Here is a 72089-nt window from a genome sequence, read left to right on the forward strand (position 1 = left end):
CAGCTCCATTCAGTTGCCCAGACTCTACCCTGTAAGGGATTATGGGGTCATTAAAAGACCGTGATGACATTTCACTTCTCATTCCAGAAGCTTCTTCATGAAGGAGAAGGAGCTGAGGAAGCTTCTTGGATGAGAAGTGAAGTGTCTTCAAGGAAAAACAAAGAAAGTCCAGTTGCTTTTTGAAAAAACAAACAAACACCTTTGGCCTAGATGACTGAAAATCTCCATGGACATCAACATTTGCATTAGAATTCCAATTTAGTGAAAATACGAATTGGTCTGTGAGTCTTTCATATTGTTGACCAATTAAACTCTCTACTGTTGATTCAGCAACAATCAAATATTAACCTGGGGCTTTTTGAGATTTGAGAAATGTACACAATCTTTTCTTCATTCCTGCAGATATTTCTTCTTCCTGCAACGTGAATGGCAGGATCAGGTTATATATTTGCAAAGTGGACCTATCAGTTTTTTTGGCTCAGTCCAATCTGAGCAAAAATGTCTCCCCCAAAATATATATTTTACTTGTTTTGTTTAATATCATCTCAAGCTTCCCCTGAGTGAACCAAAAACGCTTTTTTGGGGGGCTTCTTTAGAATAAGACTGTCAGACTAGAAATGAATGCAGCTATGGAGTATATCTTTATTGTATCCAAGGATATGGGCGTTGACCGTTACTGAAGATTTTATAGTAATTCCTGGTCAAATTCCTATCCAAACCTGGACAGCCTTCCATCTGTCTCACAGCCCTGCCCTCTCAGAAGACAGTGCGTGAATATCCTCTTATCTGCGGCTCTCACATTGTTTGTTGGTGACAAGGGTTTGCCTTACTCTCTAATCCATTCAGCTTGGCTGGGATCTCAAGCCACTTCCTGAACCTGGCAGAGTTTTTTTTTTTCTCTTTGTGTAGAAGCAAATCATATTTTGGTTCAATCAATTAGAATAGAGCTGGAAGTGACCTTGGAAGTCTTCTAGACCAACCCCCTGCCCTAGACCATTTCAAACAAACAGCTGTCCAGTCTCTTCTTGAAAACCTCCAGTGATGAAGCACCCACAATTTCTGATGGTTAATTGTCCTCATCGTTAGAAAGTTTCTCTTTAGATTCAGGTCGCTTGTCTCCTTGATTCATTTCCACCCATTGTTTCTTGTCCTGCTTTCCTGGTGCTTTGGTAAATTTGCCTCCTTGTGGCAACCTATCAAATACTGGAATACTGCTGTCATTTCCCCCATAGTCCTTCTTTTCTCTAGACTAGCCAAGACTCTTTTTTCTAAACACAAATCCTGCAACCCTTCTTCATATATTTTAGTCTCCAGGCCAGTGGTGGGATTCAATTTTTTTTTTACTACTGGTTCTGTGGGTGCAGCTTGGTGAGTGTGGCATGGCTTTGTGGGCGTGGCTTTGTGGGTGTGGCAGGGGAAGGAGACTGCAAAATCTCCAATCCCTCCCCCATCCCACTAACCTGCTTTCCAGCTCTGTACTCCTGTGCAGGGCAACCAAAGAAGACCCAGACGATCAGCTGAGAATCAGGAGGCAGAGAATAGATTGGGGCAGGGCCAGTCAGAGGTGGTATTTCCTGGTTCTCCAAACTACTCAATATTTCTGCTACCGGTTCTCCAGAACTAGTCAGAACCTGCTGAATACCACCTCTGCTCTAGGCCTTTAATCTTCTTAGTTACTCTTCTTTGCATTTTTTCCAAAGTTTGAACAGCTTTTTTGTAATATAGCGACCAAAACTGGACGCAGTACTCCAGGTGTGGCCTTACTAAGGCCACAAGCTATTTGATTGCAAACTGTATTTCATATAGGCATTCTTATCATTCCTCAAACTCTACTAGCCATTTTATAACAGTCTACAGCCATTAATTCACCAACAAGGAGTGTGAAGTTTACCGTCCAACCGATACCCTTCCTCTCACTCCTATCCATGTCTTGTAGGAATTCCACCAGATGACCTTCCAACTCTGTTATTCTAAGTCTAAGTTTTAAATTAGAAGGAGAAAAAACTGATCTTGGATCTGTGCACCTGTGGGATTTATTCAGTGCAATCTTAAATGGTAATAATTTAGAGAGCATACTGTGGGCTATCAGGTACATCACACTGTTGCTACCTTCTTCTCTCTATGACCAAGATAATCATCATTTCACATCTGTTTAACCACCCAAAGCTATTCCGTCTACAAAATAGTGAAAGCCGATCACCTTCTATCTACTGGTAGAAATCAGAGCAGATAAGACTTATTTCTATCTCTTGCACACAGACATTATGCATAATTAAATTGTTCAACACTTGTTCTACCTATTTCTCACATTCACCCAAACCATCTGACAATATTTGCAAATGGCCTACTAGTTTAGCGCACCCAAATTGGGGAATCGTGTGGTTTTGCCTCAGATACCGAAGCTAGGAATCACTTATAGCATTTCATGTGAAATATTTTTTCATATCTTATAAATGTGGAATTAAAGACATATCCTATTGACCATCACGTTTGCTTCTGCAAAGTTAATGTGGACTAGGTCATGCCTCTGGGTACACTAGAGCTGTTCTGTAAGATAACATGCCCTGTATCAAAGGAAATATGTTGTGATAAGTTATACCCAATTTCCATATAGATTGTTAAATTGGAGACACTGTGATCTTTTCCAAGCACTTCTTCAACTTTTCCTCAAATGGCCTGATAAGCTCTGTATGTATCTATTTCTGTCAGACAAGGATGTTAGGGCAAAGTTTTATTGAATCCAAATTTGCATGGATAACCTCAAGGATACATTTCAGAAATAAGTTATGGTAGAACATCTTTTATAGAAGATAGTAACAGTTTCAGTGCAATGAGGTTGGCATCATTACCTAACTACAAACTCATAAATGATGTCTTTTAATGACTCCATAATCCCTTGCGGGGTGGAGTCTGGGCAACTGAATGGAGCTGATTGTTTAATGGCCAGGTGCCCTTCCTGTTGCCAAAGTGGAGTTTTGTTCAGCAGATATATTTTCATTATGCCAAGAGAGAGAAATATCTGCCTCTACCTAGGACTGAACTCACAGCCTCCTGATTGCAAGGCAAGAGCTCCACTTCTAGGCCACCGCGCCACAAACTCACAAGTAATGTGCTATAACTGATATAGTTTGATCTCTTTTGTTACTTTATTTCAGGCATACAATAAAGCAGACATGGACTTGGGTGGATTAAATAAGCATTAGATCAAAGGTTTGTTCGGAATGTGTCCCGTGTAGACAGTTGAAGAAGTCAACTGTTTCTTTAACAGATAACAGATAATCAGAGTTGGAAGGGACCTTGTAGATCATCTGGTCTGACCCCCTATTGCCCAAGCGGGAGACCCTACACTATTTCTGACAAACGGCAGTCCAATCTCTTCTTGAAAGTCTCAAGTGATGGCGCTCCCACAACTTCTGAGGGCAACTTCTGTTCCATGGGTTGATTGTTCTCACTGTCAGAAAGTTTATCTTTATTTCCAGGTTAAATCTCTCCTTGTTCACTTTCCATCCATTATTCCTTGTCTGGCCTACAGGCACTTTAGAAAATAGCTTGACCCCTTCCTCTCTGTGGCAGCCCCTCAAATATTGGAAGACTGCTATCCTGTCTCCACTGGTCCTTCTCTTCACTAGACTAGCCAAGCCCAATTTCTGTAACCATGTGTCACAATGAATCTTGATGCAGATAGGGTGCTACATTGTGTAGTGGACAATGTCTGATTCATTGGGTCATGTCTCCAAGCTGGATCTTGTGTATCATCTTGGTGCTGAAGAGAAGGATGATAACAACAATTATTTCATTATAATCTGTAGTTGAGAACAGTTGAGATTAAGATCTTGTGAGACTTCCAAATATCAACTGCTAAACATTAAGGACATAATAAATCAGACATAGATCCAACTATGTGTATAGTTAGAAAGAAGAAAGTTTGGCTAATTGACATTGCTTCAACATGAGAAAGAACTATTAAAAACATAGCAATATAAAGATCTTTAAGTAGAGAATCAGTAAATGTGGAAAAAGTGTTCTAATTATAGTTGGTGGACTTGATATCCTATCCTTGCACACAATAGGAACGGACAAAATTTCAATTCATCAGTTACAAAAAGTTACTTTACTTGGAATGGGGCATATATTTTATCAATGTTCTTAATCCTTTGGATTTGATACTTTTGAGCCAATAGTCAGAAATACAAAATTCTGTTTAAATTATGTGGGTGTGAATAGTAACAAGAAAACACCAATCAAGATTAAGGGCTGAAGTAAGTAGGATGGAACTTTTTTCTCACACACTCTCAACCAATTTTGTATCAATATTTTCAAAATACCTGGGCTTAGAGCTTGCTGAACCCAAACCATGGTCAATCATTTTGGATATCCGAGTTCTTATGTTAAACTGACTTGTCTCTCAATCTTTCCATCCTTTCAGTTCAAGAATTGGCCAAGAAAATATTGACATGATAAAGATACAATTTTCTCCAGAAAGAAACCATCAGGTCTCTTTTCCACCATTACATCATATATGTTATCTTCTGAGGATGCCATTCTAAAAGTTTTGAAACCATTTTTGGCCATATTTTTTAACCATGATTACATAGATAAGAATTCTGGTGTTTTTCCTTCTCTTTTGTTGAGCGATAGCCCTATACAAAGCTCTAGGTTGCAAACTTCTTTTTTTTCCATGATGGGAGGAACAATAATCTTGAAACAGATTCTCAGTTCCTTTCCTAATGGACCATTGTAAAACATAAAGAAAAATGTATTTTTTTCTGCACAAAAGTACAGCCATCTACTGTACCCACAAAAATTTGTGTGTTATCCATCTCTGGAAATGTTTAAGGTTCATCTTTTGAAGATGTTTTAAGATGTTTATCTTGCACATTACAGAACTAGTTGATGCTCTTCATCCCATCAAAGTCTATAATTATATGCTTCTAGAAACATGCAAAAATACTTGGGATGAGGCTAGCTAACAGAATAGTACAAAATTCTGAAGGTTGAAAATTAAATCTTCCTGCCATGAATGGCGCATTGAAAAAGAAAACTTTTGGTGTGAAAATTTCTTTGAAACAGGGTTAGTTTGTTGCTGACAGGTATCAAGCAATTTATTCTCATAAAAAATAAAAAATCCCAGCAAAATGATTGCTTCTTTTAATTACACAGATTAAAATAAATCAATATTCTTCATACGGCAGTAAGATATTTAAAAAATGATGACAGTTTGGTATGGAGACTAAGTGTAATATGATTAAGGATTTTGCTTTCAAACCCTATCCTTTTTCATCACATGCCTATATGCTTGAAAAGCCCTTTATCAGGAAGTTCTACAATTTTTGTCACACATTCATTTCCCTGGCTCCTTTTTTTCTCCATCCTTAAAAACAAGCTCAAAGAGGGAATTTTAATTTATAGTTCTGTCCTCAATTACAGTTCCTGCTGAGGACTCCTGTTTAGCACCCAATCTTTACAAGATCTTTACAAGCGGTTGGAGACAATGTGGAACGCGGCTAACAGATACCTACGCTTATGTTTTCAACCACACCTGGCCCTAGAGTAGAATTCAATCAATGTGTGAAAGTCAATGGTAAATCTTTTAATTGCAACGGTGCTTCCAGCGCAATCCTCAGTGAAGCTATATGAATCAATGCGCCTTTGAACACTGTGGAAAACTTTGGTTGGCCTTAGTGGCAGGCAGTTTATGCAAACGAAGAAATATCATTTGAGTAGCCCAAAGCATGAAATAGATCCATAAACATTGAATTTGGGGTCTGCATGCCAACTGCTTTTCAATCATGAATCCAGCTTTAGTCTGTATCAGGTCTGTCAAACTCCTGGCCCACGGGATGGATGCGCCATTGCTGGCCATGCCCACACCTGGTTTAGCAAAAGGGGGGAAGTCCAAATATGTCACATGATGCAGCTGGGATGGCATGAGCTTGATACCCCTGTCTAGATCAAGTCAGGGATATGATGAAGACACACACACACACACACACACACACACACACACACATATATAGGGGGTGGGGGATGGGGAAATTCCCATTCATTTCCTGAAATACATTCCCATGAAATTTTCTGACATTAGAACAATTATTAAAAGCTAAAAATCTGATGTGGGTTAAGGAATGGATAACATTAAGAAATACTAGATTGTTGGCATTAGAAGGACATGATCTGTTGTTGGGGTGGCATGCTTTTTTATGGTATAAAGGAACTAAAACACAGGGGTATTTTAGAAGACATTATATACGGGAGTCTCTGTGGTTAAACTGGGAGAAGATTAAAAGACTATGTTATTTGAAAATTCCAGTCTGGCGATCGACTATTGAAGCATTTTCGTATCCTATAATATACAAAAAGGAATAAACAGTTGGATATGGTGAAATATTGAATGAAAAGGGTGAACTTAAATCTATGCAAAAAGTAGAGGAACAAGGTATAAAGATGAATTGGTTTTCATACGCGCAAATACACTCAAGGTATGATAAAGATTCTAAAACAGAAGGTTTCTATGATAAACTGACTGACTTAGATAAGATTTTGACAGGTACTGATGAAAAGGTGATTAAAAAATTATGTGGATATATATTAGAAATTAAACTAGAAGAAGAACAAGTTAAAGAAACTATGATTGCTTGGGGGAAGAATTTTGGATATGGGATTGATCTAGAGAAATGGCAAAAATTGTGGTCTCAAAATTATAAAATGACAATGTCAACAGCATATAAAGAAAATTTGTATAAGATGTTTTACAGGTGGCATTTTCCCCTGATAAGAATAGCAAGAATGTTCAAGAATAAATCCGAAAAATGTTGGAAATGTCATCAGACACCTGGCTCATATTACCGTATGTGGTGGACTTGTGCGGATGCTAAAAAATACTGGACTAAAATCCACATGTGGTTGAAAAAAATGACAAAAAAACATATAGACTTGAAACCAGAGATATTTTTATTGGGAATGTTACCTGAAATATATAGTAAAGACTTGAAATACCTGATTGTAAATGTATTAACAGCAGCTAGGATTCTATTTGCTAAAAATTGGACAAATGAGAAAATACCATCACAGGAGGAAATCATTAAGAAAATATTGGAATGTGCTGAAATGAGTAGATTGACATTTGAAATTAGAGAACAAGAGGATAAACAATTTTATAAAATTTGGTATCTTTTCTATCAATGGTTAGACAATAAAATACAGTAATGAAATATGTAGACTTTTAGAAAATAATAAATATATAAAGATGTACTTCTTTTTTATTATATATACAAAATGATTTTAGGATAGATTTGGGATGATAATATGAACTGTTATAAAATAAACTAAGTAAATTATGATTATCTTGTAAAACATGAATGAATAAAAGTATAGTCAAATGATTGATACAATAATACTAATGATACTAAGGTATTTAATTTTTGATTGACAATATGAGATTATATGCAATGTAATTGTAATTGAAGACTACGAAATGGAAGCACAAAACAATTTGTAAACCACACTGGCACACTGTATGTACACCTATGGAAGATAGCTTGATGTTTTTATGTTTTGTTTGTTTATGTTTGTTTTTAAAAACCAATATTTTTTTAAAAAAAATAACAATTATTAAGTGGAATGGCTTGCCTCCAGAAGTTGTGGTTACTCCAAGATTTTTAAGAAGAGATTGGACAGCCATCTTCCTGAAATAGTATAGGACTTCCTGCTTGAACTAGAAGACCTCCAATCTCCATTCCAACTCTATTGTTTTGTTAATCAGTCATCCTGCATACCATTAAAATCCACTCATATACATTTGAGGCAAGAAACATAATATATTCTTCTCCGTAGAACAGCTACTTATTTAGAAACTTAAGTTGTCTGATTGTCGGTATGAAGAACTAGAATTATGTCATGGCTGAAAACAGACTTAGTCATCTACACCTGTAAATTGTTCTGAGTAAATCAGTGGAAGATATTTATTTTTCGATTGATCTTATAAGCATTTAGATTGTAGTTGTTGCAGACCTAATAACTTTTAGAAGGAAATAATTGTCTTTGTGCATAAGATTTAAGCACAAGGGTACTCCACATTATCACCTCTGATCATTTTAATGTAAAATGTATGACACTTGGCTACTGAAGACTAGATTGTGAGCCAGTGTAGATATAGCTCTACTGCTTTAGCTGAGCCTTGCTCTTGAGAACATGAAATATTGAATGCATATTATAACAACAATAACATCTCTGTTTTATTTTCTCAACCGAAGTGGGTTTGTTAATAGTCCAGTTGGGCCTGGACAGATGGATTAAAAATGGTAGATTCATTTGGTTTTATTTAGCATATGGCAGAAATGTTAAAAAGCACAGCACAATTACATTCTCAATGAGCAAATGCGAAACAAGTACTTTAGTTACAAATTCAAAGGTAGAGTGTTTATATAGTCAATACATGATGGAGTTGAATACAGATAGTCCGTAGGGTTTCCCTGATATATGTCCACAATATGTGTTCAACAATGTGCTAAGCTTTCTGCTTTGGAGCACCAAAGCTACAAATGGTAGAACTTTGGTTTAAAAGGCTAAATTATGAAACTTTATAGGTGGAAGGCATTAGTTAAGCACCAAGTCCAGCTCTAAGATCATTTCAAGAATCTAATTTAACCAGCCAACCTTTTTATTTTCTAAGACATGTATTTGGAAACTCTGTCATTAAAATAAATAAAAACAAAGTAAATAAAAATGATCCCCAATAGTTGGTTTTTTTTTTAAGGAAGTCAAACAATTATTTAACAAAAATTCAAAAAGCTGGGAGAACCAAGGAACCAATAAAGGAGGTGAACTGCAGTTAGTCCCAAAGGTGATTTTTTTTTCAAGAAGCAACTGGACTTTCTAGTTTTTCTTTGAAGATGTTTTGCTTCTATCCAAAAAGCTTCTTCAAAACTGAAGAAGATTCTCAGATGAAAATGTCTTCAAAGAAAAATCAAAAAGCCCAGTTGCCTCTTGAAAAAAGCATCTTTGGGACAACCATGGATGACTGAGAATCTCCATAGATATTAGTGTGTTGGGTATGTTGACTCTTCTCTAGTGTTCTATAATAGCCAAAAAGCAGTGACACCAATGGTGGCTAGACTTCCATCAAGAGGTTTTCTTTGAACATCACAGGATCATAGAGTTCAAAAGGACAAGTTCAATTCTGCTCTGGGTAGGGGACAAATTGTAAATAGTTTTTTGTGCTTTCCTATTGGTCAGATAGAAGGAACCCTCGCTGGTTTCATGGAGGTCTTTGCACGCCCATAAGGCCTTCCATTCCTTAGGTGGGGAGTCAAGCTATTCTCCAAAGCACCTGAAGGCAGGACAAGAAGCAATCGATGGAAACTAATGGATGGAAATTAATCAAGGACCAAGGAGTAAATTTCTGACAGTGAGAACAATTAATCAGTGGAATGACTTGCCCCCAGAAGTTGTAGTTGCTCTACTACTGGAGGCTTTTAGGAAGAGATTGGACAACCATTTATCTGAAATGGTATCGGGCAGTGATGGCTAACCTTTTTGGTACCGAGTGCCCAAAGCGAGTGTGTGCAGGTCTACCTCCAAGACGCGTTACACATATGTTTCTCGTGCATGCGCCCTGCCTCCCGGACATGCACCCCCACCCCATGCATGTGCTTGCATGCCCCGTGCATGTGCCATGTGCATGCACACACCTCCCATGCACATGTGCCCAGCCCCCCACCCATGCACAGTAGAGACCTGAAGACCAGCTGGCTGGCGGGAGGCACGCACGCATGCGTGACACAGCTGAGCTGGGACAATGGCTCGCATGCCCAAAGAGAGGACTCTGCATTCCACCTCTAGCACACATCGCCATCATGGTTATAGGGTTTCTTGGTTGAGCAGGGGGTTTATTTATTTTATTTATTTATTTATTTTTATTTGTCAATTGCTTACAAGATAATAGGTATAAGTAAAAACATATTTATGAATACACGGATACATATAAGAAAAACAAAAGAAACAATAGGACAGGGACGGTAGGCACATTGGTGTGCTTATGCATGCCCCCTACAGACCTCTTAGGAAACGGGTGAGCTCAATAGTAGACAGTCTAAGCTTAAAGGTTTTGGGGTTTGGGGAAGAAACCACAGAGTCAGGTAGAGTATTCCAGACATTGACCCCTCTGTTGCTGAAGTCGTATTTCCTGCAATCAAGTTTGGTGCAATTAACCTTGAGTTTGTATCTATTGTTTGCTCTTGTGTTGTTAAACTAAAAGACCTCCAAAACCTCTTCCAACCCTGTTATTCTGTTACCTGTAGCTTTTAAATCCTGGTACCATGTTTGTTGCCCTTTTCTGAATCTGTTTCAACTTATTTGAATCCTTTTAAAACATAAAACAGAAAGCAGTTGGGTGAATTTCAATCTCACTGACGTATTGTGAACTCTGCCTATTTTTGTTTATTCTAGTTAGCATCTCCCATTAGAATGCAAAACTCAGAACCCCTAACTACAGCAATGTTTTCTCTCTCTTGTTAATAAGCTATTGATTAGTTCTTCGTGCATGCCTCTGCCATGTGAATTGGGAGGAGGGGGGGAAATAAGCTCTTGGCAAGGTGATACATACCTCTTCTAAAGCTTTATTTCATACCTGCTGAACGCTCCCTTTAGACTGTTGTGTATCAGGTTAATTTAAGAGCAACATTGCTTTTCCAATATCGCTTCACAGTTGTACTCAAAGGGAAATCTTCTCTGCAGAGTAAATCTTACTCAGGTTTTCTCTCTTCTGCTTCTCTTTGGTCTAAGTGTAGCTTTCGGAAGCTTTATGTTACCGACACATTTGCCAGTAATTTATAAACATATAGATAAGCACTACTCCTAGGTGTGTTCATATGTGTGCAGAGTGGAAGTTGGTGCTGGACATGGCTGGATGCGAGGTAATACAACATGAGGTGAAGCAAGGTGACACCAACGGAGGACTCTGGAAGAGGTAGCAGCCCAAGTGCCGCTGGTCAGTTGTGTAAGTTAATTCACCTGCTCTGGTGCACCAAGGATCCAAAGAGAATGAACTAACAGTTTAGGCTGTCAGGACTGCATTGTGTCTAATATTTGTAAATATCTCGGACATTGTATGCCATATGCTAAATAATAAAGCATTAACCTTTCCTACCTCAAATAAAAGGTGGCTCAGTGGCCAAGACGCTGAGCTTGCCAATCAGAAAGGTCAACAGTTCGAATCCCTAGCACCGCATAACGGAGTGTGCTCCTGTTACTTGGCCCAGCTTCTGTCAACTAGCAGTTTGAAAGCATGTAAAATGCAAGTAGAAAATATAATAAAAAGATAAATATATTATGCTACATATATTAACAGCTGCTAGGATTTCCTGTGCACGATTCTGGAAACAAGTAACACCAGAAGGTGTTGTTATAAAAAAAATTTTTAGACTGTACAGACATGGACAGACTAACAATGAAATTAAGGGACAAAGAAGAGTCGATATATTATAATATCTGGGATGCCTGGTACAAATGGTTTAAGAATAAAAAGAAATCAAAATGGCAAAATGACGCCTTTGGCATCTAGTCATACTGGCCACAGAGACATCTTCAGACAGCGCTGGCTCTTCGGCTTTTTAATGGAGATAAGCACCACCCCCTAGAGGTGGAAAAAACCAGCATGTATGTGTGAGGGGAACCTTTATTTTTACCTTTACCTCAAATAATGACATCTGTGTGAAGGAGTACCATGCTTTCTATCAGATTAGTTCTTTGAAAACATTAGCTTGGCCCAATAAAACAGGTAGTTCTCGACTTACAACAGTTCATTTAGTGACCATTCAAAGCAGGGGTGGGATTCAACTGGTGTTACTACCGGTTTGGTGGCTACGTTTAGCTGCGTCCTGATATTATATTCCTGAATACTATACACACACACACACACACACACACACACACACACACACACATGGCATTCAGCTTTGTTCGGGTATTTTCCCACGTCATTGTAGTTGTGCTTTTAAAGTTGTAGCAATGTTTCGGCAGAATCTCATCTGCCATCATCAGGCTTTTGTATAATATTCATTAAAACAGAAGTATCCCCACTGGTTATTTTCAGACAGGCAGAAGCCCAGATACAGCAGGAAGGAAGAAGCATTGGATCAAATTTCCATTAGATTTCCATCACCTCAGAAACCACCGCAGATAATTTCAGGTTTTGGTAAATATCTACAGGTAGTTCTCAGCTTATAACCCTTTGTTTAGTGACAGTTTGAAGTTGCAATGACGTTGAAAATGTGACTTAGGACCATTTTTCATCCTTACTACCATTGCACCATCCTCATGGTCACGTGATCAAAATCCGGCCGCTTGGCAACAGGCTTGTATTTATGATGGTTGCAGTGTCCCATTCACTTAACCACTGTGTAAGTAGCTTAGCAACTGCAGTGATCCCCTTAACAATTGTGTCCAGAAACTTTGTAAAATGGGGCAGAACTCACTTAACTACTTTCTCACTTGCCCACAGAAACGTTGGGCTCTCTTGCTGTCGTAAGTCAAGGCCTACCAATACTCTCTCTTGAGAGAGAGAGAGAGTCTGTCTGAAGACCGATGGACCTCTCAGAGGTCCAATAAATCTCATTTCTGGTTGAAACAGGATCATGAGATGAAACTTGGATGCCCACCAAGGTGGTATCCCACCTGGAGAATTAAAACTCGTTTAGCATGGCCTCCGATGTCATCATTAATGCTAATTCTGGGGACCCAGCCAAGTGCTAGTGTGGGAATGAAACGGCCATGCAGGTCCCTGGCATCCCCCTATCTTCTTCCTAATGTTCATGTTTTGTTTTTCCACAAATGAGATGGATAAATTTGAGGAAAGGGAAGCCGCGGCCTGCTGTGATATGTTTCTGGGTTGTAATTGGCAAGTCAGATCCCCGGTGCCCTTTGCTGGGTATCAGAAGGACTGTTGCAACAGAAATAATAAGAGGAAGCACTGTGACAACACCTTTTGGCTGCAAGGCAAGCAGAATTACAAACTGAGCCAATGTTAATGACTAATTTGTGTTTGCTGTATCTCTCCACTGCAGAAGAGGTAATTTCTTGGCTCCAGTTTTGGGGATTTTCCTCCTGCTAACAAATTAAACCTTTTGTGTTATCTTCTAGCTTTCCTTAGCACAAAGCAATGCTGTGCAAGAATACCAGGACTTACACTGGAGCTGCATTTTCATGCATTTTCATTCCAGCCCCCTGATTGATAGCAGACATCACAAAGAGCAATAGCCAATGGCCCTTTCTATGGGCTTGTTTTTCGTCACCTGGTTTGAATAATCTGGTTTCATGCTGTGTTTGATCCTTAATATGGGGAGAGCCAACACTGTGGCAGGTATGAAAAAAGGCAATTCCATGCTAGGGATTATCAGGAAAGAGCCTTGGTAAGGTAATTTAAGCCTCGGTAAGGCTTAAAATAAACTCCCAACACTGAGATACTCGAATGCAAATCTGGGGGACTAACTATGTTCAGTTCTGATTGATAACAGATAACAGATAATCATAGTTGGAAGGGACCTTATAGGTCATCTAATCACACACACCCCCACCCAAGTGGGAGATCCTACACCATTTCTGACAATTGGCAGTCTAATCCCTTCTTGAAGGTCTCAAGTGATGGTGCTCCCACAACTGCCGAGGGCAAGCTGTTCCATGGGTTGATTATTCTCACTGTCAGAAAGTTTCTCCTTATTTAGGAAGAAGGCAGAGCCTCCTCACTGACAGACCATAGATCGCATCTCTCTGTGGCTATGGTCCGTGCTCTTTCGTTGGAGAGCCCCAATCATTACGATTAGGGGCTGAACCTGCCTTGGAGGGGTGACGAAGTAAGGGGAAGCCGCAAGCCAGGATGAGGGGAGCCACATCTCCCCTCCAGGACTTGATCTTTTTCTCCCCGAAGATGACTGCAGCGGTGGTTTAAAATGGCCACCCCGAAGAGGAGGACTCAGCTGGATTAAGATTTGTGCAGGAGGGAAGGAAGAGGTGGATAACATCTGAACTGGGACAATTGGGCGATGCAACTAAACAAAAGTACCCCGGGATTAAGGTAACATGGAATTTTTAAGAAAAGAAAAGTGAGCAGCAAAATTACAAAGGGACAGGAAAAAAACTAAGAAAATATTTCTGACAGCTAAGCAGAGCTTCAAACCAGGAAAGGAAGAAGCTGGAACTATAGATTTAACTAAATTGGACTAAAATATTTTGGCAAAAAACAGGCATAAAATAAAGCTGGACTTAAGATTGTCAAAAAATAATAATAATAATTAAAGTTTACAAATTGGAGACTGGACTGTGTTGGAATATTGAGGTTCGAAAAACCCTAAATAAAAAAATAGGGGAAAAAGGTGAAGACTTTGTATAATGGAGAGTGCCACCTTTTGACAAAAACTTGAGCTCAAATGGCTTCCGGTTTGAGTTCCTTCAGTGACAGACAGAAATCTGTGATCATGTGCGGTTTCGGTCTGGGCTTGCTGCTGAAGTGCCCCGAGCCAGCTGGTTTCAGGGCTAAGCCACCCCATAGAGGTGGTGAAGAGGGGGGAGACTGCCAGCAGGGTTGAGGAGAGCCACATCTCTCCTCTTCAACTGGCCATTACTCCCTTTCCTGAAGGCGGTTGCAACGGTGATCAGAAATGGCCACCTCAAAGAAGAACTCGACTGGAAAAGAATGTGCAGGAGGAAGATAAGAAGTGAAAGTTTTGGCTGATTGGGTTAAATTGTAAAAGCAACAACTAAGGTACCCTTGGAATTTAAACTTACAAAAAAATAACATCGCTCCCAAAGAAGAGTCGGAAGCAGCGAAGGAAAGTGAAAAGGGAAAGGTTTGATTTTTTTTTTCTTCTCTCCTTTTCCTTATACTGACAACTAAGAGACTTAAATAAGAAATTGGAAAAATCCGCTTTGACATCAACAGGCAATTAAGCTGAAAATAAAACAAAATGTAAAAGGGATAATAAAGATTTCTGGACACTAAATTTTTTTTCATAAGCAGGAAAGGAGGGAAAAAGAATAAAAGGGCAGGATCTGGAAAGAGGGAGGAGACTGCCTGGAATTAAAAGGAATCAACAGTAAAACTTCAACAAGACTTCTAAAAGATACATTTTAACTGAAACTTTGTAACTAAACAGTAGAACCCCAGGAAGAGGAAGTGAAAAAAAAGAGCAAAAAGAAACAGCTTGTGCGTATTTGGATTACTTGGTGATCTTTGGATTCTTGGTTATTGCATTTGAATGACTAAAATTAATCGGCTGGTTGTTTAAAAATTTATACAATGGCACCACTTCTGGATGAATTGAAAACGAAACTTAAAAAGTACAAAGAAGATGCACAAGAAGGGAGGGGTACTTTTGGCTTCGTTTTTCAATTCTTGGAAATGGAGATTTGGAACTATGAGAAACAACAAGAAATGTCTGCAAAACAAGAAGTTTGGGACAAAGAAGAAGCCATCTTTAATGAACAAGTAATTCTATGTGGGGAAGAAAAAGGAAAGGGGGGGAAAGAGAATGGAGAATTTAAGACTTAAAAAACAACCAAAGAAAAGAAAAATAATTTGAAAAATAAGTATAATACTGGAAAACAACAGAAGAGGGGAATGCAGAAGAGAGAAATAGAGGTAGAGAGACAAGGGGGTAAAAGGGGGAGAGAGAAGAAGAGAGGAAAGAAGGAAAGGAAAAGAAGTTACAAAGGACCGAAACAAGATATAGAGAAACAGGACCTATTTAGAGATAAGGGGTGAAAATTTAACTGAAAAAGGGATTCTGTAAAGGTAGATAAGATTGTATTGTTATATTAGTAATAGAAATAACTTTAGAAAATTGGAAACAATGTATGATTAAAATGAGGGATAAAATAGTTAGTGTAATTTAGTGAAATGTTTGTTAATAAAATAAGTGAAATAAAATAAATGAGAAAATTGAATTAGGAAGGGATGGGAACATTTTAATTAGTTAATGTTTTATAAAATATAAATGAAGAGGTGGGGGAAATTAATTATGGAAAGCTTATAACTGTTCCCATAGAAGTATGATATTTAATTGAAAAGCAATGTTAAAGAAGTTAAGATTTTAATGAATATTAACATTAATGATAGAATTGAATTGGAATGGAATGTGTTGTTTTAATTACATATATTTATAATTTTTTTCTTTTTTTAAGAATATAGTGTGTATTTTAAGAATGTACCCAGCAGAATCCGAAAGGAAGTTATGTATTATATTGAGTGTTATATCTTTAAGGTATATTGAAGCCTAAATAAGAGTTAAATGGATAAACTTAAAAGATATAAAGGTGTCCTACTCCAATCAGCAACTACAGGAGAAACTTTGTTTGATGAGAAAAGATAATAGATAATTGAAACAGGACAGACAAAAAGTATAAATATAATGATTTGAATTGAGACGAGATAATTAAAATAAAATTGAGAAAATTAAAAGAGGGGAGAAGCTATGTAGAAAATGTAAAACAGTAATAAGATATGGAATAGAACATAAAAATGAGCATGAAATTGAATTTGTGTCTACGAAGAAATGTAACCTGGGATTATGCTACTTTCAAAAAAGATGTTTTATTTGTATTTTTTGTGTGAAAACTCAAATAAAATTTAAAACACACCTCGAGTTCAAACAAGGGAAACCATCCTGTTTCTGAATGAACTTGTGTGGATATAATATTAAAGAAATATTGAAACAAAGTAAGAAACTTAGAAAGTGAAAGCAGAACTAGAATAAAGAAAAAAGCAAGGAAAGGCTTACTGTGGGATTGATTGATGTTTTTGGTATAAACCCTGGACTGGAACAATTCAGAACTTTAGAAAATTGAAAGAAGAAAGAAGGAAAGTAAAAGTGGTTGTTGTTTTTTTTTGTGGACTTTAACGATCATAAAATACAAGAGTGTGTAATGATGATATCTCTTTGGGAATTAAAAATGGAACTTAAAAATATGAGAGAATTACTACAGGAAAGAGGCGAATCACTTTGTTCTGTGTTAGAAAAAATGGAAAGAACAAGAAGAAAGAGCTTCAGAGGAGGAGGAGTCGATTCAAGGAGAAGAGATTTTAAATAGACAATTAACACAAAGAACACTACAAAGAAGTGGGGAAAGAAGGAAGGCTAAAAAGTTGAGACTTAAGAAGACAATCAAAAGGGGGAATACCTGTGAAGTTGAGAAAGACAGAAAGGCCCAGCAGGTTTTCTTGCCTAAGTATAGGACTTTACTTTTCTCTACATTGAATTTCATTTTGTTAGATATGGCCTAATGTTCTAGTCTGTCAAGATCCATCTGGATCTTGAGCCTGTCTTGCCACCTGTGGAGTTAAGAAGGGCAGCCTAAACATCTCTAAGGCTGCAATACTTCATTTCAAGAAATGCTTAGGTTGACTGGGATCAGAGGTTGCATTCAGTTGGTTCGTACTGGTTCTGGTGTAGTTTCCACCCATTGGTTCTTGTCTTGCCCTCAGGTGCTTTAGAGAATAGCTTGACTCCCGTTTCTTTGTGGCAGCCCCTAAGATATTGGAACACCACTATCATGTCACCCCTAGTCTTTCTTCATTGAGTTGATCTGCAACAAAACCATCACTCTAGTTCATTAAATATGACATTAATAATCAGTAACTTCTGTGAGATACATACTGTACCTACAGAACATAATAGCACATTTATTTATTTTTTTCTCCTTGAGGGCAGGTGCAACTTCATGTGCATAAGTAACAATTAACACCTGTATTTTAAAAAATGCCCCTAGATGATATATTGATCAATTCTTTTTAACACAACCGCTTTATCTGATTTTAACCATTTGGACTTCAACGCTTCCTCTCTGCTTGGTCATTAAGCAGAGAGTTTGGGCATATTCTTACTCTTACTGCTGACAGCAGAAATCCCACTGAGACTATAAAGAAATTGTATGCCAAAGACTGAATGGAGAAGGCCCTTCTATTTGTATCTGTCTGCTTTTAAAGGTCATTACTCAGAAAACACCCACATCCTGCTCAGTGGTATTGCAGCAAGATTTTGACCACTCATTATTCTTACCCCTGATCTTTTATAACCTAGATACAATAGAGCTGGCAAGATTGAAAAAGGGTTTTCTGTTTTGTTTTGCTTTTTTTTTTAATGGTGGGGAGCAACTCAGCAAAATGGAAAATAAATCAGTTTTCACTCTTCCCCCAAACAATATCAAGCTTTTTTCCCGTTGGGTACATCTATTTAATAAGGAAAAAGAGTCATTGTAAAGGAATCAGAGAAACTTTGATTTCAGAAAACAAGTTAAAATATTACATGTTCAAAGAGAAGCATTTTTTTTTTTGAGTTGGGCTTGGCTATACGTCTTTCCAAAGTCATAAACTTTTCTCCCATTGCACAAAGAATGACCAAAAGCATTCTGTTCAGTATTATATGCAGAGGCAACAAATTCCTAATGGGAACTTCTCTCAAATAAGCCTCCCTGATCAATAGAAATGCAGGTACAGAGTATTTATAGTTAACAGATGCTGTTTAACCCATTACTAACCCATTGACCCCACCAAAGCTTGTTTTTTTACATGGGACAGAACAGGATTTTGTAAGGAGGCAAAACTCTTTACAAAGAAGAGAGGGTCAACTTATTTAGGCAAGAAAAACAAAATGCACAGCTACAGTATTTGTGCTACCTTGCTCAATAGTAGTGACTGTGAGAGAGATCTTGGAGTCCTAGTGGACAATCACTTAAATATGAGCCAGCCGTGTGCTGCAGCTGCAAAACATGCCAACCCATTTCCAGGCTGTATAAACAGAGGGATAGAATCAAGATCACGTGAACTGTTAATACCACTTTATCATGCCTTGGTAAGGCCACACTTGGAATACTGGATCCAGTTTTGGTTGCCACTATGTAAAAAAGATGTTGAGATTCTAGAGAGAGTGCAGAGAAGAGCAACAAAGATGATTAGGGGACTGGAGGCTAAAACATATGAAGAACGGTTGCAGGAACTGGGTGTGTCTAGTCTAATGAAAAGAAGGACTATGGGTGACATGATAGCAGTGTTCCAATATCTCAGGGGCTGCCACAAAGAAGAGGGAGTCAAGCTATTCTCCAAAGCACCTGAGGGCAAGACAAGAAGCAATGTATGGAAAATAATCAAGGAGAGTAGCAACCTGGAACTAAGGAGAAATTTTCTGACAGTGAGGACAATGAATAAGTGGAACAACTTGCCTCCAGAAGTTGCAAATGCTCCAGTGCAAGTTTTAAAGAAGAGGTTGGACAACCATTTGTCTGCAGTGGTGTAGGGTTTCCTGACTGAGCAGGGGGTTGGACTAGAAGACCTCCAAGGTCCCTTCCCACCCTGTTATTCTATTTTCTATTCTCCAAAGCACCAGAAGACAAGACAAAAAGCAACAGATGGAAACTAATCCAGGAGAGAAGCAAGCAACCTAGAACTAAAGAGAAACTTCCTAACAGCGAGATGGGCGGAACAACTTGCCTTGAGAAGTTGTGAATGCTCCAACATGGCATGTTTTTAAGAATGGACAACCATTTGTCTGAAATGTAGTAGGGTTTTCTGCTTAAGCAGCATGATGCATTGGGAGATCCCTCCGCCGAAGATCCCTTCTAACATAGTTATTTTGTTATTCACTGTTGCCAAGGAAATATCGTGGCTATGTCCATTTAGTATCAGGTGCTACAGTAGTCTTGCTCTTATAAACTTTCTTTGCTGTTTGTTCTGTACTCTATAATTTTTTCAAAACATCCCAATGTCTAATGAAAGAAGTAAGTTACAACATCAGTGATGCCATCATGCTTGTGTCATCAGTGCCCTCCTGCTGATATCCTTGATAAAATGTCAGTCTTATACACACACTTAATGTGCCTAGAAAAGAGAGAAAGAAAGAAAGAGCAATGTATATAATAAATTTATTATAATATTTATTATAATAGTTGTTAACATAATCCTACATAGCTTTTTCTCTGGTAATATCACACTACTAATTAAACATTTGCTAGACCGATACTTGAATACAGCTCATCAGTCTGGAACCCACATTATGTATCTGAGATTAACACAGTTGAGAAAGTCCAGAAATATTTCACAAGAAGTGTTCTCCACTCCTCTACTCGTTGCAGAATACCTTATGCCACCAGACTTGAAATTCTAGACCTAGAAAACCTAGAACTATACCACCTTCGGTCCGATCTAAGTATAGTATATACAATCATACATTGCAATGTCCAACCAGTCAATGAATACTTCAGCTTCAACCACAACAATACAACAGCACACAAAAGATACAAACTCAAGATAAACCACACTAAACTTGATTGCAGGAAATACGACTTCAGCAACAGAGTGGTCAGTGTCTGGAATACTCTACCTGACTCTGTGGTTTTTTTCCCCCCAAACCCCAAACACTTTAACCTTAGATTGTCTACTACTGAGCTCACCCCTTTCCTAAGAGGTCTGTAGGGGGCGTGCATAAGCGCACCAATGTGCCTACCATCCCTGTCCTATTGTTTCTTTTTGTTTTTCTTATATGTATCCATTTCATGTATTCATAACTATGTTTATACTTATACCTGTTATCTTATAATCGCTTGACAAATAAATAAAATAAAAATAAACAAATAAATAAATGGGAATCTACCATAACCCTTTTTCAGTATGGATGTTCAGGTCCAGGATGGTAGTCATTCATATCACTCCTCCATCCCTGGTTTCAGCCTGGTGACACCTTCCTGGTACCTATGATTAGTACTGTTTTACTTACATAAGCAACTGAACGTTGGATGCAATAAAGACAATGATATCGTTAACAACTAGATTCTACTATTATCCCATTATTTTCCTGCCTTCCAGCATGTGAATACTTGCCTCCTTGTTAAATCATGGCAGGCAAGACATATTGAAGCTTTGGAAAGAGACGCTGCCCCCAATCCCGAGACAGAATTTATTTTCTGAATTCCTTTCAACCTATCCTTGATAATTAATGCACACATCCTGTTGGGCTAGCTTAGAAATCTTTGAACACTCATCTTGCTGGTATCTTGGTGTCCAATTCTTTTGCAGACCATTGAGACCGAATTTGTCACTGTCTCAGAAACCTGGGCTATTCTGCTATCAGCCAGAAACACCATGCAAGTCATTCATTACTCCCTTGTTCAAAGCAAGCTACTGCCTCCTAATTGGTATTGGAGGAGTTTGTTGAACAGAAGAAGGAAATTGACACCAAGTGTCCCCATTGATAGAAGCCACTTGATGGAATTGTACCTGGATGACCAAACTTGGACCGTTGGCTTAAACATGTGTTGTGCATGCTGCAATTGTCCTCAGATGTGGTGCATTTGTATTTCTGTTTGCAGCCAGTTTGGTCTAGTGGTTAAGACACCCTGATAGAAAGCCAGAGACTATAAGTGTTAGAGAAAAGAGGCATAATAAATATATAACAAAATGGAATATGCATGCGCACGCATGCAAATGTAATCACCGAGCCAGTAGAATCCCACCCCTGGCTGGCATGCTGGCATGTTGTGGTCCATGGAGTTGCAAAGAGTCAGGCATGGTTTAGTGGCTAACAACAACAACAACAACATCAACAACTGGAAACAGGATCACCTTATGTAGTCTTGAGGGTTTCCTGTAATCCAAAGTCCAAACTCAATTGCAGAAAATACGACTTCAGCAACCGAGTGGTCAATGCCTGGAGCACCCTACCCAACTCCACTGTTACAGCATCAAACCCTCACAGCTTCAACCTCAAACTGTCTACCATGGACCTCACCCCATTCTTAAGAGGTCCTTAAAGGGCGCCTGCATAAGCACACCAGCATGCCTACTGTTCCTGTCTTACTGTCCCCATTTATCCGTATATATTTATTTCCTTTGTTCTTGTTTATGTTCATACTTATACTTATTATACTTATACTTATTGTACATGTTTGATAAACAAACAAACAAACAAACAAACAAACAATCCCTTGTTTGGTTTAGGATGATCTTCTCTTTTGACTGAAAGGTGCTTGTCATTCCATTTAAAATCTAGGGTTAATTCTTCACAATTCTTTGATACAGGGATGCTCATAGGAACTCCATCTGCAACTTCACGTAAACATCTCAAAAGAAAAGAAAATGCATTGAAATCTGTATCAAACCTCCTTCTGCTAGGAACGTCTTAGTTTCTTATGATTCCGAGAGTGCTTTTGTCAAATAATTATAACGGATAATCTGACACAGGGGCACGTCCCCTCGTTTCTCAATGTGGTCTCCCAGCTCCAACAAAGAACAATTCAGTGGATCCGCATGATAACAAGAACTCACAGTTTAAGCCCAGCAATCATCTTTCTTTTTTTTTTTTTGATCCTGCAACTTCAGTTACTCACAGAAGCTCTTTGGCAGCTTTACAATCAGATGGGGATATATCAAAGAGAAAAAAAAGCAGCATTGATATTAGAGAGTTTTCTATCCCACTCACTGCATCAGTTAGACACAAAAGTCTTGGCTGCTAGGGAAGCAACTGCGCTGAGATTGCGGTGAGGAAGAAAGATCAGATATTGCAAATTTACTCCACGGCATTTATTTCCTAGCTGCATGTAGGAAAGAGGAAGACAAGTTCTATTATTTAGACAGATTTTCCAACACCAGTTATTTAATATGAAAAGTGGAGGGAAGCAAGCTTGGGTTAGGAATGTTTGCGAAATGTTACTCATATAAAAGGTTCCCTTGCTGGCGTATCAAATGAATTATTGATGCATTTTGCTATTTTTGGACTCCATTTAGATACATTTCTGTGTGTATTTTGGCACTCTTCGCAATTCATGTCTTATTTTCCCCCTCCGTGATATGACTGAGCACACCCCGATAGCTTACCTCTTACATTTAGCTTGGTGATTTAACAGACTTAATATTTTATCAAGGAGCCAGGGTGGTAGAATGGTTAAAGCACCACATTAGAAGCCAGGAGACCAGGAACTGTAGTACTGCCTTGGACATAAAGCCAGCTAGGTGATCTCGAGCCAGTCCTTTTCCAGGAGGAAGGAGACTGATGGTAAACCACTTGCAAAATCTTGCCAAGACAACTGCAGGCACCAATCCAGGAAGCTGCCAGCAGAGGTGGGCTTCAAAATTTTTAGCAATCGGTTCTCTGCCCTGTTGCTGGGTGGGCATGGCCTAGTCAGCCTCCTGCACCATGGCTGGAGGGCCATTTTTGCCCTCCCTCAGACTTCGGAGGCTTTCCTCGAGCCTCTAGGAGAGTGAAAACAGCTTCCCCATGCTCCGGAGGCCCCCTGGAGGCCCATTTCTGGCCTTCCAGAGCTTCCAAGAGGTCAATTTTTCACCCTCCCCAAGCCCTATGCTTACCCTGGGATCCAAAATGGGCTGCACGGTGGCTCCTGGGAGAGGTGGGACAAAGTGGGTGGGGCCAGCCAGGGGTGGGATTTGCCGGTTCATTTTAAGGTCCTAAAATGGCCATAAAATTAGCTATGGATTCGCCCATAGCAAACTGGTAGCAGCCCACTGCTGGTTGCCAGGAATAAAAACTGTCTCTCATCATATCTGTAATGGTAGTGCCTCTATGAAAGGCACGAAGATGCCACCCGCAAATCCTTAAACCAAGTCTCTTTTCCTGACATCTTGCTGCAGAGAGTAATTCCAGACTCTGCAGGAAAAAGGCATTACATCTCAAGTATCAGCTTTTAGAATCCCTCCCTCTCTTTGGCTTTGATATTTTCTAATCTGATTGTGAAGCTGCCCAAGAGCTTCTGGGAGTAACTGAAGTTGCAGAATAGAAAGACGATCCTTCTGTTTATACCGCAAGTCTTACTATGATGTGGATCTATGGAGCTGGTCTTTGTTATGGCTGGGAAGCCACCTTGAGAAATGAGGAGAGGTGCATCGAATTATTCTCTGTAATTATTTGACAGCTGAGTTCCCAGAATCATAGGAAACTAAGCAGAAGTATCTGATAGGAATTTCAGCACTTTTTTTTTTTTTTTAGATTTTTAAATGAAGATTCCTGGACTTCCTTATATATCCCTAGAAAGTTAGGTGCTCAAATTTAGAGAACCATCAAGAGTGGTAACTGGATTCCAGTTAGATTCAGGTCAACAGCATGGCAAATAGGCAGGAAGTTACATGTGAATAGACACATTTTTCCTTACCTTTTGTTGAGTTTCTCCATTTATTCCTTTTTTAGCACTTCCATCACTGAAGACAATCAAAGTAACCCAGGCTCTCAACTCTTTATTCTTACTTGTTCTGGCCACCAAGTCCAGGAGAATCTGGCCAGTTCAATTCCATCTTTGACTAGTGGTTTGTGTAATTCTGCAGAAGAGGACAGTAAAATTTTATTTTGGTGATTCCACAGCAGAAGGGTTTAACATTTAACAATGTTACAGCAAGTGCTTGTATGGTGAGATTACTCAAGATTATAGAGGTGTCAGGTTTCCAAGTGATGAAATCCATTTAAAAAGAAAAGAGCAAAGTCCATCTTCCAAAACAATTTATTTTATTTAGGAAAGCATCAAATTGCCAAAATTTGTTGTAATTCTGGATCTGACACAACCCAGAATTACACCACATGATATTGGAAATTAGAAAGAGCCCCCAAAAGTCACATTCCTCAATAGAAGTCAATCAACTCCTGGTGTCATCAATCTCCACCTCCAGATCTCAGCAAGGTCAGCTTTCGTTCCCATGGGAAGGAGAGCCACCTAGCCTAAACAACTCTCTCTATCTCCACTCCTCCCACCTTAGCAATGTGGCAACCCTGAAACCCTTCCTCCCCATAACCAACAAAGAGAAAGAAAGAAAAGGAATATATAATAAGGCTAAATAAAATGGCTATGGATATGTCAATTTTGGGCTCGAGAAGAAGAATCATATTGGACCCTCTGTGCTTTTTGACTGCAGACTGAAGTATCATGCCATTTGGTAGCATCAGTGAACAGATAAAGATACAGTAGTTCCATTCTGAATCCAGGCTGATGTTCACAAGTCCCACCTGTATTAACTGTTTGCATATTTTTCCATTGCAATTAAATGCTCTTTTTCGAGTTACTTTGTTTTATCTTTTATTATGCATCATCTTCAAACACATTTAAATAATGTGATATCTAAGACGTTCTTCCAATAGACTCGCATTTCGCTGGCCCCTTCAGCTCCGAGGAGAGCCGTCTTTTCATTATGAGACTTGATAAAGTTAAACTTCCTTTATTAAAATTCTCTTGAAAGAAGTATCAGGAGCCCACTACAGATTTATGCCAGAGAGATGAGAGTTGTACTTGTAATTTCTTTTGTGCTAAAGATACAGATTGCATTTAATTAGGATAATTGTTTGGATGTTTAATATTCCTTGGAAGTTTAATATCCCTCTTGCAAATCTGGGGTGGGGGGGTGGGGGTGGGGTGGGAAGTCTCTGTGAATCTCTGATACTTGGTGATGACCTTCATTGTTATTTTAGAGATTTATATAAGCCTGGATAAGTGAAATGGTGCAGAGAAATGAGTATGTCTCATTGTTCTTAGGATGATACAAAGATAATGACACACCAGCCAAGTCCTGCATATTTTAATCCATTTGGATATATTTCAAAGGGCAGACATGTGTGTTCTGATTTATTTTATAAGTGATGATCTCTCTTTAGAATAGGTCTCAATGAAGTTTCTTTCCATTGCAGTTTCTGAAAAGGTCCAAAATGGGGGGAAAAAACAGGGGAGTGACATTTAGTTCATCCAAATAAGTTATTCTCAAGATATATGGGTATGTCTAGTTTAATTTAAAAAAGGGCTAGGGGTGACATGATAGCAGTGTTCCAATATCTCAGGGGTTGCCACAAAGAAGAGGGAGTCATGCTATTCTCCAAAGCACCTGAAGGCAGGACAAGAAGCAATGGATGGAAATTAATCAAGGAGAGAAGCAACCTAGAACTAAGGAGGAATTTCCTGACAGTTAGAACAATTAATCAGTGGAACAACTTGCCTCCAGAAGTTGTGAATGCTCCAACGCTAGAAGTTTTTAAGAAGCGATTGGATAACCATTTGTCTAAAATGTTATATGGTTTCCTGCCTGAGAAGGGGTTGGCTTAGAAGACCTCCAATGTCCCTTCTAACTGTTATTCCATTCCATTCCATTCCATTCCATTCCATTCCATTCCATTCCATTCCATTCCATTCCATTCCACTCCACTCCACTCCATTCCATTCCATTCCACTCTACCTTACCCTACCTATCCTACCCTACCCTGCCCTATTCCATTCCATTCCATTCCATTCCATTCCATTCCATTCCATTCCATTTTATTATTTACAAATGGCCTGACTAATAAAAATGATTTCTTTGAAGCTAAGGCTCCAGTTTTGGTCAGGAATGAGTTTTGTGAGAGCGGGATATTATTGCCTGTTGTTTTCTCTGTGGCAAAAAGAATTTCAGAGCTGTCATCAAGACGATTAGAAATTGTGTGTTTCTTTTCTGTTAATAATCTTAGCAGTTGGTCAGTTTCACCATTTCCCCCCTTGCTCCCCAGGCTTCTGTAACCTTTGTGGTCTTTAGGAGAAGGTTCAATTGTAAATGTCTTTGGTCACTATTTCAAGGATCGTACAGGTACCTCTCGAACGGTTGCAAGTAAGTGACTGTTTGAACTTACAACAGCCCTAAAAAAGTGACTTGTGACCATTTTTCACATTTATGACCGTTGCAGCATCCCCATGGTCACATGTTAAACACATGCTTAGTAACTGGTTCATATTTAGGATGGTTACAGGGTCCCAGGTCACATGATTTCCTTTTGGGAACTTCTGAGAAGCAATTTAGATTCACTGAACAACTGCATTACTAATATAACTACTGCAGTGACTCACTTAACAACTCTGGCAAGAAAGGTCATAAAATGCAGCTAAATTCACTTTAAAAATGTCTCACTTAGCAAACAGAAATTTTGGACTCCATTGTGGTCATAAGTAAAGGATAACCTGTAGCGGCTAGCCTCTATCATGCATTAGACACAGGCAAATTAAAAACAAACAAACATTGATTCTTTGGTTCCAGCTGATTTCCTTCAGAGTGTGAGTTTACTGGTTGGGAAAGAATATTTTCCTTGAGGATTTTACTCTACTAATCATTGCCAAATATAGGGGGCAGTGCTCATCTCTATTTCAAAGCCATTGAGCAAGTACTGTCTGAAGACGTTTCCATGGTCATATGGCCAGCATGACATCATGGAGCACTGTTACCTTCCCACTGAAGTGGTACCTATTTATCTACTTACACTTGCATACTTTCAAACTGCTAGGTTGCCGATTGTTGGAATAAAGATAGGAGCTCAATCCCATGACATGGTGCTCAGGTCTCAATCCTGGGCTGGCGGATTTCCAGGTGACAAACCCAGTGTCTTAATCACTGGGCCACCGTGCCACTCCAATATGAAAAAAAAATCTTATAAAATTTTTAGAAGAATAACATGATATGAATTATTATTAGAGCAAACAAAGGATACAGTCACCATGTGCTTTACTGCTCAACTATTTTCTGTAACTGGAAACAGGAAACTCTACTTAAAACAAAAGGGCATACAGTTTATACCATAGATCCAAACTCACAAGTACTACCATACAAAATCTTTCAATATTCACAAGAAAAAAACACACCTCTGTTTTAAACAATCAAAAAACATCCATGTGGAATCATCCATAAATAGCATCTGCACTAAAATTTCACTGTATTAATTATAAGGTGTTTTTTTTTTTAAAGGTGGATTGGCAAGATTGTCAGCAGTTTGCTATATTATTGCTGCCTTTGATCCAATGCCCAGTTAATCAGTCCTTTTGGGCAAAAGGTTTTGAAAATCATCCAACCACCTTTCACAACAAAATTCCTGCTGTTGGTTTATTGTCTCACACTTCCAAAGACATGTAAATTGCCTTAAGTATTTCAATTCTTGTTGAGTTTGTTACTGAAAAATTCTAGAAAACTAAAATGTGTTTTTCAGTGGATCAGCAGTGTTTAAAAACTTGGGAAACTGCTGTTTCAAAATTAACACAACAAAAATCTTTGAGGAGACCTAAATTCATTCAATTCTAATCACCATCTAGAATGTGAACACTATTTTTTAAAAAGTGTTGAGACTTAACCTTCATCTGTAAAATTTGATTTTGGATATTAATGTTAAATATTTAAAATGTTTGTATTTTTTCCAGATTACATATGGATTCATAACTCAATAATCCACACGTACAGATTGCCATGTTTTTTTTTTCCCTCACCCCATATTTATTTTCTATTTTTAAGAAAAAAATATATTTCATTCTGACGTGTGGGAAGGGAATCCTCCATACTAAAACATGAACATCCTGGAACACTCAGTAGTAGTTTGCAACAACAGGAAGGACAAACATTATAGATTTGGTAGTTGATTATATTATATTACAGGTACACTTCCAGGATCAATTTGCTTATAGATTAAAACTTGGTAGAGGGCCAGATCACAGAACTAAATTCCTAGTAATCCCACATGTGTTTGAAAAGAGAGAAAACATTTCACTATTAAGTGGTTGTTACAGTCCTTACACTGGGTATTGCAGAGGATTCCTGTTTTTAGTTCTTGGGCTCCTGTGTCTTGCTGTTAGTACCATTTATCTGTAGAACAATGAGCATCAATATTTATTGACTTATACATGAACACAAAAGTAAGCATAATGAGCATTTTGAATGATGTCCCAAAATTATAGAATTGGACTGTTCTTATGGATTATTGGTTACCTTGAGGATGGGAAATGAGAGAGAGATGCATTGAGAAACTGGAAAAAATTCTCAGTGAGTAGAGTGGAGTAGAGTAGGGTAGAGTAGAGTAGAGTAGAATAGAATCGAATAAAATAGAATAGAACAGAACAGAACAGAATTCTTTATTGGTCAAGTGTGATTGGACACACAAGGAATTTGTCTCCGGTGCATAAGCTCTCAATATACATACAAGCAACAAGTGATAAACCATGATCATAATCATAAAATACAGTCATCATAAACTACTGTAGTTGAATGTTGAGGCCTTCAAAATGGCCACTATTCCATCTTTCCCCTAGTTGTCTTTGCAGACCAATGGACATATAGCAAATCTACTTCCCCTCTATAAAATTCTATAAAATAGATTAAATCAGTGTAGGATTTTCTCAGCTAAAAACTGTTCTTTCCATTCTATTTTTTAATGTTTCCTTCTATAAAAGACATTTCACCAGGTTTCCTGTGTTTAATTATCATGTTGATGCCTTTACGTTTCTCTTCAAATGTCATTTTAAAATGAGATCAGATATAAATCTTGTAACAGTGGAGCCTTTCTGAATGGCACTACTACATCCTCTGTAAATTTTATTGTGAATAACTGCGTCAAAAGAAAAGTAATATATGACACTTGTAGATTTAGATTATGTATCACCCTTTTATTAAAGGTTGTCTACCTGATGCTATTATCAGGAGCTTGCCTGGATTACAGTTTAAAGGCTGTTTTTTTCCCCTTGGGGTGTGTGTGTGTAGTGCAATTTAACGAGTGTGTGTCTGTAACTAGATGGGGAAAAGAAATTCTTTCTATTCAGTTTGGGGGTTTCCAAAGTGAAAGCGGGATATTATTGTCTGTTGTTTCCTCTGTGTCAAAAAGAATGTCAGAGCTGCCATGAAGACGATTAGAGATTGTGTGTTTCTTTTTGTGTTAATAATCTTAGCAGTTGGTCAGTTTCAACCATTTGCCCCTTGTTGACGATATTCTCCAGAGGCTTCTCTAACCTCTGTGGTCTTTAGGAGAAGGTTCAGTTGTAAATGTCTTTGGTTGCTATTTCAAGGAGTATACAGGTTATAAGTAAGTGACTCTTTGAACTTACAACAGCCCTAAAAAAGTGACTTGTGACCATTTTTCACACTTATGGCCATTGCAGCATCCCCATGGTCACATGTTAAACACATGCTTGGTAACTGGTTCATATTTAGGATGGTTGCAGGGTCATTGCATGAGTGTTTCCAAGACTTCATGTCATGCCCCTGTTGGAATCTGATTCCAAGAGGGAGGTTGAGCAGCTGACAGGGAGTAGGAATGTGGCTCTGGTAGCTGTGGAAGAAACAGAGGAAGACTCAGGCCCACCTTCATCTTAGGGCATGCAAGGAGGAAAGGAGAAGGGAGCAACATGAGTTACGTGGGTTATGGGGGAGAAAAGGGCCCTGATTCCCTTCGTTGGCTGCAGCTGGGAAAACAGGATTTAAAAAGAGTGTTTGCACACAGCACCTTGCTGGAAGCAAAGCTTGCATTATCTTTGTTTGTCAAATCTTATCTGGGTTCTGGTGTTCTCCCAACTGTGTGTGCTTCATTTTCTTTTGAAGTCTGCAATTCCTTATCCTGCCCAGTCTGTTAATTGCTGCAGCATGGTTTGTGTTGGTTTTCATTTATAATTTATATGTACTTCGGGTATGGACTGAATTTCTTCCCTTTAAAGACTGTTCTTGGGAGAGTTTTTTGTCCAACCGATGGTAACTGGACATTGGGGGCCAAGTTGGAGGTATTAAAGGGACTTTACTTACTTTTGTGACTTTGTTGCTTTTGTGCCACGCCCCGGGTCTTCACACTTTAATACATTTAAATAAAAAAACCTAGATATTACTGTTCATAAAATCATCATACTTTTTTTTGGGGGGGGGGAAGAGTATTTGGCAGGAAGGAAAGAGTATTTGGCAAGGGTGTTGGCCACATATGGCAATCTACTCTGTAGGCCACAGGTGAGTCTCTATGCCATGTATTTAATGTCAGGGTTACAGTCCACAAGGAAGCAAAATATACTATCAAGGGAATAGAAGATATTCAGAAGTTCTTAAGATACAAATGGTATTATAATGAAAGGATATTTTGCTGACCCATTGGACTGTAATGAGTTTGCATTCTCCTGAACTATTAGCTTGATTAAGAAAATAACAGATTTTTTGATAATTGCAGTATAACAGGCCAGCATCCAGTCAGTATTGCATCTGCTTATTTATTTATACATCACAGTTGGAGAGTGCCCATCTCATTCACAGAGCAACCCTGGTGGATGTAGAATTTTTAAAAAAATATTTCTGGAAATATAGGAGCAGCTATCCCAAAGGTGCTTTTTTTTCCACAAGGCAACTGGACTTTCTGGTTTTTCTTTGAAGACATTTCGCTTCTCATCCAAGAAGCTTCTTCAGCTCTGACTGGATGGCGGGAGAATGGAAGGATTTATACTCCTTGCAGATAGCTGGACATTTGCATTCTTTTAGTGGGTCATTGAGGCTGCTTGGAGGTTTATCTGTAAGCTCAGGGTCACCTGAGCGGTGCAAATGGGTGTGGAGCCTTCTTGGAACTGTTGAAAAGACTGGTGTTATAGACTGGAGATAGATGATGTTGTATCCCACCCCCTGTGTTGAGAGAGGGCTGTTGAATTTTGACATATATGGCCTCTTTGATCCCTCCTTCAAACCAACGGTCCTCTCTGTCCCCAAAAACCCAAAACCCAGAAAGTCCAGTTGCCTCTTGAAAAAAAAAAAAGCTTTGTGACAACCATCACCTTGATGACTGAGAATTTCCATAGACACCTAGGAGCAGCTAACATGGGAGAAGCTAAAAGCAAACCAACTCATACTTATTTGTGTATTATTTATTTCCTTTAATTCTCCTTGGGCAACTACATAATACTAAGATTAATTTGATTTAAACAACAACTGAAGTAAAACGTGGAAATCAGAAAACAAAATTTATCCTAACATTATTTAACCATCTTCAACCATGAAGAGCTGAACGAAAGGGTTGTGGTATATAATTTATTCTGAAGGCTGAGAGAATAGAGGCCAAAGCACAATTTTGGAGGTACACAAGAAAGTAAGGTTCATTTATACTAAACAGATAGTCCTCAGATAGTAAAGGCAAAACTGATTGTCCCCCAGATGTTATCACAGATGTTTAACTAAAAATGCATAAGCAATCCATTAGATAGTCAACTCCAAGCCAATGAGAAGTCTCAAGATCAATATCAACATGTTAAATCGTAGTCCTCTTTGGGGATAATTTTAAAAAAAATGAAGGAAAAACTTCTTGGGGTGCAGTGATGCATGCAATGTGGGATCAACAATTGACTATAACCTTGAAGACATTTTTGGATAGGTAAAGGCAGAAAACCTTTTGTTCTTTATTTATAGCCTGTTTAATTTGTCCTTGGAACTCCAACTGTAGAGCCTACTACTTATATCAGAAAACTCCAGAGACACAATTTTATGCTTCCTTTGAAGGTTTGTAACTTCTGAAGTTTGTGATCCATAAGAACATCCATTTTCATTTATTTGCAGCAGAGGTAATAAATTACATCGGCCCTTTTATCACTATGACTTGAAGGAGGAAGAGGAAGACGAGAAGGAAGAAAAGGAAGAAGAATCAAACAGGGCATATTGGCAGTCTCATAGAAAGAACAAAATTATCTGTCTGAACTCTGAAGCGAACCTAAGTGAAGCCATCTTGTGCTGCCTCATAGTTTGCCATGAAGCCCGAGAAGAGGGAAGGGGGGGGGGGTAGTCAAAACAAAAAGTTTTCCTGTGGGAACCAAGGTCATCATAACAGGTGAAGGAGGAGAGGAGGCTGCCAGCTTTATTCATTGGACAATGTGGTCAGTGTTACCTGGGAGGGGGGACTTTTTTACTCTTTTAATTAGGTGAAAACCATAGAAACTTTTAGAGTTGGTTTTCACCAGCTGGGCCAATATGATGTATCCAATAAACATGTTCTTTGAGGAATCTACCTGCCTCAGAGTTCTGCTTTCAAAGGATGCATTACTGGGAATGTTGACAATCTGTTTTTCTATGATTATCCTCTCCGGCATGGAGCACTGGACACTGGTTTCTCTGTTGTTTGGAAAAGACTCTTTAGAACAGTGGTCACCAACTAGTGGGCTGGGGACCACTGGTGGTCCGTGATACCCCCCCCCCAAAGCAATTAATCCAGGCTGCATGGGAACACAAGGCTGCGCTGCCTACATGGCCTGTGGGAACACAAGGCTTGTGTCGCTTGTATTGCGAACAATATAAGGTAGGGGGGATTTGCCTCACTTGCCCCACATGTCTCACCTGGCCACCGAGGTGCTTCTTTCCACTTTTTTCTTCTTCTGCTTTTGACTGCATGCAAGGAAAGCAGTAAAAGTCTTTCTTTCTCTCCCCAAAACTCTGTCAGAAATGTGTCTTTGGGATCCAGCAAGGCATCCTGCTCTAAGAGGCTGCTCCGGCATGACAAATCTCACAAAGATCATTTCTGGTAGAATTTGTGGGAGAGAAAGAAAGACTTCTGCTGCTTCTGCTGCTTTCCTTGAATGAAGCCAAAAGTCTCTCTCTCTCTCTCTCTCCCCCTGAAAATGGAGCTGGAGACAGTATCCTGTGATCCCAAATAAAGAATGATCGATCAGTAGGAAAATGGGGTGGGGAATTTTTCTACAGACTTTTTGGGGGATTTTCCTAGGGTCTCTGATCTGCAGGATTTAAAATTATGAGTTTGGGGTCCCTGAGGTCCAAAAGATTGGTGACACCTGCTTTAGAACATAAATAGCAGAGTTGGAAGGGACCTTGGAGGTCTTCTAGTCCAACTGCCTGCTCAAGCAGGAGACCCTATACCATTTCAGATAAAGAGTTGTCCAGTCTCTTCTTAAAAGCCTCGAGCGATAGGGCACCCACAACTTTTCAAAGCATGCTATTCCATTGGTTCACTGTTCAGAAATTTCTCTCTTAGTTCTAGGTTTCTTTTCTCCTTGTTAGTTTCCATCCATTGTTCCTTGTCTTGCCTTCTGGTGCTTTGAAAACTTGGTTGATCCACTCTTCTTTGTGGCAGCCTCTCAAATATTGGAACACTGCTACTATCTCTCCCCTATTCCTTCTTTTCACTAGACTAGACATACCCAAGTCCTGCAACTGTTCTTCATATGTTTTAATTTCCAGCCCTCTAATCATCCTTGTTGCTCTTTTCTGAACTCTTTCCAGGGTCTCAACATCATTTTTAAATATTGTGTTGACCAAACCTGGATGCAATATTCTGAGTGTGGTCTTAATAAATCTTTGTAAAGCATTACTAATATTTCATCTGAACTTGTTTTCGTCTTGAGCCTTCTTCTGTTATTGTTTTACTCTCAAGAGAGAGACTTTATTGTGATCCACCAATGGCCAGCGGAACTAGCAGGAGATTCGGACAGTGAGGAGGTTGGGGAGGAACATGGACCAGTCCTAGAGTCTGGGGAAGGCTCTGATGAGTGCTCTGCATCAGAGGGAAAGATGGGGCTAGGGCCATCTGACAGTTATCAGCTGCCTTTGGAATTGGACATCAGTGAGGCAGAAGAACAGCTGGAGCCTGTTCCCAGTGTGTGCATGCACAGAGCTGCCAGAAGAAGGGTACAGTAAGGAACAAGGGTTGACCTGGGAGTAAAGCCACAGGTGAACAGTGAATAAGGGAATAAAAGGGAAGCAAAAGCGGGTTTGCAGAGACAATTAGTTCGTTTGGGTGAAGATCTGTTCCTGCATTCTTGCCAAGTTTTGCCTGCTACAGTGTGGCCTCTGAAAGATATCAGCATGGCAACTCTCCATGTCTGATAAAGATCTGTAATAGTGAACTATCTTGAAAGACTGTTGGCCAGGACTTCGCTGGAGAGGAATTCACTGTAAACTAATTAAAAGAGGTTTATCAGGACGAGGAGTCAGCTTTGTGCTGTTGGGGAAGCCTACAATCACAAAAGATTTCTCTGAAGGTTGATAAACCATACTTTCATTGTTTGAGAGCCTCTGCATTACATATAACTTTCTTTTTTTATGCTGTTTTTTCCTGAAGGCATTGCAACAGAATGGCTGTGCATAGCTGATTGATTTAATTTAAAACCTTCCGTTAATTACTTTATGAGGAATATGTTTGGTGGATCATAAATTCAATGTTTGCTCATTCACCTCAGTATCTTTTTTGCGCAGTTGCCATAAGTCTCTGTTATTTTCACCATGCTTATTCAGATATCTTCAGCCTGATGATGGGGTGTAATAATTCATAGTTAAAATATGCTGTGGAAAAATTCAGTTAGGAATTGTTTCGTGGAAAGAAGAAGTGAGCACTACAAATATATATGTGTGTGTGTATGTGTGTGTGTGTGTGTGTGTAGGTATATGTATATGTACATATATATTCATTTTCCCGTGTTTGATAATAAAGAATGGATGAGCCAATACCGCAATTTTGGGTTATATGGATTGCCATAATAAGAGAATTGGTGAATTGCTTTGACTTTGTAGTATAAGCTTTCATCTCATACGTCTTTGTTTGCTCTGCTATTTCGCTGGACCTTTGCAATTTCCCAGCCCACTTGTAATTATATAGTGAATGCAAGTTAAGCTATAATAATGGCTGTCATAGACTCTTTTGAAGCCGTTCTTGTTAGGCTTTGTGAATATAACATGGTAAACATTGACATGAATAATGTCTCTGGAATAATATTCTATTTTCTCCCCCACCTGATGCCTTATTTTACTGAGAATAACCTGCATTGTGTTGAAGTCAATGTCAGAAAGGCTTTTGATTATAATGCATTAGGATTGCAGTCATTAAGAGAATAGAAGAAATATTGATGTGACTATAAATACTTAAAAAAAGAAGAACTACTTCTTCTGGTTCAATAAAATAACTGGCAGAGTATATTAAAGAAGCTAAAAGGATTCTATTCTATTCTATTCTATTCTATTCTATTCTATTCTATTCTATTCTATTCTATTCTATTCTATTCTATTCTATTCTATTCTATTCTAAAAGAATCCTAAAGAAGATTCTATTCTATTCTATTCTATTCTATTCTATTCTATTCTATTCTATTCTATTCTATTCTATTCTATTCTATGAAATTTGGGATACCAGCCTTGTTGTTCTCATCCCCTTTCTTTTCCCTACATAGAACAATTGAGAGAATTAGGGCAGGGAGAAGTGGAAGACACATGATACACACATTGACAATTGCTAGATATTGAACCTGGCTGATGTGGACAGAGATGGCAACTCATAGTAAATGTAGATGGCACTTGGGTGTATATTTGGGTGTTTGTGCGAAGGAAGGATGAAAATGGAATTGTGAAATGCTGGACTGATAATTAGTTCATGGGGTATGAAGGGAACATGACTCTCTCTGAGTTGGGATATTCAAAGAGAGAGATTCTGAAAAGACTAACTCTAATCTCTAGATTTTTCAGAGATTTGATTCAACGTGAATGATTCCATTGCTCCTGATGAAATGTATTTCTGAAACAGTCTGTGAAGCACAATTAATTAACAGCTTTTAATTGAAGGTGCATATATTTTCAGTTATAAAACTGCAAGAAAAACCTGTTTTGGGGAGTGTTTTGAGCACATCATGCAGTCCAGCAATTTCAAGGTATTATCTCCCTGAATTTCATTGAGTTCAGTGACCCTGGTTCTTAAACGTGAGATGTATTTTCTTGTATCACAAAGAGAAATCTAATGAGCATCTGCTAAATTGGAAAGCAAGAAGGTGTCAAAATCAATTAGCACGGTTCATCTAAATGGTAGCTTCTGGGACATAGTTTAAGAAATATTTAAAAATAAAATCTGGGTGTGATAAGAACCATTCAATTGGAAGCTAGGTGCAGAATCATCTGCTTTTTGAATAAGACAAAATCTGTCAGAAAGAGGGCAAAGGTGGAAATATGTAGGCAGATTTTAATTTAAAGCCTTAAATTGTTTGGTTATATTATTAAAAAGAAAATTACTCTTATAATTCCCCAAAGGATACCATCAAAACCCCATTTTGAGCCCTGGTGGCACAGTGGTTAGAATGCAATATTGCAGGTTAATTCTGCCCACCGCCAGGAGTTCAATCCTGGCTGGCTCAAAGTTGAGTCAGCCCTCCATCCTTCCAAGGTTGGTAAAATGAAGACCCAGATTGTTGGGAGCAATAGTCTGACTCTGTAAATTGCTTAGGGAGGGCTCTAGACCACTGTGAAATGGTACATAAGTCTAAGTGCTATTGCTATTGCTATTTTGAATCAAAGTAATTTCTGGAATCAGATCTAGAACCTAAAATTTTTCCATGTGCTTTGGCTAGTCCAGGAAAAATATGAAAAGCAAGCCATAGAATGTTAATGCAACATGTAACATGGTCATAAGAATCAGAACTTGGTTGCCACAATGTAAAAAAGATGTTGAGACTCTAGAAAGATGCAGAGGAGAGCAACAAAGATGATTAGGGGGACTGGAGGCTAAAACATATAAAGAACAGTTGATGGAACTGGGCATGGCTAGTCTAGTGAAGAGAAGGACTAGGGGAGACATGATAGCAGTGTTCCTATATCTCAAGACCTACCACAAAGAAGAGGGAGTCAAGCTATTCTCCACAGCACCTGCGGGTAGGACAAGAAGCAATGGGGAGAAGCTAATCAAGGAGAGAAGCAATCGTTAGAACAATTAATCAGTGGAACAACTTGCCTCCAGAAGCTGTAAATGCTCCAACACTGGAAGTTTTTAAGAAGAGATTGGATAACCGTTTGTCTGAAATGCTAAAGGATTTCCTGCCTAGGCAGGGGGTTGGACTAGAAGACCTCCAAGGTCCCTTCCAACTTTGTTGTTCTATTCTAAATCTAGAACGATGTTGGTAAAAATAATAGGAATATAAGGTGTGCCATGCAGACCTTTGCAGAAAGATTTAGGATTGAGGAACAACAATGAAAACAATTGCAAATATATTTCCGAATGTTATGCAAGCTTTGAGTCTATGTGTGCATGTATTATACACAAACCCATGTAAATTTTCTCCCTCCACCTATCTCTCAGCCAGTTTATGTTTTAAAATAAAAGTCTCCTGCCCCCACATTTTAATGACCGTCTTCTACTGCCCATGGAAGATGCAAGATAAATAATACCTTTCTTCCAATAGACAATAATATTTGTAGCTCAGGGTTGAACAGGGGGTTTCTTGGTGATGTCTGAGCATGGTTGTTTTCCTTCAGATGTTTCATTATATAACTAGGTAACAGCATGAATGTGAGTGGGTGTACTGGTTTTGAGTGAGTGCTCTTAAACTAACTGATGACGTTACTTAATTGTGTAATGAAACAATTGAAAAAAACAACAACCAAGCTCAGAGACCACCAAGGATTCCTTCCTTCTCCAGTACAAAAGGTTTCGTTTAAATGGAAAAACAGTGAAACAGTGGTTAAAGTGCAGTACTGCAGGCTACTTTTGCTGCAGCCAGCAGCCTGCAATTTGGCAGATCGAATCTCACCAGGCTCAAAGTTGACTCAACCTTCCATCCTTCCAAGGTGGGTAAAAAGAGGACCCAGACTGTTGGAGGCAAATGCTACTCTCTAAACCGGTTAGAGAGGGCTGTAAAACACTATAAAGCGGTATATAAGTTTAAGTGCTATTGCTATTGCTATTAGATAGCGTTGTCTGGCTTGACACACCTCTGGCACTGTAGCAAAGGTCCACATTTTTTTTCCCTTGGACCAAGGCACTTCCAGTAGTATTCTGAGAGTTGTGGCCCCCTAAATCCCAGATCCTAGACAGATGGGAGAACAAACTGGTTGAGAAAGAGAACAATCAATATAAGTTAAACCATGTGAATGATTAAAAATTGGAATTGGGCACCATACATTTAAGAAGTTGCTAAAGGCTATGAGATCTGAGTACCAAAAATTCAGATTTCCACTGGATGCAAATGGGGAGTTTGAGAACTGAGATGGTATAGGTTCTCCTACTTGAGCAGGGGGCTGGACTAGAAGACCTCCAAGGTCCCTTCATCTATTCTATTCCATTCCATTCCATTCCATTCCAAATTCCTATTCTATTCTATTCTATTCTATTCTATTCTATTCTATTCTATTCTATTCTATTCTATTCTATTCTATTCTATTCTTCCCTCTGCCTTTGAATACATTATTGAGTACCGATCTCTATATATTCTGCCAGTTTCCAGTTGGTCTAGCATGAAATAATTGAACCGTTTTACCATGTATCTAACCCAGAACAAGGTACAATTATCCCCACTACTGCTATTACACCAACTATTGCTTGGGACAGTGGAACAAATTATCCAGGGAAATCAAAGGTACACGTTCCCTGAATATGTTGAATTCTGTTGGGGATTTGGACTTAACATTTCAGAAAAAAACTATCCTGTAATTTGCAACTCTTACACTGCAAAAACATAGGGACTACACAACTCGATCAGGCCAAAGCAATAGACGCAATCTACACAGACTTCTGTAAAACCTTTGATTCAGTGGTATACGACAAACTACTCCTAAAACTAAAATCTTATGGTATCTTTGGACACCTACATAACTGGATAGAAACATCCAGTTAGAATGGTCAAAATTGGGAGCATCCTATCAAATTCTGCACCTGTCAACAGTGGTGTCCCCCAAGGCAGTGTTTTAGGACCAACACTCTTCATACTCTATATGAACTCTGTGATCATATTAAAAGCAACTGCGCTCTCTTCACTGATGATATAAAGCTATTCAACACCACAGACAATACTACTACCCTCTCAAAAGACCTTGACTATGTATCAGAATGGTCAAACAAATGGCAACTTCAAATCACAACAAATAAATGCTCTGTCTTACATATTGGCAAAAGAAATAAATCAGAAAATAAAATACAAGCTAGATAGTCAAGACCTTGTTGAGGATCCAAACTCTGTCAAGGACCTTGGACTACTCATCTTAAATGATCTAAGTGCTAAAGCCCACTGTAACTACATAGCCCAAAAGGCATTAAGAGTTGTTAATCTAATCCCATGTAGCTTCTTTGTACGCGTGCATAAGCGTACCAGTCGTGCCTACTGTCCCTGTCCTATTGTTTCTTTTTATTTTTTCTTATAAGTATCTATCTCATGTATTCAAAACTATGTGTATTCTTATATCTGTATCTTGTAAGCAATTGTCAAATCAAATCAAATCAAATAAATAAATAAATAAATAAATAAACATTCAAAGCCAATCTTTCTGCCTTTGCATGTTTCTCCTGAAGGTGATGTTGTCCGCCATTCTATGAGGGGGATAAGAAGGTACCCATATTACCTGAGACTTTTGACGTTCACGTTCAATTTGGGTTTTTAGCTAAAGCAAAATACACTTAAAGTTATCTGGAATATTGATTGTACAGTTCTGTTCAGAAGTCGAAGTGCTGCATTCTGGTCAAGTTGTAGCTTCTGAATTTTTTTATTTTTTTTTTGAAGGAAGGCTTGTAGGAGGAGGGGCAAATGAAAAGGTGAAGAGACTAGTTTCAAGCTAACTGAACAATTTATATTCCATTACTGTCATATAATATACTTTATCCCAAGATCTGGCATTTTATCTGATCTGTTTTGATTAGCCTTACTTTAAATGTGACTTTGTAGGGCTGTTACTAGCCAGCTCTCTGAATTCTGGTGAAAAGAGAAGAGTAATACAGGAATTAATGGATGAACCTAGAAGCTAATTATCTTATCTTCAGAAGATGAAAAGCATTGCATTCTCCACGAAAGGACTGAAATCTGAATGTTTTTGGATCATACAACTCAAATGATGTGAAACAATTTATAACGGATGAAATAGACTGCACTGCCTGCACACAGAGGAACACAATGGAAGGGAACTAAAAGTCAGGTTCCTAACATGTAATTCACAATTTGCTAAGCTAGTAAAATGGAGGCACTAAAATCAGTAATATTTAGAAATGTTGGTGGTGAGTTTCGTTGTGGTTAAAATAAATCCTGGAGAGAAAAGTTGTATCCGGAAGAGAATACTATATGGATATTGATTTTTTTTTTCTTATCCTAAAAAAATTGTCCATCTCGACTTGAGTAAGTTATAAGACCGGTGGAAAAAAGAATAAAAAACATACAAGTGAAAGTTTTACTGCCGCTTGATTGGTCTTCTGTACTAATGGGATTTTTCTTGGAAGCTTCAAGCCTGCCACATTTAGTGCCTGGGAATTTGGGAGGGGGAATTTCATAGTGAGGAAGATTAGACTCAACAACATTCTTTCTCAGAGAGTCACCTTGCCCTGCACCTGGAGGGGATTGACTGGAGGAAGGTCTTCTGTGGGGACAACGGTTGCTTGGACCATGTGATGGACTGGTGGGTGCTGGGGAGGGATTTTTGATTTTATTTTGGGAAGGGAAGACCCAGAACTCTCAGATTTAGGTTTTCCCAGATGTGCCAATATGACAACTCTAATAAAATGGAACTTTGAGAAAATGTTTATCTCGGAGTTTATTGGTTTGGAGTTTGTTAGCTGACACATTCTTTCATCAGAGACCAAGGACAAGTTGCTGACACCTGGAGGGGAATGACTGAAATTTGGTGGCAGCTGAGACAGGAGAGTGATTGGGCCATGTGACATGGGAGTCACGAAATGGAGCAGGGTGTGAATTTTAGTGTGGAGGGGGGAGAAAGCTAAAATGATTCCAGACAAAGAAGCTCAACCTTCTCTGTTTAAAAAACTGAAACAAGGGAATAATTTCTGTCTTGCCCTGCTCATGAATACTATCCTCCCAATTCTTAAATCTGTCTCCACTTTCCGTGGTCTCTTAACATACCGTTAATTATATCCTTTCCTTACTCTTGTATTGGTAATGAAACAAGACTTGGAGCGAAAATAAGCAGCGTGAAATAGACATGTCTGTGCTCTGTTCTTTCTGGTCTCTTGTTATGTGACAAAGGGACCACGGGAGTTTAATTTTCTCCAATTTTTCAGATCTTTGACTTTGTTTCAGGATTCTTCTTCTTTTTTGCTCCCCTACAGAAGATTTAGAAACTCTCAAACCAATTGGAAGAGAGTGTCGGAGAATTCATACATCTAACATTAAAAGGATCGCTTTCATCTTTTTGCTCTATTGTTTTGAGATGATAAGGGGAGAGAAATAGCTGAAGATGCCATCTAAATTCAGCCCCAAACAATAGATGATTCCAAACATGAAGGCTCAGGAGGCTGAAAAACGGGCCTTCCAGAAATACTGGGAGTTTTCAGCCTCTGGAGGGCCTCTTGAGCTTGGGGTGGTCATTTTTGGCCTTCTGAGGCTCTAGGGAAGCCTCTGCAGCCTCGGGAGGCCAAAAAATGGGCCTTCTGGAAATACGGGAAGTGCCAAAACAGGGCCGTTTTCAGGCTCCAGAGGCTTCTCTCGAGCCTCTGGGAGGGCAAAAATGGCCTCCCCCAGGCTCCAGAGGCCCCCCAGACGGCTGAAAATGGGCAATTCCAAAAGGCTCATTTTTCAGCCTCTCATTTTTCAGCTTCAGCTGGGAGGGCGAAAATGGCCTCAAACGGGCAAAAAAAATCAGCTGAGAGGTGCACACATGCACAGTGCAGGTAATGGGGTGGAGGGAGAGTTGCGCGTGCATGTGCAGGGGGGCGGGGCACATCACATTGTGGGTTCCGGCACACACATCTTTTGGCACACCACAACAAAAAGGTTTGCCATCACTGACCTATAGTCTCAAAAATGGAGATGTGTGTTGGGTATATTTGCAAATTGCAACCCCAGGCTCAGTGGTGGGAGAATCAAACTTTTTGTTATTATCGGTTCTACGAGAGCACACTTCACGCGCATGTACAGTATTCAAAATACACCAATTTTCAAGCACTACAGCTTACCTTCCATGGCATCTCTGGTAAGTAAAACAGCTGAGGCACGGGACTCCACCATGCTATGTGAATCAGCTGAGCTGAAAAACGTGGACATATAGGACATGATAGGGCGGGGTGGGTGGGGCCAGCTGATCATCGGAAATACCAGTTCACTAGACCCAGTCTGAACCAGCAGCATCTCAGCACTGCCCATGCTATACAGAAACTTTGTCCCGCAACCTCTCCCGTTTGGGAGAAAAAAGATCCATTTTTAAAATGTTCGTAGATCTGTCACCTGATGTGGCTTTCTGTAGCCTTAATTTCTTCCTCTTGGTTTGCAACTTATGAACAGATGGTGAACAGATTAAAATAGTTTTGTGGTAATATTGACTTCACATGCACCCTAACCTCTGTAAATGTTTTTTGTGTGTGTGCACTGATAAGCAATTTCTTATTTCAGGATGGAAATGATTGTACTTCACTGGTGGATGAAATTAGTCCCTGGTGTTTTGTGAACTGAGTAGAGCTGAAAATAACAAGCCAGGAACTTTAGGCTGGATACCTTAAAAACCTTGATATCTAAAAATTACAGGGTGGAACAAATGTTACAAGTGTGTCCTAACTACTTAACTTGTGAAGAACCTGGGTCACAAGCAGAGTTGACTGTTGGAATTTCATGGTACAGAACATTTTGCCTCCTTGGCAACAACACAAATTAACTTTTTTTCCCCCAGATCTTCTAACGGGTGGAACAAACTTTGAAGAAGACTTCTACTGACCTTTGACTGAACTAGCCTAACTCCCAAATTCAGGATAACAGTAGTTGAACTTTTTAAAAATAGAATTAATCAGATAATAAGGTACAGTGCCACTTGTGAAAAAAAAAGAAGATAGAAACACGTCTTTATATGTTTGTGGAAGAGAATGATTTTCAAGAGCTCTTTGAGAGAGTTTATTAATTAGGGTCAGCTTCTAAATAAAATGAAAGGAAGTCATTTCTGTGATGAAATGACTGTTGTTCTATTAGAATGCAGATGAAAAGTAACAAAGTGCCACTGGAAAGCAAAGATGGCATAGTTGTGTACGTGTGTGTGTGTGTGTGTGTGTGTGAATTACAAAAGTACAAAAGGAATAAGAAATCATGAGAGACATTGGAAAAAGCAAAGAAATAACTAATAGCGATGCATTGTATACTGTATTTCTTCACACTTTTTTTTCCTCTTAGAAACCATTCTTGCTTCAAACTAGGTTCACTGGTGGCCTTTTGTCCTGTAAATTTCTCTTTCTGTTTCAGGGGATGCTAACTCTGTCCAGCTCTTTTGCAGTGTTTCTTTCCAATTGCCCATCCACCCTCTTGTCATGGTTTTACAATGATTCTATTTGATCAAATACCTTATCTGCTTCTTATATATGAAGTAATTACATATTACTGATATCCTCTTGCTTTATTAGCACATGTCTGATATGAGAAAAATGAGAAGTAAAACATTTTCAAAAGAAAAACCAGAAAGTCCAGTTGCCTCTTGAAAAAGCGCCCTTGAGACTTGATAAGCACACTTCTTTCAGCTTACTTTGAATATTAGCATTTGCCTCTTAAATCTTTGTCTCAATACAGTATGAAATCTCTGTGGAGATTTTCAGTCATCCAGGTCATAGTTGTCTCAAAGGTGCTTTTTCAAGAGGCAACTGGACTGTTTTTTTTCCCTGAAAAAAAGGTTTTGCTTCTCATCCAAGAAGCTTCATCAGTTCTAGCAGCGGTTCTGACCCCAACATACTACCAGAACTGATTAAGCTTCTTGGATGAGAAGCAAAACCTCTTCTGATTTTTTTTCAGGAAAAAATAATAATTAAGTATTAATTGAAATTTTACTTGGTCAGTTGGTCTTTTTTAGTAAATGGAAGACAAGATACTAATAATACAACTGTCCTTTTTACCCTGTTCAAGGTAGCATAAGAAAAGAGATTCAATCCAATTGAGCTACAAGATTGGTACTGTAAATTATCATTTTAGCATAGTGGTAGCAACAGATAAATGACTGTTTATCCCTATCTCCAACCATCTCAATTATCTGGGGTTTTACTACTATGGATGGTAATAACTGAAGAGGATCTTTCCTAAAATTAGCAGGATTGAGTTAGCGGTATAAAAACCTGCCTTTTTAATGAGATTTTGTAGGTGTCATGTAGGACACACCAGTGAGTCCCAACCACGGTTTTGAAGGCAAATGTCACAACTATTTATATATGTACAGCTATGTGACATTTATGTATATTGAAATAATCATACATAGGGAAAAATGATGCGATTTATGATTTCTAACACAATATCTTTTGTAGTAGGCACATAGATTGTCATCTGTCTCAGAATTTGGATCAAATTAATTCTTTCGTGATCTTTTTGTTTTAATATGCTCTGGCATTTTGCACAAGTCCCAGATCTTCTTTATTTCCAATTTGCAAATAAAATATTGGAATAACAGAGAAATATTAGTGAACAGTATAAACCATGGACAGTTATAGATCCAAGATTTGCAATGTGTGCATTTAATTGTTGAGTACACATGTTGCTGTGTAAGTCTTAATATTGTTTATTTTGCTTTGCTTTGCTGTCGGATGTGAATCTAGCTATCGTGTTCCATGACCAATGGCTTGTGACTTAGTGGTATATGAACCCGGTTATGTTTTAGTTAAAAAAAGATTGGCTAAATAAATATTGTGTATGTGACCAAATTCCGTATTATAATCTTGTTATGCATATATTATTCTGTAAGAAAGCACCCATCCTTTGTCATTCACATTTGGGGATTTTTCTCATGTATACATTAAAGTTACTATAATATAAAAAAGATGCTGAGACTCTGAAAAGAGTGTAGAATGCAGAGAGAAGCAGCAAACATGGTTAGGAGACTGAAGACTAAAACATATGAGGAACGGTTGCTGGAAATATGTCTAGTCTAGTGAAAAAAAAAGGATGATGTGTCTTTGTGTGTATGATATGATATCAGTGTTCCAATATTTGAGGGTCTGCCAGAAACAAGAGGAGTCAACCTATTCTCCAAAGCACCAGAAGACAAGAAACAATGACAGTAATATTGAATAGTTTTCATCATCAGGGAAGAGGATACAGTTGCTAATGTATGTATTGGGACCAGGTGGGAGCAGTGGCAGCACGTGATGCATCCTGCCCAGGGGCCGTAAGTTTGACACCCCTGATCTAGAGCAAGATTTTTGAATGACAGTTAATGAGCTGTCCAGAACTCTTCTTCATCCTAAAATCATTTTTGCAAAACTCTTGGCCATCATTCTGTTTTGTTTTACAGACTTCCCCTCCAGTCTTCTGAATCATAATATTTCCTTTTTTAAAAAAATAAAATAAAATCCAAATCTGGAGCACTGCTGACATTAAGAGTTAATTCCTTCATGTAATATTAAAGTTAAAAGCTGGTCTTATCAGTGGGAAGAAAATGCTGGGGAAATATGTCTCTAGGAGTTCCCATTTTAGCAGGGGGTGAAAAAAAGGTATCAAAGCAACAAGGAGACAGAGGAGTCTGGAAGCAGGGCTGACACGTATTAAAGAAAAGCTATTCTTTAAAAGATTTTTTTTTTTCAAATTAAATATTATCATAAAACAAAGAAGCATTCCATTGTTCCAGCTAAAGAAGTCTTTGGAAAGATGACACAGAAGAGAAAGAGAAACTGGTAGACTGTCTCAGATTGAATGTGCTTCTTGTCTGTAATTTCAACAAGGAACTCATCTGGAGATCTAGTATCATCATCATGCTGATGATGCCCAATTATATAGGTCTGAATGGGGAGCAGTGGTAATTTGCTACCGGTTCAGCCTGGTTCATCTGAACTGGTAGTAAAAATCACTACTGGTTCAGCCCAACCAGTAGTTTGAAAAAAAAAAAAAGCCTCCGATCAGCTGAGAGGAGGGGGCAGGGGGAAAGCTTCTGACTATCAGCTGAGATGATAAAAGATCGAAAAGCTCATGGGAGGGTAGTAGGGTTGCTCCTAGATTTTTGTTTCTTCATCATCTCAGCTGATTGGCTTGTTAGGGGTGTGTGCATTAAGGGGGCGTGCGCATGCTCAATCCCCCACCAAACCGTTAGCAACTAAAGTAGGATCCCACTACTGATGTGGAGGAACTGACTTCAACCCAACTCTGGCATGATGGAGCAGCTATGGGTTTTTGGTCTTCCAGGCAAGATGATGTCTCATTTTCCTCTGCACGGGGTGGTGGTGGCACCTTTTACAATTGAGCTGGTGCACAATTTAGGGCTCCTTTTGAACTTTCAGCTTCTGCCCGAGGAGCAGTTGGCATGGCTGGGGAGAAGAGGCTTTGCACAGATTTGTCTAGCATGCCAACTGTGCTCTTTCCTGAACTGGGTAGCCTTGCTCATCATCCCTCAGATCTTCATTACTTCCTGGTAAGCCTTCTGTAATAGGGTCTACGTGAGACTCCCTCTCAAGAGCATCCAGAAACTTGGCAGAAGATGGCAGCTGACATTCAACTTGTCCAGAATGCACCAGCAGATTTGGGTCTATGATAGGGGTGTCAAACTCAATTTCATTGAGGGCTGCATCAGGGTTGCATTCGACCTTGAAGGGCCAGAGTGGGTGTGGCCAGGGTGGGCATGGCCAGCTTGATGTCGCTCATGTCAGGGATGCCTGTGGTGGCCTGAGCATTCTGCCAGCAAAAACAAGTTCCCGAGTTCCATTTTCTGCCACAACAGTCTCTTGCATCCCTCTGCCAACAAAAATGGAGCTCCATTTTTTTCTGGCAGAGGGCTTCAGGAAGGAATCACAGCCAAAAACAGAGCCTGAGAGGGCTGCACGTGGCCCTCCCTAGCTCTGTTTTCACTGGCCTCCGTACTATGGGCTGGTCTTTCCCTGTTTCCAGGGCGGCCCGATGGCCCAGACCTAAGCACCCAATGGGCTGGATCCAGACCACAGACCTTGAGTTTGACACCTCTGATCTATGACAATTCACCACAGCCAAGTTGCCATGACCAACCTGCCACAGCCAACTCACCATGGCTAACTCACCACAGCCATCTCACCACAGGATAACTCTTTGCAGGAGAAGAATTATTCTAATATCAAAGAAATGGTGGAACAGAATCATTAAAGAAAGGTGTCTTATTCTTAAAATTTGTATTGCTTTGTATTGCTTTGCTCTAACACAAATCTTGTTTTCTTCATTTTGCACCCGCCAAGATTAGCAGCATCTAAAATCCCAACGACAACTGTGCACTTGATGGCCCTCAATGGCACTTGCTCCATCCTTGCATACCCTGAATTTGAGGCCACATTAAAGGTGACCTTGAATCAATTTACAATTCACAGTCCATTAAATATTGCATTATTCTAACTTGCACCGAATCTACCTATATAAAACGAGCTGAGCCTTTGGAACTTATACAAGCATTATATTGTAAGTGGAAGAGAAAGTCACATAGTCAACTTCAGGTTTAGTAAGGCCCAAGGAGAATAAAGTAAGTTTTCAAACAGACTAGGAAAATGAATGTCTAGGGAGATTCTCAGTCATCCAGGTCATGGTTATCCCAAAGGTGGTTTTTTCGAGAGGCAACTGGACTTTCTGGTTTTTTGTTGAAGATGTTTTGCTTCTTCAGGAAATCCAAGAAGCTTCTTCAGTTTCTTGGATGAGAAGCAAAATGTCTTCAAAGAAAAACCAGAAAGTCCAGTTACCTCTTGAAAAAGCACCTTTAGGAGAATGAATCAAATTAGGACCAGTCCCATAATAGGCCAAGGTATGACCTCCACCTTCAAGGATGAGGTATGGTTAACCATGGTTGTAGTCATGGTTGATTGATTGGGGTAGGGTTCAAAACCAGTACACATCCTAAGCCGTTGATCACCTCCAATTAAAATGGTGACTAGCACTGAGTCGGTATTCAGTTATTAGTCTGGAAAGGGATTTCAAAGGGAAACTGTGGCTGGAATGGGAGAAACCAAGTATTCTTTGACAGAGATGGTTACTACTTAAATGTGCCACCATTGCCCAACTTCAAAGCCACCAAAGAACTGCACCGAGTCTCTATTCAAGAGAATAGTTCAAGAGGAAATAGCCACGAGTTGTAACTCTTGAGAATCTGTAAAAAAAAAATCACTACATTTTTGTGTGTGTGATGACTAGCCAACTCTTGTGGATGAGTCTCTGTTCTGTTTTTGATAAAATTCAAATCTAGCCATGATGTGCCTGTGAGTTTTCTGCCAAGTCAAGCAGAGAAGTTGATATAAGGGTAAAGCAATTGGTGATTTACTGCTGAGACCAGGTGCAGAGCTTGACATAAACAGAGAATGACAGATGTAGTGAAATGGCATGAGCTAGTGGCAGGCACAAGCTCTGGGCCTCTTTGAATTCTGCATAAAAATATACAGGCCAAGCGATAGCTGCAAAAATCTACATGGCCACTAGGTAACAACAAAGAGTTGCTGGGAAGAGGGTTGTGCCTCTTTGCAGCCATCTAGTGGCAGCATAGAGTTTTGCAGCTCTGGTAGACTGAGGAATGAGACTCCTTAATCAGCAGACTCTGGCTTCACTGAGGTCATTTAATCATTATTAGGGAAATATGATTTCTGTTCAGAACTTTCTATTCAGAAATACTGCATTTCCCCCACAATAAGACCTGGTCTTATATATTTTTTGCCACTAAAATGGCACCAGGTCTTATTTTGGGGGTAGGTTGTCTTCCACTGACTCACCTTGTGGTGTCAGCACCAACAGCCCTGCATAACAGGAGCCCACTGCCAGCCCACTTCTTTTGCAGCTGCTTTCAGGAAAAGCCTTGGCAGCTGAGAAACGAAGTTCGGATTGATGCGCGTGCCACCCCTAGCAGTAGTGGTATGCTACCAGTTCAGACCAGTTCAGCTGAACTGGTAGTAAAAAAAAAAAAGCCAATGATCAGCTGAGAGGAGGAAAAAAATTCCTCTGACAATCAGCTGAGAGGAAAAAGAAGAGAAAAGTGCAGAATCGGGCCCCTGTGCTTTTCTCTTCTTTATCCTCTCAGTTGATTGGCACTGCAGGTCTCAGCTGGTGTAGAGAAAGCAGCGTACCAGCGTTAGGCAAAGCATACCCACCAAACCAGAGGTAAAACAATTTGAATCCTACCACTAGCCCCTGGCCTCCGTTTCTCCATCAGAAGCTGTCTGGGAAAGTCCTCTGTAGCCGATAACACAGCTCTGGATCAAGTCACAGTGACTTATCATAGCCTGTCAATTCTGTCTGAAATTCTATGCCGAAGAGTTAGAAACTCTCTTTTAGCTGACATGTGTTATTTCTTTTCTTTTCCTTTCTTTAAAAAAAAAAACCCAATTTTTATTATCGTGCCATCGGTCCCTTTTTCTTCTCTCACTTCTCTTTAGAGAATGGCTTCAGCCTCAGCTAGTTTTCATTCTGAAGGTCCTGCTTTGTACAGATATTTCAAACCCGAAGGTTTTTCAAAGGAATTTTAAATAAATCACGCAATGTTCCCAGCTGAGCAATTTTGCGGTGGCTGATGTTTTGGATGTTTTATGTGGTGCAAGTGAAAGTCGCATGCTGGGTTACTACAGAAATAGCAATTCATAAACAACGGAAGAAACAAAAGCTTCTTGTCTATCCAGAATGCCTTAAACAAACTTGATTTGTTTCAGGCAGGAAGAAGTTTTATAGCAGAAGCAAATTCAAGCGTACATATGACTCTTCAGAGGGTAAGGCAAGCGACCTGGCCAGAAATAGGCAAGAACCATTGTCTAGAAAGATTCTTAAATCTTGTGCAATGAGATAATATTAGGAAGGGCAAGGCCTTGCTGAGTCAATGGGGTTTAAGAGGAATATGAAGACTCCAGAGTCTAAAAATATATATATAAAGGGAGGAATTAAAAATATTAAATGGATGCAAGGGAAGATAAAAACAATAGATATTTGGCTGGCTAAATCTACCACAATGCAAGACACACAAAAGATGCTAATTAAGACTAGTTGAGTTTTACCATCTGATGGATTTTAAATATTGCTGCACAGAGCCTGGTTGCATTGTATGTTGTAGCAGGATTAGTCTCAGTGAACAGGACAAGATGGATTCAGCCAGGTTTGCTTCAGAGTTGACATGATAATTCTACATCTCCATGTTGTGGACCACATCCTGGAGGTGTAGAATTGCCATGTGAACCCTGGATGGCAATAGCACTAGTATTTAGACTTATCGTTAACTCTGAAGCGAACCTGGCTGAATCTATCTTGTCCTGATTCACAGTTGCCATGAAGCCTGAAAATGAAGGGGAGGGCAAGTCAGAGTTGAACTCCTGGCAGTGGGCAGAATTAGCCTGCAATACTGTATTCTAACCACTGTGCCAGCATGGCTCATATATACTATAGTAATGGTTAGACAAGATTGGTACAAATGTCTCTGCAATTCATGTTGTTCTGTAGGTCCAGAGTCACAGGGATATTGTCTTTCTGGGTTGTGAATCATCCTGTATTGGTCTTCAAGGACAGCTGAGAGAAGGGCATGACACTGTGCCAATGTAATGACTCTCAAGTGGTTAGAGATTTCAAGGTTGGATAAGTACGTCAAGGGTGAGGTAGAATACTTGTTGGATTCACTGTCAATAAAGACTGGGGACCTGACTAGTTGTCATTGGTGCATTTTGTTTGCTAGATGATGTTTAATCAGAACTTTGGATGATGCTAATCCATTATTTTGACCCAGCTCCCCAAACACAACAAACCCTCTGAAGTGAACTCAAAGATTCCTTTAATTAGAAGTGCCGGCAGCCGCAGCAAAACATTTCTCTCTCACTGCAGGTTAACAAGTCAATCTGACCAGAAGATGAATAGTTGTCTGCCACATCTATTCATCTCTGCCTCCTGCCTTTTATCCCCAGAGCTAGGGTGGGGCTTTGCTAGTTACAGTGGCTCTTCTGTCCCAAGGATCGGCCCATAGATTTCCACTCCTCTCCTCTCCTCTGCCTTCTGCACATCCCTGCGTCAGGCACTGGACTCAGCTGTTCCTCTCCTTTCTCCTCAGCCACCTTCAGATCTGGGGCTGTTGACTCTCCAACTGAGGGCTGACGGACGGCCCAAGCTCCACCCAACCCCCAGCTCCACTCTCTTTTCTCCCTCAGAGTTCTCAGGTTATCTTGATGCTGAACCTGACTCCCACACCTCCTCCTCCTCCTCTGATTTAGCTACTGGAGGGGCCAGTGGCCAACAGGCCACAACATCCATGCTGAGTAGATGAGATGTTGCGCTGCATATGAACACTTGAATTAATTTCACAATTAATTTTTCCCTTCTGGTTGGCACAAAAAGGGAGTGCTTTGTAAGAAGCTGGTGGGCTCTGTGGCATGTATAGAGTATTTATACAGAAAGGGGTTTGTGAGCCACAAAAAATCTCCGGAAATGGGTGGTATACAAACATGGTGAATGAATGGACAAATGAATGGAAGAATGATAGAGCTGATTCCAAGGGAGTTAAATTTGGCATGTGTATGTATGGGTGTGTGTTTAGGATTCTGCCATCTAATGCACAATGACATCGTATGAATGCCTTTGTAAATTAATTGTTTTACTTTGCAAATGCAAATGCGGAACTTCCGTTTGCTGCAGAAACCTTGCCAAAACAGCTGTATTTTGCTCCGCTAGCTTCCCTGGAATAGTTGGTGCAGTGTTAAAGAAACATTTAGGCTCTCTTCCTTCCCAAGTCTTGCTCTTCAGAGAAATGGAACATTCCCAGGAGATTAGTCAGCATGAAATTCCTTTCCTTTTATTGATTTTCCAGGAGTAGAAGGGTCAGTTTTATCCCTCCACCGTCACTTCTGGAAAATTCAACAGCAAAGCAGTGGGATGCAGCTTCAGACAAGAGCCTATCAAAAAAAGAAGAAAAAATGGTGTGACAATTCTTTGTCAGTAACACCAGTGTGGCCAAAGACACAAATATTCAAAATTAAAATTTAAGCACCCACAAGGATGTATGCTCCCCTCCGCTTATTTATAGATTTTTGCAAGTTTCATTTTTCCCAGTCTTGTTTATAAAACACATTTGCACTGTGTTTTGATCATTGCTTGGATAAGCAAGTTTGGAAAGCTTACAACACATGGTTTTGGAATTCTTTACTATCCTTTCTAACCAGCTGAAGCCTTCTGTGCTTTCTTTCAAGAAGTTGATTGATAGATTTCTAGAGTTAATTATTTTTTTTCTTCTTCTTCTTCTTCTTCTTCTTCTTCTTCTTCTTCTTCTTCTTCTTCTTCTTCTTCTTCTTCTTCTTCTTCTTCTTCTTCTTCTTCTTCTTCTTCTTCTTCTTCTTCTTCTTCTTCTTCTTCTTCTTCCTCCTCCTCCTCCTCCTCTCTCCTCTCTCTCTCTCTCTCTCCATTTCCATTTTTCTCTTGTGTCAGGTGGTTCTGTGTATGAAATAAGTGAGAGAAGTTCCTGGAAGGGTGGTAGGAGGGGATTTTAACTCCTTAGAGTTACCTTATGGGGAGGTGGGTAATATACAATTTTTGAGTCAGCTGCCCTCCCTCCGCCTGCTCTCTCTCTTAGAGGTGCATTACAGATTTATTTTCTGGAGGATTTTTTTTTCCCTCTGCAGAGTCCCCTGGTGCATCTGATCCTATTTATTTATTTACTTATTCAGTAGTTTATCTCAATTCCTATGGCTGGCCATCTCAAATTCCTTATTCTTGGAGGCTAAATACAGTTAAAATCTCCATAAAGTACTTAATAATAATAAAAAAACAACACGCCGATAATCAGCAATCAAGGTAAAAATGTTCTATATAAATCAGGTTTCTTGTCCCTTCTTGCATGCTCAAATGGCAAAAGGGGAAATATTTCTCCTTTTGTTTTTAGTTTGTTTTGCTAGCCAGCAAAAATGGACGTTGGGAAGGGGCTGTGTATGGTCCCCTGGGCCCCATTTTCAGCTGCCACAGCCTCCTGCAGCCCTCTGCCAGTGAAAATGGAGCTTGGAGGATCCCTGAGCTCCCTTTTCACTGGCAGATGGCTACAGGAGGCCATCACATCTAAAAATTGGACCCCAGGGGGGCCCCCAACCTCTGTTTTAACTGGCACAGCGGGCCAGCCTTTGGTGTTTCCAGGGCGGCCCTGCAAGCCAGATCTAAGCACCCCATGGACCGGATCCAGCCTGCAAGCCTTGAGTTTGACACCCCTGCTCTAGAGCTTTCAGGAGAAAAAAAAGACACTAAGTTTCATCAGTGAGCAAAACTATATATCCTCATGCCTATTTCTCCTTTTAATTAGACCTAACTTTTTCCTTAGTGCCACGCATGCATCCAGTTCAAATATAGGCCTTATGCATTTAGTCTGAACCCTTTCCAAAGGAGCAAAGTAGTTATATCATCCCAACTGTATACCAAACCCTAATTTCATGCATGCCTTAGGCAGATAAAGATTTCACGCTGCTGGGAGATGCAGTGCCCCTCTGGCAAAGTAAAAAGATTTTATTGCTGCCACTGACTTTCAAATTACATAGCTGGGGGAGTGCTGAATTTGGTAGAGTTGTGAAAAATATGTCCCAATATATATCTATTTTTTTTTTTAAAAAAGATTGGTTTGATTGTCCAGTTATTTAGCCTATGGGCATCGACTCTGGGTTTCTTCGGGAAACTTTAAAACTTAGTTCGAATAGTCATTTTCAAAGGCTTCATATTACTTCAAGTGCTTCCTCAGAACTATAAGTGACCAAGTCATTAAAAGCTCTTTACAGTCCAATTTGTTGCTGTGACAGAAGCCCTTGATCATTTGCATATAATAAAGCTACGATGTGCCTAGAGCAAGTTTGGGGGGATGATGCTCTAAATTATTAATTTTGGCCATAAGAGGCCAACTTGGAATATTTTTTCCTATTTTTTTTTTTCACTTTAGAAAAGCTTAGCTAACCTGCAGTGAGGAACCATTTTGGCACTACAACAAAGCATGGAAAAGCAAACAACTGAAGGGAAACAAAGGTTATATGACAAAGTTATTGGGATAACTGAATCATTTTATATAAAAAGGACCTTATATTGCTGAAAACAATCCATTAATGTGACCGATTTCTATCATAAATGTTTCTGCCCACATTGTTTGGAAAAATGATAGCTTGGAAGCATCCCATTAATAGCAATAGCACTTAGACATTATGACACTCTCCGAGTGATTTACAGAATCAGCATATTGGCCTCAATAATCTGAGTCCTCATTTTATTGACCTTGGAAGGATGGAAGGTTGAATCAACCTTGAGCCGGTCAGGATTGAACTCATGGCTGCGGGAAGAGTTAGGCTGTAATTCTGCATACTAACCATTAAGAGTTGCTAATAAAGATGTAGCCGTCACCTAAGGGAAGAACAGCTACAAGAGTTATTTAGTGTAAACACAGAAATAATATTTATGAAGACCACTAAATCTGGCTTTCATCTTTTCTTCTCCCTATCGTGGTGCTCTAAAGACTGGAAATGTGCAAAATTCAGTTGTGACCTTTTGTCCTGAGCAAAACAGGAGTAAAACATCTGTAAGTGGTAAGGAAATCTTTTGATAGAATAGAATAGAATACTTTATTGGCCAAGTGTGATTGGCAGAAACTGATTATTCATTCCACATATTGGATAACCTATCTTCCACATCTAAACAGCATACTAAAAAGCAGAGACATCACCCTGCCAACAAAAGTGCATATAGTCAAGGCTATGGTTTTCCCAGTTGCAATGTATGGCTGTGAAAATTGGACCATAAGGAAGGCTGAGGGCCAAAGAATTGAGGCCTTTGAACTATAGTGCTGGAGAAGACTTCTGCAAGTCCCTTGATAGCAAGGCGATCCAACTGGTCAGTCCTAGAGGAGATCAATCTTGACTGCTCTTTAGAAGGCTAGATCATGAAGATGAAACTCCAATATTTTGGCCAGCTAATGAGAAGGAAAGACTCACTGGAGAAGAGCCTAATGCTGGGAACAATTGAGGGAAACAGAAGAAGGGGACGACAGAGAATGAGATGGCTGGATGGAATCACTGAAGCAGTCATAGTGAGCTTCAATGGACTCCAGAACATGGTAGAGGACAGGAAGGCCTGGAGGAACATTGTCCATGGGGTTGTGATGGTTCGGACATGACTTCGCAACTAACAACAACAACAAATCTTCTACACTTATTTATCTAGCATATGCAAATACATAGACTTATAGTGGTTCAAATGTTAATGTCTAGTCCACCAGCCATTCAAGGACAAGGTAGTCTATGTTGAAAAAAATCAGACATTGAGCCGGGGTAAGCTCTTGATGGGCATTTGGATACAACGTGATGGCTATTTTGTCGAGGAGCACCATAGTCACACTCTGAGGGGCAAAAACAAGTCCCCATTTAAACAAGGAGTCCTGGAAGACACCACGTTGGGAACAGAGCCTGTTCAGAGTTGATCAATGCTGATGAGGAAGGTCAAAACCTGGCACTTTTTGTGTAGGGTCATCCATGTAACTGCCTATACCTAGGTGTTCCTATCTGGCTTTCCATTGTGTGTTGATGTCAAAGTTGTTAGACAGCTGTTGACTGAGTGCCAGAGAGGGCTTCCTGGATTTAAGCCTGCCAATTGATAGATGAGGAAGTTCAGATTATGATCCTCACACTAAATACCTCGGAGTAACTTTGGATCAGACTCTGTCCTATAAGAAACACATAGAGAACATATCCGCTAAAATCAATACCGGGAACAACTTACTCCAAAAACTAAAGGGATCAAGATGGGCAGCCTCAGCCTCTGCTCCTAGAATATCAGCTCTAGGGTTGCTCTACTACACAGCTAAACACTGTGCCCCTGTTTGGCTTAATAGCTGCCACACTACCAAGATCGATGCTAGACTAAATGATCTTCCAAACTTATCACTAATCATAGACATGGGTCAACTGGCATCTCTTATCTTGTCCTTCCCTTGTACTTTTGAGACATAAGTTTCCATGTGGCACAGAGTGTATGGGCCACAAATAATAAAATCCATTGTGAACTTACAAAATAATCTTCACCACCATTTTTCTTTTACATAACTCTGCCTCTCCTTAAAGGCCTCTTCTGTCAATGTGATGAACTAGTTTCATTTTCTTAATACAAGATTGCCCTTACATTAATATAAGAATGCTGATGTTAACATTCAAACTGAAGCAGTTCCTTTAATTGTTTTGCAACAGTATGCTTTATTACCTTGTAGCCTTTATGCAGGTCTCTCTCTCTCTCTCTCTCTCTCTCTCTCTCTCTCTCTGTGTGTGTGTGTGTGTGTCCCTCTGTCTCTCTCTTTCTCTCTCTCTCAAATCTATATGGTTGGTTGATAACAGTGGTGGCTTTAAACTTCTGAAATATAGAAACAACTTGCTTCTTGGGGTTTAGCTTGACACATAATTATGGCTAGATTTCTAGATTCTTCTATAGCTCATTCTTAATATGATAAGAGCCTCTTTTGCTTCTGCAACTTAGCTCATCAATCTAAGTCTTGTCAAAGAACCTTATGCTGTTAAGCTCATGAGTGTGTGTTTGTGTTTCTGCAACAAGATTTTTCTGCTATGCCCAGAATTAAGGTCTATAGCACGAGTTTAAATGAAGAAAATACAGCCACATATGATGACCACTGTAGACATTGACTATATTCACCCAACCCTCAGCCACTGTGCTGGCAGAGGTTGGATTGTTTTGACCTTGGTTGCATTGCTTTGTTGCTTAGTCCTAGTACATTGAATGAAGCCATCTTGCATTCTATAATTTCAGAAAAAAGAATAGGTTGAAGATTCAATCTGGGTTGGTCACCGGGACTAGAGATTTAGTCTTCCGTGCTTTCAGACTCATGCTGGAACCCATCTTCAGGAAACTTCTCTCTACTGGAATATGTACTTTGGGGTATTCTATCAATTGTACTTATGTGGTGCCTTCCTATTGGTTGATTGGTGTGTTGATGGGCGGTGATTGGCTGTGGTTTCCTTGTGCTGCCAAGCCCTAAGTACTTGATAAGCTGGTGGTAAATCAACACTCCTGTTGACTGACAAAAGGTTTGTTCCCAGTCTTAATAATTTCTGCTATTGGAGATTTAAGGCTGCTGTAAATTCTGATGCAATGAGAATGAGTCAGCAGGGTACTATCGCTTTAAGAAGCTGTCTATATAAGGGCAGCCATGAGAAGGCTTTTCTCATGTTCTATCTCCATTGTAGTTCTCTGTGCAGTAATGAAGACTGATTGCTTGCCTGGTATGTCACACACACACACACACACACACACACGCATGTGTGTGTGTCAAGTATATAAAACACTGTTAAAAGACAAAGCCTCTGTGTGCTGTGTTGTGCTCCTGGGTTGTCTCACAATAGTAGTAGTCACACTGCAAACACTCTGACAATTTCCCTGACTATCTTCCTACATGCACGACCAACAATCTTAGTAGCTGTGAAATTGAATGTATGTCCTTGTTCATTGCAATGTGAGGCTACCAATAAGTTCGGATCTTGTCTGACTGCTCCCTTGTTTTCCGATGGTTAGCTTTCTCCCCACCCGTCCTACATAGAAACAAGGGCAATCCATGCAGGGGATCTGGTAGATTACATTAGAAGTATCTCCCACCTCCAAGTAATGCATGATTGTTGTGGCTGGCCCCTCCAACAGCCAAACCAGATGAGGAGGAAGTGTGGGATTCAGGGTCTGCATCAAGGCAACCTGAGAGCTCAGAGGGGGAAGACAGACTGGAACTGTCAGAGAAAGAGAGAGATACAGAGGCAGAGCCTGGGCCATCCATCAGCCCTCAGATGGAGAGTCAAGAAGCCCCAGGTCTCGAGGTAGCTGATGAGGAAGAGGAGGAACAGCTGGGTCCCGTACTTGATGCACGGATATGCAGAAGACAGAGAGGAGAAGAGAGCAGTTCAACAGCTTCCAAAATGTTTTTGATGTATGGCAGGGTGTGCAATATAGCTGGTCTTTGTACCTCTTTTCTCTCTTTCTCTCCTTTGGTTAACCTTCTTGTGTGAAAATACTGTTGGTGTGTCTGTATGCAGTAGACACAAAGGGAGGGAAGTGGGGAGGGATAGAAATGGATGAAGACATTTTAGAAACATTTTAGTTACATCACTAATTAATTAACTAATGTCTACCTTTTCATAATATGGTAGTGACCTTGGGAAGTAAAACCTTCTCAAGGCAGATCTCCTTTTGCACTATACTAACTCTCAGCTTATAAATAAAAAAGTGAATATCGTGAAATATAACACAATATAAATAATGAATAAAAGCCTAAAAGGCAGCAACAGTTTTAAAACAGCTAAGACGATACAGACAGGAAAAAGGACGCTGCTTAAACAACGTATCTGCAGCAAATAGAAAAATAAACACATTAATTTTTAAGGACTGTGTGTGAAGGACCACTATTTCTCCCAGAGATAAAACAAATGTATCTCTTTTCCCTGCTAAGATTTCTAGCCATTTTCTTCCCTTGTGAGCCATTTAGATATGCACACGATTTGGTGTAACCAAATAATTCATTTATTCTCCTGATTAAAATTCTTAAGGCTTCACCATTCAAGAATAGCGCTTAATTTCCTCCAGATAAGATGCTCTTCTCTTAATGCAAAACAAAAGATGTGATTAGGGAGAAAGGTATTCCATCTCTGATGATTAAAACACTTTTTTTTTTCCTCCCAGACTCCCATCCCTTTTCTTTTGCAGTTCTCTTTGCCTGTCATATTCCCTGTTCCATCTTATTACACCATCCTGTTACTTCTGGACTGCTTTTACTCGGAAGTGCCGTTATTCATTTTCCCTTGCAAGGAAGTTACTTCAAAGCTCTAACACTTCATCGACGAGAATTTTCTTCTCCTAGGGAAGAATGTGAAAATGTATTTTCTCTCTCCCAATCAAAGGTCTTCTCATCCTTATTCGCTATTGCAATCACCAGTCCACTCCTTAACAAAAAAAAAGAAAGAAAAGAGAAAGAAATGGGGGTGGGGAATCCTTTCATAGGCCCAATAATCACCCGCATGCAACAATATCGCTAGCTGATTTTAAATCCGAGCGTAGCTCTGGTTGTATTATAGAAATAGATTGTGTTAACAATGTCCTTTCTCTTTTTGCTTCACTGTGTGCATGCTTACATGTGAATCTCATGTTCATTTATTTCTGAAGACCATGAAAAGCTGCATAGAAATGTAAAAATTTTTCCCCCTTCATTCCAACATTTGGTTTAATTAATTGGGTGTTATTTATCTAACCTAACTGAAGAACAAATCAACAATTGATTCAGTCAACAACTGAAGAAGTCAACATGTTCTCTAAAGCACCAGAAAGCAGGATGAGAAGTAATGGATGGAAACTGATCAAGCAGAGAAGCAACCTAGAACTAAGGAGAAATGTCCTGACAGCGGGAACAATTAATCGGTGGAACAATTTGCCTCCAGAAGTTGTGAATGCTCCAACACTGGAAGTTTTAAAGAAGTGATTGGACAACGATTTGTCTGAAATGGGTTTCCTGCCTAAACAGGGGGTTGGACTAGAAGATCTTCAAGGTAGAAACAGTGACTTAATTTTTGGTTCCTTTCTGGCATTAATGCTATATGGGGAAGGAATTTTCTCTTGCCAGCTTCTCTTTTCTCCTATTTTTCAAGAGAATAGAAAGCCACTCCTGTATTGCTGTATTGCTGCTAAGAAAATTGTCTGGGTATCATTTTGGAATCAGTTGAAGATTTTTTTTAAAAAAGTTATTGTTTTTTTTTAAATTGTTGTATTTACATCTTAAAAATAGCTTACACGTACCTTAATTTGTAACCCTGCCTAGTAATTTCTGGAGATTATAGATGATAGAGATAAAGATGGTCATCTCTATCACCTCTATTTTTATCATTTCTATCTCTATCAGACATAGACAAAGATACTGTAGATAGATAAATAGATAGATAGATAGATAGATAGATAGATAGATAGATAGATAGATAGATAGATGTAAAATAGATATATAAAGAGAAAGATGACAGGCAGACAGGCATGTAATGTAATGGCATAGCGTAGCATAGTATAGCACAGCATAGCATAGCATAACATAGAGTAGAATAGAAGAAAGAAGAGTAGAGAATAGAATAGAATGGAATGGAATGGAATGGAATAGAATAGAATAGAACAGAATAGAACAGAAGAACGAAGAGTAGAGAATAGAATAGAATAAAAGAATGAATAGAATAGAATAGAAAAATGAATAGAATAGAATAGAATATTCTTTATTGGCCAAGGGTGATTGGACACACAAGGAATTTGTATCCAGTGCATAAGCTCTCGATGTACATACAAAGAACAAAACAATAATCATAAAATACCAAAAGGAGAAAGTAATAGGAAAGACATGAAGGATAATAGTAATCTAGTTAGTATTACTATTATTACTGCATGACTATTATTACTAGGGAGATAGAGACATAGAGAAATATGGAGATAAGAGAGAGGGACAGAGGGGTAGAGATAGAGATGACAGAGATAGGTAGAGAGGTGGAGAGATGGAAAGATAGAGAGGTAGAGGGATAGAGAGATAAGTATCTCTATAACACCTGGGGCAATTCATTTTGTAATCCAGCAAGCAGATCTGGAGTGTATAGCAGCTATTATTAGACCAGACCATGGGAAAGAGAGAGAGAGAGAGAGAGAGAGAGAATATCAACTATACATATCCGATGGCATTTGAATGAATGCAGGCAATGCTAAAATAGAGTTTTAATTCCTAGCTGAGACTATTTGAAAACACCTACACATGACTTATTTGGAACAACTGTGCTCAGTGACCTTACCTTGCCCACATGTTCTATCTCCGATATTTTTTTCAAGAATAGCATTGTTAAACTCAGGAAGCCCTGATTCTTTACGTCAATAGAATGCCAACCTTTTATATAAATTAAAGCTTTTACGATTAGCTTTGACTTTGTATAAGATGATAACAAAGAAAAAAAATCAAAGCAGGCCTTCACAACTGTCCAGAATAATTACCTTTTCCATAATGGCCTTTTCCATTCAACAGGAACAATTATGGGAACTGAAAGACAGGCTCCTCATTTTAATCAAATTAACTCTCTGCATTTACAACATCTTCTCTTGATCTTCTAGCTCAGTTTCTTTTAAAAACAAAGCAGATCACATACACACACACACACACACACACAAACGGCAATGGTGAACAGCAGGGGTGGGATTCAATTTTTTTAACAGCCAGTTCTGTGGGCGTGGCTTAGTTGGTGGGTGTGGCTTGGTGGTCATGTGACTGGGTGGGCGTGGCTTGGTGGACATGTTATTGGCTAGGTGTGGCCAACTCAATATCACTCACATCAAGGCACGCATCTCCTCGCCTGGCCTCTCATGACTGTGGGGATCCTGCAACAGTCATAAGTGTGAAAAAGGATCATAAATCACTTTTTCAGTGCCATTGTAACTTTGAATGGTCACTCCACACAAGCAAAGTACCAGCAAAGGAGGGGAAAAAAACTCCAGAGAAGTTCCTGAGACAGGAAATTTATTCCTGCCAAGAATGTAATAAGGGTTAACGGAGAGGCAGTTTCTTTAAGCAACACCAGAATGTTTCCTTCCTGCCTTCCTTACAGGATTAGGCCAGTAATTTCTTCTAACAACCAGTTCTCCGAACTGCTTGGAATGTTAACAACCAATTCTAGTGAATAGGTGAGAACTGGTAGAATCCCACCCCTGGTGAACAGCAATATTTCCTTGGAATTGAAGTCCAAGATATAATATTAGAGGAAATATTGGGAGAAAAGAATCAAACTCCGGGTCAACAGAATCTTTTTTTGAATTTGAGGCTCCTTTGAGTAAAAAAACCACACTTAAATCTTTGCAAAAATTAAATCCTTTTGCAACTCATATAAATAGTTCTTCACATCTTTTTCTCACAAGTAAGTAAAAGGAGCATAGTAGGGATTGCTAACTTCAAATCTACAAATGGTCAAAATTGGGAGCGTCCCATCAAATTCTGTACCTGTCAACAGTGAGGCAGTGTTTTAGGACCAACACTCTTCATACTCTACATAAATGACCTCTGTGATCATATCAAGAGCAGCTGCGTTCTCTTCGCTGATGATGTAAAGCTATTCAACACCACGGACAATACTGCTGCCCTTCAAAAAGACCTTGACTATGTATCAGAATGGTCAAACAAATGGCAACTTCAAATCTCAACAAATAAATGCTCTGTCTTACATACTGGCAGAAAAAATCAGAAAATAAGATACAAGCTAAATAGTTAAGACCTTGTTGAGGATCCAAACTCTGTCAAGGATTTTGGAGTACTCATCTCTAATGATCTAAATGCTAGAGCCCACCTGTCTCTGTGGTTTCTTCCCCAAACCCCAAAAACTTTAACCTTAGACTGTCTACTATTGACCTCAGTCCCTTCCTAAGAGACATGTAGGGGGTGTGCATAAGTGCACCAATCGTGCCTACCATCCCTGTCCTATTGCTTTTTATTTTTCTTATAAGTATCTATCTCATGTATTCAAAACTATATTTATTCGTATACCTGTATCTTGTAAGCGATTCACAAATCAAATAAAATGTAATAATGTAAAATACCAAGCATGTGATGCAGTCACTTAGCTGTGGCTAACTCAGTATCTATATGTACCTACACAACTCTGTAAAATCAACCTTTGTATTGCTCTCATCCCCATATATTTTTCTATTACATAAAGCACAATCATCATATTAAGTCTACAACTGGCCTTCCTTTCCTCCAAGAAATTCAAATATCTTCTACTTCTTCTTCAAGAACTGGGCATGGCTAGTCTAGTGAAGAGAAGGACCAGGGGAGACATGATAGCAGTGTTCCAATATTTGAAGGGCTGCCACAGAGAGGAAGATGTCAAACTATTTTCCAAGACACCCAAAGGCCAGACAAGAAACAATGGGTGGAAACTGAACAAGGAGAGATTCAACCTAGAAATAAGGAGAAATTTTCTGACAGTGAGAACAATCAACCCATGGAACAGAAGTTGCCTTCAGAAATTGTGGGAGTTTCATCACTGGAGACTTTCAAGAAGAGATTGGACTGTCATTTGTCAGAAATGGTGCAGGGTCTCCTGCTTGGGTGAGGGATTGGACTAGATGACCTACAGGGTCCCTTCCAACTCTGTTAATCTGTTAAATCTGTTCTCTTGCAATCTCTTGTGAGGACTTTAGACCGCGATGTGATCCATATAACCAGCTTTCATAGTGCCAGGAATTTCTACTAAATGTTTCTCAAGAGCAAGAACACAAGGATGATTGTCTACCTGATCTCAAGAGGGTAGTTTTTGATTTTCATTTTTTATGTCCATGGAGATTCTCAATTATCCACGTCATGGTTGTCTCTAAGGTGCTTTTTTCCATTTTTGTTTTTCAAAAGGCAACTGGACTATGTTTTTTCCTTGAAAAAGAAATGTTTCTTTCCCCGAGGAAGAAGCTGTTTCACTTCTCATCCAAGAAGCTTCATCAGTTCTGACTGGATGGTGAGAGAAGATGGGAAGGATTGGTTCTTTTGATGATATATATCAAAAGATAATCATAGTGGGGTTTTTTTTGGTCAATGTAAGATATCTTCAGACCGGAATTCCATATCATATGCTTTGGATCTGGCTAGCATGTGATCTGAATCTGGAATATATGAATCTGTATATTAATATTATGCCTTCTTTTTAAACCACTTTTAATCTTTACCTGAGTTTTGTAAACAGACAATTGTTCTAGAGACATCACTATTCATGCAAAGAAAGTTGAAAAACTGCAAGGGGACAAATTGTATGAATCCATTTCCCCTTACTGTTAAGAATATCACCAGACTGTGATCATTAACGCTTTCAACATTTTTACAACTCTCTGGATAAAAAGGATTAAGACTGCATTAAAAACACTGTTCCTTCTTTATATGTCTATATTATACCGTATTATGATCCAGAATAATACAAGAGCCTTAAAGACTATACATATACATCTCATCAAGAGAGATTAAAAGGGGAATAAAAAAATATGCAGATATAAGAAAAGCAATAAAACATGTTTTTCATTATTGATATATGCCATACTTAGTTTTAATGATTTAAAAATTGCATATAAAATTATAAGATGCACTTGCCCCCAAATCTTCCATGTTCTGATTGGCTAAGGTATCAATCATTTTGTTTTGTTTCGGTATAGGGTATGAATGTCACTGGAGTGATTTCAGCCTGGTCTTTGTGACATTCAACTATCTGGTTATCAGTTACAATCCTTTATCTGCAATAACTCAGAAACTGAGTTGTACGTTAGCAACTAGGTAGGAAGAACAAGGATATAGGCATCGTGAAAATTGACACCACACCTTGAGTAATTTGGTTCTGCCTGTTTGCCACCTGTTTATAATTGGTTAATCTCCAGGTTCTACTCAAAAACAGAGTGGATGGGACATTCCTAATGGGAAGTTCACTAAAATAAACCTTCCTGGCATAGGTAAGGAAGGTTTATAGTTAAGAGATGCTGCTTAGCCCATTAGTAACTCCCCACCAAAGCTTGATATTTACATGGGACACCAGAACGGAATATCAGAGTTACAGAAAAGAAGACAGCAGTAAAACTCTACACAAAGAAGAGGGGGCCAAGCTATTCTCCCTAAAAACCTGAAGACAGAGCAAGAAGCAATGGATGGAAACTAATCAAGAAGAAAACTGACCTAGAAATAAGCACAGTTTCCGGACAGTGAGAACCATTATTCAGTAGAACAACTTCCCTTCAGAGGTTGTGGGTGTTCCATCACTGGAGACTTTCAAGAAAATATAGGACAACCATTTGTCCAGAGTGAAATAAGGACTCCTGCTCTGGGCAGAGGGTTAGACTAGAAGACCTTGAAGGTCTCTTTCAGCTCTATGATTCTATGAGAAAAAAAAAGTTAACATTTCTGAATAGCTCAACACCCATTTCTGTAGAAAATATGAAACATGAGATTGATTTCTTAAACTGTTTGGACCTCATGAAACACGAAGACCCTTGAAGACACAAAGTTTGGGACTCTTTTGTTATTCTGCTTATATCATTTTATTTTCACTTTCGTTTCTCAAGATGTATTTTGGGATTTTTCCTTTCCCTTGCTCAGTAAAATGTGACGCTATTGCAATTAGCGCTATAGCAAACAATCTCTCTGTGTTGGATCTGAGTAATAACTTTAGTTTTCTGACCGCGAATCATAAAAACATGGCATAGCATGAAAATAAGAGCAATAAAATGACATCCACAAAAATAAGCGCAACGCACAAGGACATTAAGCTCACCTAAAACTGCAGTTTAGAACACAGGCATGTCTGTCTGAGTTTAACAAAGATGTAGAAAAAACAGCATTGGTTATTTGATTCTACCACCAAAAAATCCCTTGTGGCTTGCTACTCATGGCATCGTTTCATTTTGTCAGTTCTCTTGCTATTTTTATATCTTTTTCGTCCTTGGCCTCATTTGCCAGCGCTCAACAACATCTAATTGACATGGCAACTTTCATGATTTTTTTCTCTATGAATATTTGTTACATCATCACATCCAATGCAGTTTGATGATGTCCTTGATGAAAACGTATGTCATCACAGTGAATAGACCGAACTTCTGCAAGCACAAACAAGGCCAAGGACTAAAGAGAACAAGGAGAATAAAAGAAGTAAACATTTCCCAAAAGACATCAAGGGAAGTAGACAGTCTGGCTTTCCATTCTTGAAAGCCTGATGGTCATTTTTAAATCACTGCTTTTTTAAATTTATTGGGTGGGGGGGGAAATAACTATACCAGGCTTTGGAAGAAGGGATTGTGGGATTAATAGATTTTTTTTTACACATAATGCCACAACTCTCAAAGGATTCTGGAGCACATAACTCGATTGCATTTCATACAATTGAGAAACAATCACAAACAGGATTATGAGGTCTACAAGTTTTAACAGAACGAATTTCTTTTAATCCTACAGATGGCTGCAAGCTAACAGGGTAATTGAGTGTTGTGGTAAGTTTGTGGAAACAAATTAAATCCCCAAGCGTTACCCGTGGAATCAGAGGAGCCCCATCAGATATTCATTTGGCCCTTTTAGGTCTTGATATAGTTTTGTTGAGAAGCTTTGTTGAGAAGTCAAACTTAAAAGGTCACCAAAATTTTTATAGCTATTTACAGTTTTTTTTAAAAAATATATTATTTTATACTAAATTCAAAAGGTCTCTCTCTATCCAATTCTTTTTTAAGAGTGTGCAGATTGGATCTAATTCTGTCTTGGTTGTTTCTATTTTGCTTTCCATCATCAAAGTGATCTATTTCCAAAGTGATTTCATTTGAAAAATTGATTCAATTCAGAGACACAATGACTCATCATAATCCAAAGGGTGTCAAGCTATTGGATTTTTTGGGAAATGATGGATTTGGTTTACAAATCCAATCCAAAGAGACAATCCAATTTAGAAAGTCCACTTGATTTGAATCGCACTTGAATTTCTTCACTTTAAATCACTGTAACGTCTTTCCTTCTCTTCATCTTTCTATTGGTTTTCAATAGTTTCTCTTTGCCCCACTCAGCATTATTATGCTGACATGGACATCTGTTACTGGTTGGTAAATAAACAAATTTGTTGATAATTCCATGTGTCCTGCCAGGAAGAATAACACTGATTGGCTAGCAGAGCTCTGGTAGCTGTATGCTCATGAAAATATGTAACCAAACTTGTTCTATAATGTCCTGATCTGAAATACTGAAAACAGATAATCTTGAATGTATGTTAAGGTGGTTTTCTAAAGGCTGGCTCCAAACCCATCACTCCCAGAGATCTATCATCTCTTCCCAATGTTGTAATATTCTCATTCTTTTATTCAGAAACTAAAGCTTTGATAAGTTATTGCATGAAAGCTTAAACATTTGAGTAGATGTTTAGGCAAGATATTCTTTACAAGTTATTTACTGATGATTATTAAATTCCACCTGAAATTGGGTTAGCAATACAAAAATAAATCTAAATATGAGAAATGGAGAACTGAAATACATGTATTCTTTTAGGAAGGGATCCCTCCCCCAGATCTATATTTCTGTTTCTGTGTTTAAGTGATGGAATTGTTTAAATCCTAGTTGGCTTGCAATCTTTTGTTATGGTGTAATGAGATCTTTATAACCTGAAAATTATTGCTGTTTCGAGTTGCTTTTATATGGGTATTGGTGCTTTCTTATAGGACATATCTTATGAAGGCAAGACACAGTAGATCAATCTTGTTGATGTATTGAAAGAATATTCCCACTTCTATAGAACAGTTACAGGAACTGGGCATGGCTAGTCTAGTGAAGAGAAAGACCAAGGGAGACATGATAGCAGTCTTCCAATATTGGAGGGGCTGCCACAGAAAGAGGAAAGGGTCAAGCTATTCTCCAAAGCACCCAAAGGCCAGATAAGGAACAATGGATGGAAACTGAACAAGGAGAGATTCAACATGGAAATAAGGACAAACTATCTGATAGTGAGAACAATCAACCAATGGAACAGAAGATATCTTCAGAAGTTGTGGAAGTGCCATCACTTGAGACTTTCAAGAAGAGATTGGACTGCCATTTATCAGAAATAGTGTAGGGTCTCCTGCTTGGGCAGGGGGTTTAACTAGATGACCTACAAGGTCCCTTCCAATTCTGATTATCTGTTATCTGCTCATATTCTTGATGCACTTAGAGGACAAAGATAAGAACATGTCAAACCTGTGTCTGTGGAAATTCTCAGTCATCCAGGTCATGGTTGTCCCAAATGTGCCTTTTCAAAACCAGGCCACTGGTTTTTTTGATTCTTCAGACCTCTTTCAACAGAGGGGGAGGGATACGACATCATCTATTTCCAGTCTACAACACAAGTCCTTTCAACAGTTTCCAGAAGGCTCCATACCCATTTGCAACATTCAGGTGACCCTGACGACATAGATAAACCTCCAGGTGACATTTTGTTTCTCATCCAAGAAGCTTCTTCAGCTCTGATGAAGTTTCTTGATGAGAAGCAAAACATCTTCAAAGAAAAAGCAGAAAGTCCAGTTGACTCTTGAAAAAGCATCTTTGGAACATGCCAGACCCATATTTATATTCACAATAATGCCATTTTCCTTCTGTTGTATTAAGAACACAGAAGAGGAAACAATTGAGTTGGCCACCTAGCAATCTGCTCTTCCTGATGGCTTGAAATGAATCAGAAGACATCATTTCTTTCTCATAGACATACAATGTTGTGGATCTGTTCCAGAAACCTGTCAGATTAGCTGGATCAGTTTCCTGTTCCAGTGAGCTGTGTGTACACTGGCATTTTCTACAGTCATGTTCACTTGATCTCAGACAGCCATACCATAGGAAACTCAAGGCAATTATTTCCTCACAAAATCCCTACATCTGATAAAAGAATGCCTTGTTCTTCTACTGCCCTATTGTCTCCTTTGGGGAAAATGTACAGTTCAGAAATCTTTTTCTTGAAATTCCCTCTGGGCTTGATAACTATACTTCTCATAACGATGATGGACTTTCTTTAGTTTCCTGAGGCAATCTTGACTGAAACACCATGGAGTCATTTTTTTGTCCTCACACTTTATGTTCTGTAACAAAAAGAACAGGGTGATCTAATAGGCTTTGAAGGTGAATGGTAAATTATATGGATTAGCTTTCTTTAGAAAAATGCCTTCTGAAATCCTGTTAAAAATACCTTGCAAGAAATTAAATACAGACAATCAAGATTATTTTTTAAAAACCATGCTAAATTATAACATGGGCTCAGAAACAAGCTGTAATGAAATCAGTAGGATCAAATATATACATTTGAGGGTACATGCTGAATTACATTTCTTTCAGAAGCATTTTTAAAAATATCATTTAAACCAATAATCATGGACTTTAAACACATAAAGAAAATGAAAGAGTCTGGGCATAATACATTGGAAGATATTTACGTGCTACAACTGCTGAAATGGACAGGTTTCTATTATTCTGAGTGAAATAGGTGTAGGAAAGAAAAGAGAACAGTTCTATTCGGTGGGGGATTTTGATCACTTATTCACCTTAGTAGATCCTAGTCTGGAGACATTTAAACTATATAGCTTGTGTTCAAAATGGCCCCTTGGAATTGGAGAAACAACAGTGGAAACTGAAAAAGAAAGGTGAATTTTTGGTGAGGTCATGGATACATACAGGTGATTTTCCTCTCGACCTTTGTCATTTGCATTATTCTGCAGACAGATAAAATGCCGAAGAGAAGTTGTGGAAAAGTAACTTTCAGGAGTGAACATGCCAAATATATGTCATTTTCTCTGCCAACTACTGAGCCCAAACAGCATTTTGAGAAGTTTCGCCTTCCAGATCTTTTCATTTCTCTCCTCTCAGCCAAGACCAAATCACTGGAGAAGAAAAGAGATGAGGAATCAAACAATTAGAAAACAATTGGGTAGGCAGTAGATTTCAGACTTGTGCTGAGGAAATGACAAGAAAGGAGAGGGAAAAAAATTCTCCTTCATTTGGCTTTCTTAGATACTGATGACAGAAGGTGTTGGGATTCATTCCAGATGCCAGAATGTTTTTATTATTTCCCAGGTCCTGTAGAAGACACTGTAGCAGTGTTTATTCCAGTTTTGAGAAAAAGTGTTACAAGGATTATAGAAAAGTGATAATCAAACCAAGAGCCTTTTCCAAGTTGGAGGAACACAGATGGACAAAAGGCAAGACAACACCTTCCCACTTAAACTATAGGGGTCATTAGGAGTGCCTGATGTCCAATCTGGCTATCTACAATGGAAGCGACGACTCATGCAAACAATTTAAATTTGTATAAAATGTTAAAATATAAAGACCTACTAGATATTCATGGGAACTTAAAAACAATACAAGTTCTCCAAAGAACAAGGGCTATGAGTAGACTGGTGGGCTTATCTCCAAATACAAAGCCAATATAAAATAGACATAAAGGATTACAGAATATACCTGAAAGCACAATGATTAGATAAAATCTTATTAGGCCCGGATTAAAAAAAAAAAAAACTTAAATATACAAATACCTTTTGGAAGTAAAATTGGAGGAAGAAGTAATGAAAGGATGCATGATTGCATGGGGTCAAAATATTGGACACAATATAAACTTATCAGATTGGGAGACCATATGGAACATAAATCACAAATTAACAAAATCAGCAGCATATAAAGAAAATGCATATAAAATGTTCTATAGGTGGCACTTACCCCCTTCAAGATTAACAAAAATGTACCCCAAAATGAGTCCCATATGTTGGAAATGTAAAAAAAAAAAAAAGGGAACATATTATCATATGTGGTGGTCCTGCCCAGAGGCTCGAAAATATTGGCTTAAAATCAAGGAATCATGGTTACAGGAAATTACTAACGAGCAATTAGAGCTAGAACTGGAACTCTTCCTATTGGGGATTTTTAAAAGGAAATATGTAAAGAGCACAAAATATTTATTATTACACATATTAACTGCTGCCAGGATTGCCTTTGCTCAATGTTGGAAACAGCCATCCGCACCCTCAGAGAAACTCATTATACAAAAAGTTATGAGCTGTGCAGAAATGGATAAGTTAACGCTGAGCTTAAAAGATAAAGAGGCTTCGATATTTTACAAAGTGTGGGAAAAATGGTATAATTGGATAGAACAGAGATAGATTAAAGATAGTTAGCTATCAAATATAAGTAATAGATAAGATAAGAATGTAATCACACATAGATTACACTTGTAAATAATGCATGAATTATTGTTATAAAATAAGCACTACAAATTGCTGTTCTTGAGTAATATATTTTTTATGTTTTTAATTTAATAAAAGTCTAATAAAGTTTATTTTTTAAAAAAGGAGTGCCTGATAAATCTAGATTCATAACTGGGCAAGCACTATCCATCAGAAAACAGAGGATTAGTTTAGTGAGCAGGGGATGTTATTTTAAGAGAATAACAGAATAACAGAGTTCAGAGGGATTTTGGGGTTCTGCTCAAACCAAAGACCCTACATCAGGGGACTGCAACCCCTGGACCATAACCAAATACCAAGTCTTGAGCCTTTGGGAACTGGGCCGCAGAAGTGATGAACAAGAGTAGACATGAGCGTGTACATCCCTACTTGCACAAACAATGGGTGAGCACATACTCACATGCTCCATTTGTGTGATTGGCCGTCCCACTGATTAATTTTTCTCAAGGTCAGGAAAGCCCTCCTTATTTCTCTCCTTGATTGATTTCCACCCATTGCTTCCTGTCTTGCCTTCTGGTGTTTTGGAAAATAGGTCGACTCCCTTCTCCTTTGTGTCGACTCCCCCAAATATTGGAACGTTGCTATCACGTCATGATCAAAATACATAATATTTCTTCCAAAAGGGGTGGCAATGTGTTGCTATTGTCCATTCCATAATTTTCAACAGTGCCGGCTGCCACAGGGAGCCGAAGCTCATGTTGGATTGAAGGTGCTGTTTTCATTATCCCGGCTTGTTCCTGAGGATTACAAGATTCCAGCTG

The sequence above is a fragment of the Pseudonaja textilis genome, chromosome 8 (genome assembly GCF_049901715.1).
Source record: "Pseudonaja textilis isolate UNSWEBS1 chromosome 8, rPseTex1.2, whole genome shotgun sequence".
Lineage (NCBI taxonomy): Eukaryota > Metazoa > Chordata > Lepidosauria > Squamata > Elapidae > Pseudonaja > Pseudonaja textilis.